At 32.6% G+C, this 72,089-nt stretch overlaps 1 protein-coding gene across 14 annotated transcripts; it reads right to left on the reverse strand.

Moving 5' to 3' along the window:
- Positions 1 to 20,485: 20,485 nt before the first annotated feature.
- Positions 20,486 to 48,906, reverse strand: LOC127841181 (uncharacterized). Of its 14 annotated transcripts, none has more exons than XM_052369833.1 (13): positions 48,773 to 48,843; positions 32,518 to 32,603; positions 31,880 to 32,015; positions 30,830 to 30,945; positions 30,309 to 30,366; positions 29,206 to 29,303; positions 28,657 to 28,714; positions 27,528 to 27,643; positions 26,845 to 26,979; positions 24,036 to 24,184; positions 23,451 to 23,674; positions 21,584 to 21,738; positions 20,486 to 21,150 (listed from the first exon to the last, which is right to left on the reverse strand). In XM_052369833.1, exons 1-13 carry the CDS (start codon positions 48,790 to 48,792, stop codon positions 21,062 to 21,064), a joined length of 1,440 nt encoding a protein of 479 aa, XP_052225793.1. In that variant the 5' UTR covers positions 48,793 to 48,843; the 3' UTR covers positions 20,486 to 21,061. The 14 variants fall into 14 exon arrangements, with proteins under 14 accessions (XP_052225793.1, XP_052225790.1, XP_052225792.1 ...); XM_052369830.1 differs by having other exon boundaries at positions 31,880 to 32,042; positions 48,773 to 48,807; XM_052369832.1 differs by lacking the exon at positions 48,773 to 48,843 and adding an exon at positions 43,984 to 44,044.
- Positions 48,907 to 72,089: the final 23,183 nt, after the last annotated feature.

Below are 72,089 nucleotides of genomic sequence, written 5' to 3' on the forward strand. Positions count from 1 at the left end.
ATATAAATACTATCGCCGAATTATCAGCACGAACAATTAACGAATTATGTCTACAATATGACTTAACGCAACTAATAAATGAGCCAACACACTATACTGAACACTCATCTTCCATAATTGATCTTATCTTTGTAAGTAATCCGAATACCGTATTACTTTCTGGAACAGGTGAACCCATTTTAGACCAAACTATTCGGTACCACTGCCCTGTTTTTGTTACATTAAAATTCATTAAACCTTTACGTAAAACGTTATATCGACATATCTGGCGATACGACATTGGTGATTATTCCAAACTTCGACAACTAATGACAGATACTAATTGGGGTCTTCTTAAATGCGAAAATGTTGATATTTATGCAGAAAATATTACGAAGACAATTTTACAAATTGCTGGCTCATGTATTCCTAACAAAAATGTATGTATACGTTCTCGTGATCTCCCCTGGCTAAATAATATTATAAAGAAAAAAATTCGACAACGAAAGCGTCTATACAGAAAGGCCAAGCTACTAAATAGCGATATGCATTGGTTAAATTTTCGTCGTGTCAGGAATGAAGTCGTTTTACTTCTACGTAACTCAAAAAATGAATACTTTAACAATATTGCACGTAAACTGAAGTCATCTGACCTTTGCGCAAAAGACTGGTGGAAAACACTTCGAACATTTATTCCTACTAACAGAAACAATTCAATTCCACCTCTTTTCGACGAACAATTAGGTATCTTTGTAGCAAATGACTCCTGTAAAGCCGATATGCTAAACAGGTATTTTGCAAACCAATGTTCAATTGACGAAAGCAACCACGAACTACCAATAATCAAAAATTCAAACGCTAACACTCTTCAGAATTTTCATATAACACAGGAAGAAGTAACTGACTCAATCAAATGTCTTAAGTTAGGCAAAGCATCTGGTCCTGATGGAATTGATAATCGTATCCTCAAAGAAGCAATGCATCAATTAAGCTACCCATTGTGTGATCTTTTTAACTCTTGTCTTAATACTCACAAAATGCCTTCTTGTTGGAAAATTGCTAATGTGTGTCCGATTTTTAAAAAGGGTGATCCAGCGAAAGCGTCCAATTATCGACCAATATCATTGTTAAATACTATTGAGAAGGTCTTTGAGAGGATATTGCATAAACACATTTTTAATTTTCTTCGAGATAATTCATTCTTTGCGCCCACTCAATCTGGCTTCTTGCCTGGTGATTCGACTGTTAATCAGCTTACATATATTTATAATACTTTTTGCAGAGCACTAGACAATGGCCTTGAGGTCAGAGTAATCTTTTTTGATATTAGTAAAGCTTTTGATAAAGTATGGCATAAAGGTGTATTATACAAACTACAACAAGCAGGCATTCGTGGAAATATATTATCTTTCTTGACTAATTATCTTTCTGATCGCAAACAAAAAGTAATCCTTCCGGGAGCGCACTCAATCCCTATTGAAATTCTCGCCGGTGTCCCTCAAGGTTCTATTCTAGGTCCACTTATGTTTCTTGTGTATATAAATATAATTATTGCTGATATACAAGCACATATACATCTGTTTGCTGACGACACTAGTCTGTTTATGGTCGTAAATTCGCCAAACGAATCTGCAGTCGTTTTGCAATCAGACATTGATAAAATATCCAGTTGGGCTGACAAATGGTTGGTATGTTTTAACCCCTCAAAATCCGAATCAATGCTTATATCTCGAAAACTGAATAAACCATCACATCCACCATTGACCATGCATAACGTGAATATACCCATCGTTGATGTCCATAAACACTTAGGTGTTTTTATCTCTAATGACTGCACTTGGCATGCTCATATTTCATACATAAAGGAAAAGGCATGGACACGCGTTCATATAATGCGTCGGTTAAAATCAATGCTTGATAGAAAAACTCTCGAGAAAATATATTTTTCTTTTATAAGACCAATCATCGAGTACTCAGACGCTGTATATGATAATTGTACGCAATATGAAAAAGATGACCTAGACAAAATCCAAACCGAAGCCGCGCGTATAACATCTGGATGCACACGCTTAGTCTCAATAGAAGAACTTTATAATGAGCTAGGCTGGGAAACTATCAGCCAACGAAGACGCAAACACAAATTAATATTAATGTATAAAATGAACTCTAGTAATGTACCAAACTATTTGCAATCCCTTTTACCCGCTACAGTTGGATCGTTTAGCAATTACTCATTAAGAAATTCGTCACATCTCCAAACTATTCAAGCGCGAACGTCACTATACTCAAATTCGTTTTTACCATCCACTGTTTGTGAATGGAATAATCTTCCGGATGAAATAAAAAACGCCGAATCGATAAATTCCTTCAAAAGTCAAATTAACATAGATCGACAGACTCCGAATCCATTATTTACATACGGTGAAAGACGCTTTCAAATGCTACACACGCGCTTACGAACAAAGTGTAGCGCCTTAAACGAACACCTTTTCCGACGCAATATTGTTGCATCCCCGTTATGTCTATGCGGACTTCATGAAACAACGTCGCATTACTTTCTTGAATGCACTCGGTATGTACATATTCGTGGCGAATTTCTGAACTCAATATCCGCATATTCCGTTCCTTGCATTGAAACTATTCTATATGGAGACAACACTTGTGACTACTTAACGAATACTAAAATAGCCGATGCAGTGCATACATTTATTATTAAAAGCAAGCGATTTGATTCGTAATATGCTACAGAACTCTCTCTCTCTCCCCCCCCTCTCTCTCTCTCTCTCTCTCTCTCTCTCTCTCTCTCTCTCTCTCTCTCTCTCTCTCTCTCTCTCTCTCTCTCTCTCTCTCTCTCTCTCTCTCTCTCTCTCTTTCTCTCTCTCATACACATCCCAAATGTCGACTTTCTGCCTGTTTCTCACAAAAGAAACTATACTCGTAATTTTTTCCATACCCTTAACATTGTTTATTATTTAAAATCCATGTATGTCCGTCTAGCAACATGAAACTGTATTTGTATAGGGAGAAGAACAAAATAAGACATCGTCTTTCGTTCTAATCCTATTCAAGCATGTTCTTATAATAAATGTTGTGTCATATTCTTTGTAAAACAATGTACATTCTTTGAAATAAATATGTTTAAACTAACTTATCAATTTAATGAACTTTAAATGTCTGACTAAAAGCAATTGAACACTAAAATAATTGAAGTATTATAACACAGCTTTAGTGTTCATGGGTCTTTTTAGCACACATTTAGTAGTATTTACCCTAAGGCTTCTGTCCCAGGGCCAAAGCCTACGATGGTATGCCTAGACGGGTAAATGGATCATTACACGCGATAGCCTTGTTGAATCTTATTTGTAAACAACCTTTTAAGCATAACCACTTCATACTTTGGCACAATTTATTAAAATATTTGCATTCATTATTCAAACACACTGCTTATATTTTAAATGAACGAAAACACTGACTTTACCGAACATAACGTCATCTCTGCACAATTAATTGAATACTGTCAAACGAATATATGAAGAAGTTAACAAGTTTAAACGCAAATTTGAATATTTTTGAACGACTATCATGTAATGTGCATGGCATGGATTACAACGATGTTGTTAAATAAATTCCACGAATTTGAGATCGAATCCAAAAATTAACATTCTGCTAAAAAAGCTCTTCAATCTTCGAAGAAATCGCGGAAAATCATTACAGGTGCGCTACCTTAAAGGCATTTACATCTAACGACGGCTAGTGAAAAAGATCGTGTGCCAGATTTTAATCTTCATTTGACACATCCGGATTCAAAAAGTCTATATTGGTACATCTTTCTGAATTCCCGTAAATTTTCAAATCGGTTTAATTCAAACCTTAACGTGATTGTGTCACTATTAATATTAAGGTATGTGATTAAATACAATATCATCAAAAAGATACTGCTTAATATGTCTTCATAGAGGATCCATTGAATAGTGAGATACTATTTTGCTGAAGAAATAAAAAACTTACCTGTAATTCTACGCTTCCACTTTCGCTTTGCGCTGTAAGTTATATCACTAGTCGATCTTTGTTATCGCAACTCTGAAGTCATACGACAAGATTGTTTGCAGTGAACCACTGAAATTGCCTTGTGAGGTTTATACGTCATAGGTTTAGCCAGATGTAATTGATGTTTTTGCAACAGTAAACGTGTGTGTTTTTCCCGTCATCTAGCAATATTCGTAAAAAAAACAAACCAATCTGACACTTACAAGTTGTTAAATGTTTCTTTATTTTTTGTTCAACGTTCATGTCATGGTCAATTGTGTGTGAAATAGTTATGGACTGTTGCAACGCAGAATTTTACTTAAACCAAAATGCCATTGTAGTTTTTTTATTCTTTATATTTTTGCGGATATACTGTAACATGCAATTAGTTTTATTACCTTAGACCGGATATACAGTTGAATTCGTCATATCTGGTGTTTGTGGGGTATAACTTGTGTTTACTAATGAGGAAACTGTTGAAAGGCCAACATTTTGACTCATTTACTACCGTTAAATCGTTTATTTTTCTCGTAACAAACCGTCGGCAGATTTTGGCATATTGATTGCATTTACCTATAATCTCTGATTTAATAGGTATTATTACTTGTATATGTCAGGAAATAAAAGCAACACATATATAATTCCAAGAAAAAAAATAAATTGTAGTGCCCAGATCAATCGTGCATTCGATGAATAATTATAACAATAATTATATTGGAATTCCATTCTTTTAAATAGATTTAAAAAGTTGAATGAAACCTTTTCTTAATGCCAACGCATTTTATAAAAGTATGACCAGTTGTTTCCACTAATACTCAATTCTTATAAAAATATAATCATATACATCAAACACATTTGTCAATAAGTGATGATTTCATGAGTCTCATTATTCCTATTTATTTTTAGGCAAAAAAAGTGTCGACCTGATTGTTCATCTTAAGATATTGTAATCGCACAAACGCAAGATTGCAAATCTGAAGACTTCGCACTCATATATTATTTCGATAACGGCAGTACATGAACCGACACTGAAACAAGTAGTTATGGTAGGTCTTTTTATCGTGTTTTAAATATAAACATGTTACAGGTTATTGCAATGGTTTTATGATGAACTCGGAAATATGCTTATCCAAGCAATGGAAATCCAAAATAGCAAAATGTTAGCAAGGAAGGCCTTGATAGTAATATAACATTATTGTATTGTCAATTCACAATACGCAGAGTGAAGTGTCGTTAAAATGACATATTATGCCGAAATGAAAGCCATATGACGTTTTTATAAGGCCATTACAAGTGAAATATTCAAACTGTAAAAATTACTACCGAAGAATGAATTTGACACGATGAGGAAGGGGAAGGGACTAAGCACTATTCGTCTACGTTTTAAACTTACACTTTAAATACTTAATGTAGTATCTGTATACCTTTGCCTTAACCCTTAATGTTTATTCATAAGTATTTCATTGGTATGACCGTTAAAAGCTTTTAGATGTGAATACGTAAAATATTGTGAATAAAACTGTAACAATAAAGACACGTTCACATGCAATACAAATTAATAAAAACAAGTTTTGAAAAACCTTACATTGATTGCGGGTCTGTCTTGCTTGTCCTGAGTAATCATTAAATGTCCTTGTGATCGCAAACAATTTGGTTATCGACGCTATAGCCTAATTTGAATGTAGGTTTTCTCATGGTCGCATTTAACTATGTTATGATCCATATTCCGTTTAGGTTGGAGGTCACCTCCTAGGTTAAATTAGAGAACATGTTTACAATTTTGTAGTTGATAGCGTTGACGAGCTTTCAATGTAACTGTATCAATTGTGGTACATTGGACTTTGTCACCACCACACGTGCACAGTGCATCATTGTTTCTGTTTGCAACACCAACACATTTTTAAATTAACGCGAACTAGATTTAAAGTATTTTATTATGCAACATAGACATAAGTTGATATTTTATTTACTTGATCGTAAATGACTAAATTAATGCCCTTGGCCAGTAGAGTTTATTACGTTAAATAATTGAGGGCAAGCAAGGCATAGTGCAAGTAACGTTTGTTCATTTTAACCATTTATTGTGGTAGCCTGCCTAGGTTTTAATAAAAGTTTGTTTTCAAAATTTCCTACCTTAAGTATAATATTCTTGTTATTTCCCGACAATGTCAGTGTTCATTCATTCAAATATCAAACTTAAACTATTGTTTTGTTGCTAAAAGTTTTGAGCGGTAGATTGTTATAAGAACAACATATGCATTTAAGAAAGCAATTTAATCGTTTTTGAATGACAGGAAGGACAGAATATTTGAAGTCGAAAAAAAATTAAACTAATATTCGTTCTGCTCATTTAAGAAACAAGTTGTGAGCTTAAACATAAAAATAACAAGAGCATTACACACAATAGACATACATGCTTGTATCCTTTGGTAAGAAATCTTATCAATCGTATTTTACTGTGGAATAGTCTTCCACAATCTCTTAGGGATATCGAATCTTCCCTCTCGTTTAAGCAAACCATCAAAACCCACTTAATGGCAAGATGATTTTATCAAGTCATTTTAGCTTAGCTGTAATTATCGTACCTGTTTTATTCCAATTTTAGTTAAAACATTGACCATGTTTTACTTTACTACATATTGATCTTAAATCATCGTAATTTTAAATAATATGTAATGTCTTGATAGTAGTTGGATTAAAGTGTGACTGACAAATCAGTAGCGTAATAAAGTTGTTCTGGGGAAAAGCAATAAATGGTTTAAGACTTCTTTTACACAAGTTTGATAAGGTATCCGGACAATCGCTCCCACAAACAATCGCTCCTACGCTAAATTAGTTCTGTCTTCCATAACTTTAAAAGTCGCTTTTTATGATTTTTGACTAGCGCGACATTAAAGTTATGGACCAACCCAAGTAGGAAAGTCAACCAGGAATTCACGAAAAGTTGACAGTTAACAAAGACCGGTCTAAAACAGCTTGTAAAAGCAGTGATTGGCCCAAATCAGCTACTTGATTGGAAAGATTGACATTTTTCACATTTAACTGATATGTTATTTCACAAAATACTATCTTAAACATTTAACATTTATCTTTTCTGCTCTAACATATCGAGAAAAACAGCGATGCGACACACATGATTGAAATGCGAATCTCCCGAGATTTCACGGTCATATGATGTTATATCTATTTTTGGTAACAAACCATGTGCTCAAGTGTTTACAAATTCAGAATGACATTTCCCCGTATTTTAATTATTCTTGCTTGTTTTGTAAACAAATTGTAGTGTAAATACAAAATCAGTGTACAAAATATTCTAAATTACCAAATTCACTTTGAAATCAGTGTTTAAATCCACCAGACGTAACTTGTTAATCACAAACAATAGATTTCAGAAAACGAAAGTAATGTTTACAATTCAAGCAAAAACGTCAAGGTCGATCCGAAAGTATCCAAATGAAAACTCGTCACACGACAAAGCAACAATGGCGTCAAAATTATGACTTTCAGGCTGATGAGAGTTATTTTCGTCTATTGTAAGATGCATTTAAAACATTTGAACCTTAAAATATGCCCCGATGCAGTAATTTATATGAATTCACCAATATATGAAGGAATGTATCCAAGAAAATGGACTGTCTTTGATTTATAGCGTGACATAAATATGTCACGACTCTGGTTGACTTTCGATACGGGGTTGGCTTCAGCGTACAGGTATGTCAATACTATATAAACTGTACGCTGAAGTTTCTTTAGCGAACGCTTAATTTGACAGGGCGGACATTCGCTCCTACGATGTTTTGACAGGGCGCGCAGTAGCTCCTATATTATTTTGCCAACTCGGACAATCGCTCTCAATTATTTTTATTCCACGGCAAAACGTACTATATAGCGATCAAAGACTCACACCTATAATCAACCGACAATTAATTTTGCCAACTTGTTGACAGTTAGCCAATTCAAAACATTACATTGCCTACATTACATTTATTGGAATAAGTGCCATTTTGCGAATGAGATAAACATAAAAACCGCAAATATGTTGTTCTTAATTTCATTTGTTTTTATGAAATGACATTTATATGACATTTATAAACATATATATACACAAAATGCAAAAACGAAAAACCATCCAAACGAAAGGTCTTTAGTGTCTGTCAGTGGATCACCGTCTTCTTTCGTACGCGTTTTACCACCGATTATATTTATATAACATCAAAGAATTAAATTGTAATATATTGATAAAATGTTATCGGTATATCTCACAATAACACAAAATAGACCAGAAGAATTATACATTGAAGACGAAATTCATAAAATGCAACATGCAGGCAAATTCGACTGTACAGACATTTTCAATTTTCTGCATAACCATCATATGGTTGACTTAGACGTTTGCTTCTTTGAGTACGAGTGACCTCTAAGCATAGCACAAACTGACCGCGTTTGTTTGTTAGAAGTTCCATGCTGGTAGTGAATTATTGGCGTAATATTGACATTACAATATATACATATTGTTTTCACAGATTGCTAAATTACAATTAAAGAATCGACCAACTGTAACATAGTTTCTTAATAAGGAAATTGATTCATTAAAATCACCTTGGTCGGCTCATGTTAAATTGGCTTTCTGTTAACAAGTTGGCAAACTTAATTGTCTGTTAATTATAGAAGTTATCTGGGTTGGCAAAATAATGTTGGAGCGACTGTCCACCCTGTCAAAATATTATAAAAGTGACTGTCCGCCCTGTCAAAACATCGTAGAAGCGACTGTCCGCCTTGTCACATTTAGCTTTGGAGCGATTTTCCGTAAGAGCGATTGTCCGAGATTCGTTTGATTAAATAGTAGCTTTGCTAACTGATTCAGCAAATAGTCTTATTTTTAAACACAAGCAAAATGTATTTTGTGTTACCTTTTTTTCGCCGCAGAATTCATGCATTAACGGATCAGTTGTAGCTATAACGGATCACATGATCAAAACCACTCAGGGAGGGGGGCATCTAACACGCTATTTGAACTGTCGAAACATGAACATTGTTGTTTACAAGGACCAAGTTATATTTCCAGTTATAAATAATATTCATGTTTTTGTTATTGTTATTGATTGTTTTCTATATGTGATCTTGTATTCTTGTGTGAAATATCTGTTGAAAATCCTAAATAGATCAGAAAGATATTGCCTTCTTATAAACCATGAAATTATTTGAATCATATATAATCATCGATATTAAACATGGATCATAAATACAACTTTAAGATTGAGGTCATTTATTGTAATAATCAACAATATTTTCATATATTTTAATATAATATATTAGCAATACGCATATTATCACGCTTGATCCGTTATTGCCCTAATTCTTTATTTAATTATAGGTGTTGCACAAGCTTTAAACACGAATCAATACTGAAATGGACTTTTGCAGGCAGGACTACTAAATGGCCTTAAAATTAATGCTTAAACTTCTTGCTGTCCAACATAGTTAAAGCATATGGCCGCGAACAATGTTTAACCTCGATTTGGAAACGAGACAGAAATCAACAAAATCGTATATACATGTCAGCAAAACATACCGAAATGTTTGACAAAGAGTATTTCCCATTACGACTCAATCCATACGTGTTAAATAACAGGTATTGAAGATGCTATGTGTAAAATATGATCTAAAAATATCAACTATTTATCGCGATGCGCAGTCTGTAATTTACTGATGTTTAGGAACCAAAAGTTAGGTAATGTCCGGTTTTATGATCATATGCTAAAAATGAAGAATGCTTTCTGCTTTCTGAGCATTGATTTTTTTTATCCAAAATGTTTTGAGCCTGCCCTGCTAGCTGAGTTGATGGCTCAGTTGATAGAGCGCCAGACTGTCAATTCTAAGGTTTGAATCTGGGGGTAGGATAAAGTTTCTTCATAGATATTGGTTCCCGAACATTGTTTTTGTAGGTCATTTTCCCCAACCTCTGAATCAAGTGGGGAAGAAGTGGGTCACTTGTGGTTGGCTAGTACTGGTAACAAGAAGTAGGAAAGCTGGTTCATGTCCTGACCACTTGCAAAATTACCTTAATTTGGGTTCAAGAAGGCATTAAACCTGATAAATCTAAATTCAACCAAATTTTTTTTTGCCCAAAGGTCAGAGTTTAAAATACATTCCAACACAACAGCTGTTGGCAGTCACCTCGATTATTGATTATAAAGCCCCGTCCAGTTTGATTGACAGCGACTAGCAGTCAAAGTATGGTCGTTTCAGTAACATGACCAACAACGATCATTTGTCTAAACTGTTTTCAATTTTCTAAAGATTGACTGTTTCCAAAACACAATTTAATAATCTTAAAAAACTGGACCAACGTTATTACTTCTTTTGTTTGAGATTTTGCAGAACTTACCCCTAAAGTGTCTAGTCTTTATGACACTAAGTGAGTAATTAGGCATTTCTAAATTTCATTCTCTACAGTTATTTGATTAATCATTATAAATTATGAAAACTTAAATATCATTTATGCCAGATATAGAGCCATGTATTAATCTTGCATGATTTTCATGTCTGACAGATGTTTCACGCAACAGTTTGTTTATGCAGAAATAAAACAAGTAACTGGTTTTTAACATATTCCTTCATAACATGATACATAAAAACACTTACATGGCATTCTTATGTTTATCTTTTAAAGTATATGCATAATTGTGAAAGTGGACAACCTGTTTTCGCTGAGAGCAAGTATATGTTCATAGTAACTTGCTCTCATTGCAAGTGGAAGTCAAGTTCTTAAGAAAATCCCTGGAGTTGGTACTGTGGCTCATGCATCATTTAAGATTCCTCTTTGTTATCAAATCTACCAAGGCAAGTGAAGGTTTTCTCCATATGTAACAGATGCGGTCAAAAAGCAGAAGAGGAAAAAAGAAACAATCAAGAGCTGGTGGCAGAGGAAACTATAAAAAAGAATGAAGATCTTGATGGATTCTGTGTGGATATAATTCCACCTAAAGGTATTACCTGTTGACAGATAGCATTGACCTTAAGTCATTTAATTAAGTTTGTTAATTTCAATTTCAGCTGGCACTACATGTATTTGCCTTTATATGTTTAAACAAATAAAATGGGCATCAAATCCATTAAGCAAACAAACAATTGACTCTGGGATACGGCCTAAGCCTTTCAAAAGGGGAAAAATACCATGTGACGAGCACTTTTTGGGGGAAATTGCAATAAATTGTCATAAACCGAAGGTTAATTACATGTAATAACCATTATTTGCTCGATTTAAAACTGTAGCTTTTTTATATGGCTTTCCCCTACCACAAGTGATTGGAGGTATACTGCAATCACTGTGTCTGTCTGTCTGTCCCACATGGGTTTATGTATAAAATAAAACATTTCAAGTTTCAAATGCGCCCACCGATGCACCACGTCGGACGTCGGACATACACTGGCCACAATACCTCAAACCTTTTTAAGCATTTTGTTCTCATGTGAGAAAAATTAAATGTACCAACTTCGAACCTGGACATTCCTTTACTGGGCAACTCATGTTGTCTAGCTTGATCCATTCGCCTACGTTCGACATTCTTCAATATAATATTTCCGGATTTCCGAAGCACTGCAAAAACGAAAACACACACACACATACTTAAAGTGTGATATATAAGCACATTTTATAGCAAGACGAAAAAGTAAACAAATAGGCGATGTTGGACTACTATGACTACCAACATTTGTTTACGCATACATCTGCATATTAATTAAGTGATAACTTAATATATACATATATGTGTTTGATTAAACAAAGCGCTTTTAGCGAAATACTCGCCAAAAACACAACCCAAAGAGTATATTGGAAATGAATGCAATATCGTTTTATTCGTGGTTACGTAACTGTAAACTTGAGACCTAAGCGTACGGTGTAAATGTTTAAAAAGAGCGCTGTCCCCAAAAGTGCGCTCGACTATTTCCCGTTTTGTTATGTTCAAACAAATATTTTCCTGTTATCTGAAATGTAGCATGAGAATCAAATTCTAATATCTGAAGTAGCCATATACACGTTCAGACAAGCTTTAAATGCACTCAGTAACAGTTATCAGCAAATAATATTTTAAATAAATATAGAACTAAAGGGTAGTCTCGCGGAACTTTAAACATACTTAACAGTACATACTTTTGCTTAACTGCACATATGAGTTATTGGTATCAGTCAGTGATCTTACAAAATAACCACGTCGACATAAAATTCATTACAACGTTTTTAAGAACATTATGGGTATTTTATTGCTTCACTATATAAGGACCCACACCACGCATATACAATCTTCATTCCATACCTGTATTCGTCAATGTTATGGATATCTTAATGCTGCAGGAAAACTATAATTTCACCATTCGAACAACACGCGCTTTCATATTTCTTCTAAACAATAGGTCAGAAGTTTTGCCGTAGGTTAGTGACCTTGGATAAGAGCCTCACATATGCGACGTGAGCATTGAATATATTGTGCTTATAAAGAAATATTTTGCATGGCCGATAATTATATATTTTAATGTAAAAAATAATACATTAAGTCCGCGAGGCTTTGCAAGTGTAGGAAAAAAAAGACCCTTGCGTGATAATGCGAGATACGTTACGTGTGATGTTTGAGTGTATATAATTGTTGAACGCGAAACTTAACCTTATTGTCACCCTTTTAGAAAACTTTTACCATATGTGTCTCGCAATAATATAGTCTTAATCCTGCTTAACGACTAGTTATATATATATGCCATAAACTATGGCGAATAGAATTGGTGTGCAGTAATATATATGAATCTTGCCATGGGAAAAAGCGGTGTAATGCATTTATGTGAGGTGTTGTTATAGATAAGCCTGTGTAGTCCGCATCGGCTAATCACGGGCGACACTTTAATTGAACATTAAATGTAGCCTCTTCTAAATAAAAAACGTTGATTTTGCCTACGCAATATGCAGTGCAACAGGGTTTTAAAAAAACTTTAAAAGTATGCATGACGTTATACAGTTTAATTAAAAAAGCCCAAAACTCTCATGTTTGACACACATTAGACATTCCAAATTATAAAGAACATTAAATCAACCGCTGAATTCGTGAACGAATTGACACGTGTTGTCTTTAGAAAACTGTCAGCATCAACAGCAAAAAACTTAAGTTAAATTTCAATTTAAATGATATTCCATGTCATATTTTATATAATCAATTGTCATAATTGATGTTGAATGCGAACTCGTTTTATAAGAAAACTAAGGTAGATGATGAATACACATGAAAATACATATCTAATTGGTATATAGCGTCTTAAAATCGATAAACTTTTTATCTGTAAGCACGTACTGAAAATGGAAACATATTACAATTATTACAACCTGGATTTTCACACAAAACTGAAACACAAATTTAGTTGCGTACACGTTGACACAGTGAAAAGTAACATTAACTCAAACTAAAAAACAGAGTAATATTTCTACAAATTGAAAACACCAACCTTTAGTGTAGCATTCGCCGTTTACTTTCGTTTTGATGGTTTGATACGAAATTTAATAATATCTAGAATGATAAATGATTCAAACATCCGTATCTCGTATCTTTATCTTGTGTTAGGAACGTTAACTCTTTTGAAGTAATTACTTTGTATGACCACATACCATTAGAGATTTGATTTTCATTGTTTATTTATTAAAAAAATGTATGTCGCTGCTTCCAGTATTAATGTGTTATGAAGGATTCTCTGTGTCAATTACGTATGATAGTTGGTATGAAACTGATAAATCTATGTTTTGGTCCGAATGCGTAATCGCTCTCTGCATGATGGTTAATCGCACTTTGAAAACAAATCGCCACAATCTAAGTTTGAACATACCCACGCAATTTAATTTTTTTATTGTTTCTTTTTAAATGACAATTCCCTTCATATGTTTTTATCAATTAATGTGTTCACACTGTATTAGGACATGCTTGTTACGAATAAAAACGTTGTTGCTTGAAGCAAGAGTATTATGTCACTATCTATATACTGCATACGTGCCCAGTGAAATATCAACGCGACGAAAGAAATACCATTCGACGTAAAATCGGTGAATTAAATGTAAAAAGTGCATATTCCATCCAATATTGTGGCGATTGTTGTTTTAGTTAATGGTTCACATCTCCACAATTCGCATACAGTTTGTTATCTCGCAGTATACTGGAGTTACGTGTTCTTTGCGTTTGGTGCGTCACTTATTAATCTTGCGACACAAAATACACGTCACAATCAACTTTGATGTGTTAAAGATGTATAATTCAACAAGACAGAAGCACTGGACAAAACTTTTAAAATCATCAAATTCACCTAAATTTCCTAACTAAAATGTCAGTCAAAAGTTAGCTATTTAATCTTCTTGATGTGGTTTCATTGATTTTGAGTTAAGATGATTGACTAAGACTTCCATAATATTCCAAATGATATAACATTTCAAGATTTTTTTTTTCGGAGAAGGTAACTTCTATAACCTCCTTTTTCCAGCGTCGGATTAATCATGTAAACCACTAAACTGGGAAGTCTTATCATTCGTCAAAACTTCTTGACCAGGCTCTTGCAAATATGTAATTCTTTGTGCAGATTAAAAACAAATTTCCTCAAAGTAACTGCGTGTTGTGTGTACAACCCAACATCAAAGCTCAAAGGTTCATGTGGCGGTATCAATACATGTATTGGCATATGGAAGCTTGTTTAATAATTACAAGAATATATAATTAAGCAATTGAAATTTTGTCGACAAGCATCTTGAATATTGTCATATTACTTAGTGAATCATTGTTTAACATATACGTCACACGCAACTTGTGTGTAGCATGTAAACGTTTTCATAAATGTGCAATACGTTAGTTGGACTTTTTTTTCGCAGACAAAATTGAACATAATAATGTTGTGCATACATTTTATAGCAATTTCAATAAAATAATACTGCTAAGAGAATTTATGCATAAGAATGAAATGCCGTGAATCGGTAAAGTCATGTCAAGAATTAAAACTAATATCATTGATATGCCCCTCTAAGTGTATTGTTTAAGTCTTGTCTTAAGTTGGATACTTAATTAACCTTCTCTTAATGATCTCGGTACACAGTATTGATTATTGTTATCATTTAAATGTAAATCTAAATTTGAACTGACATAAAGCAATACATTGGTCAAGTCATGCCACGAATTACAATTAAATAACGTATAAATACCACTTTAAATGTATTTTATACCTTTGTTTTTGTTAGGTGCTGTATTTAAAAAAAAATGTTATACATACATCTCGTATTTGTTTGTTTGTTTTATTTGTGCATACATGTCAAACAATTTACAATTCAATGCAATCAAGGCAATAAATAACGTATAGATTGCATTATTATCATATTCAGAAACATGCATTACATGAATAGTGCCATTTATCACAGATCCAAATAAGATTACGACACGATGTATACACAGGATAACCCGTAAAGCTTAGACATGTAAACATGAAAAAGCTTATTTCCAACGGGGTCCCTGGATTTAGTCAAACATATCTTATAAGTGACTATAAATATATTGTTTTTTCAGTTCTTAATATAGAATCGACATGATCCTACACATGATTTCTTCCACAAATTAAGTGAATCTTTCAAAAGTTGACATGATAATACACTGACACAAATAAATAACATAAAAATAATGAATAACATAAAATAAAACAAATCTAAAAGTAAAAATACATGGAATTCTCGTCTACCTTCATATCATTTAATAGATATGTCTTAACAAGTTTCTTAAAATTAAATTTCGATTCGATGGAATTTATATTATCGGGTAATGCATTCCAATCCGTAATACCATTGTAGTAAAATGAAGAACTAGTAAAGCCATCAACTTGAGGTACATACAAATTAAATCGGGATCTATTCCCATACTGATGGACATCAGTACATTTAACAAAATTGTCTTTCATATAGCTTGGACATTTATTGTAGAAAATCATATGGATGTGGTTAAGCCGAAGTTGCTTGCATCTTTGCTCAACGTTCAATAAACCAAGTTCTTCAAAATGCGATACAACAAGTGATGTCCTACAATGGGAATTGTTAATAAAACGAACCATTTTATTTTGGACTATTTGTAACTTGTGCTTAAGCTGTTTCGTGAGTCCACAATACCACGAAGAGGATACATAATCTAAATGACATTGTATTAAAGAATTACATAAGCTTTTTCTAAGACTTTTATATAAAACATCACGTTGTCTATATAAAAAATTAAGTCTAGAGTTAACCTTCTTGACAATATTATTTACAATATAAGTACTGTACCGGACAAATCAGCATCTAGAATTGAACCAAGATATTTTACATACGTCTGAGATTTTATAACATGATCATTACATTGTATATGAACATTTTCCAACTTGGTGAGTTTACATTTCGAACCAAAAAGAATACATTTTGTTTTGCCTAGATGGAGGGATAGCTTATTGTCAATTAACCACTTACTACAGGACTCGAGCTCTTTGCCTAAAACTTGACTGATGGTACTTGGATCTTTATGTGAATACAAAATAGCACTGTCATCAGCATAAAGTATTAATTTACAGTTGGATGATATACTTGTTTTCATATCATTAACGTAGGTCAAGAACAAAAGAGGACCCAGTATTCTCCCTTGGGGAACACCACACACAACCGATTTGAAATCCGATTTAGCGTCATTAACATGTACTGACTGCGTCCTATCAGCTAGGAACGAGCGAAACCACTCCACAGACCCCACTCCCATCGCACAAAGCTTCCGACACAGAATGTCATGATCTACAGTGTCGAATGCCTTATGTAGATCTAACATAATCATACCAGTAAACAAGCCATTAGAGGTTTGTCCACGTATATGATCAGACAGGTGAATAAGACAGGAGTCAGTGGAGTGATTCCCCCTGAATCCACGCTGATACTCATACAACAGACCGTTCTTCACTAAACAGGATTCCAACTGGTTGTATACAGCTCTCTCTAATATTTTTGAAACAATGGACAAAATACTAGCCGGTCTATAATTAGAAACCTCGGACCTATTGTCTTTCTTAAACAGTGGTTTTACCTTAGCACTTTTTAAATCAGTGGGAACTACATTGTTAACAATAGAGCTATTTATCAAAAATGTAATATGAGTTTTGATATAAGGAGCAGAATCTTTCAAAAATCTGGCCGGGATTTCGTCTAACCCATTACTTTTAGAACAATTCAATTTGCTTAACTCTTTGTAAACAAAATCTTCAGAAACTGTATGAAGTTTAAAAGAATTGTGAGCAGGGTTTCTGTCTTTGTAAAACGATTTAAAAATGTTAGATGCTGTATTAAATAGATTTGGAGCAGTAGGAAGCTTATCAACTAGTACTGAAGCAACAGTTGTGAAAAAATAGTTAAAATGATTGGATATTGTTTTAGCTTCAAAACATAGGTTGCCCTCTACATTTAAAACAAGATTGGGTGCGAATTTACTATTATTGCTATGACCTAACGATTTTAAATGAGACCACATACTTTAAACATTGTGTTTGTTTTTTTCTAATTGATCACAAATATATTCTGCATTTGCTTTCTTCACAGACATTTGGACTTTATTTCTATATGAACAAAACTTTTGAAAAAAATCCTTATTATAAGTGTTTTTAAATTTGTACATAAAATAGTCCCTAATTTTAATTAGTTCTAAAATATCGGAATCCATCCATGGCTCTGTTCTCTGCTTTAAACGAACTTCTTTGGTTGGAGCTACACTATTCAAAACTGTCAAAAAATTGTCTTTGAAAAATAACCAAGATTCTTGTACAGTGTCAGCAGTAAACATAGAAGTCCAATCACAAGTGTTCAGTTTGTTAATAAAATCTTCCACAGTATAGTTTTTCATACACCGAACAAGATCTGTGTTATGCTTACTTTTTTTTGCTAGTTTTTCTTGTACAATATACTGGGAAATGGTCACTAAGATTTATGGGTAAAGTACCATATTGTGAAACTTTATTACTTTGATTACACAAGATATGATCTAAAATTGATGAAGTTGTTTCAGTTATTCTAGTAGGATGAGCAATCAGTTGTTGTAGGTTAAAAATGTCTAATAAAAGTTCATATTTTTTAAACAGTGAACACATTTTGTTTTTAAAACAAATATTTAAATCACCTAAAAAAAAACATTCAAAATCAGATCGTAAATTCGATAAAATATTTTCTAAATGTTCCAAAAATCCTTTTGATTCGGAGGCCGGTAGCAAGAACAAATCAGAATAGGTTTAGTTTTTACAAGATGTATCTCAGCCCAAACCGCCTCAATAGTGTCACTGTGTAAATCAGTTCTTTCCGAAAATGCAATACTTTCATTTATAAATAAGCACACTCCTCCGCCATTACGATTTCTGTCTCTCCGGATGATATTAATACCTGGTATACAAATTTCATTGTTTGTGATGGTATCGTCCAACCAAGTCTCGGTGAAAAAATATATACATATGAAAAACAAGGTTATACATTGACAACATCAATATATCAATTATTGTTATGTATTTTCATATTATATACAATTTCTGCATAAAATTTGAAGTCAATTTTAAGAGATGGTGCGAAAATGTTCTATAAAAAATGAAAAAGAGAAGGACGATAGTAAATTTCTTGAGGTGTTTTAGTAGGTAATAAAATGGAAAAGATAAGACGTAAAGGAATATTACGATATAGGCAAGATCATGTAAGAGTGTGAATAATTTCTGTCATTTGTGTTAGTGTAGATATATTTTATTTCTTTCAAATGCTATAGTTTCTTCAAATTTCATTTTCATTGTGAAAGCTTTATTGAAAATCTCAATATTTAGAGATTCTTGTCTATTTTTGACACAGAATATATATGCCTTCATAAGAATGAGTATGTAGTTTATTACCATATTATTTGCCACACGTTTTTGTTTCTCAAAAACTATGAAAAGCACGTTAAGGTCAATGTTTATATCTTTGATTTCTAAATAGTATTCAAGATCTCTTCATATTGGTTGTGCAATATTACATTTATACATAATATGTATTAAACTTTCTTTATAACTAGCACAGAATGAGCATAGATTAGAAGGTTTTAATTAATGTTTATACAGGTATGCATTTATACAGGTTATGTATGTAAGAGAATTATGTATTAAAAGTTGCGTAAGTTATTGTCAGTTGTTGCTTTAAATCGTATATGATATGTATTCTTCCAATCAATATAATAGTTATATGAAGTCATGATACTTTCCTACGTTTGCTGCTGTTTAGTTTTTGGTGCTGTATAATCTAACTTTAACTGATTTTGCTACATTTTTTGTGTTTTCATTTTTAAGGTTATTCTTATTATGCATTTGCTATCAATAAAATATTGGTCAAGTCATGACAAGAAATTAATACCGTCGATATGCCCCTTGAAATGTATTGTATACGTCTTGTTTTTAGTCGGACGCTGTATTAACCTACTTTTACTGATATTCATACATATGATATGTGTTTTCATATACATTACAATCTACGTTTTCATTGGCATATAGCAATACATGTATTAGTATGTTTGTTACCATTACCATGTACATGGTTTCCACTTTTGTAATTGTATTTTAATAAATGCAGTTAAACTGCAGTTCTGAAAAAACGGCCATGGTGGCCTATTTTTTTTTTCTATATTTTAATATAGTTATAACTAATTAAACATTTTGGTACATTTTGACAAAATCGAGGTATGTGAAGACATATACATGTAAAAATGCCTGATAGGCATTTTATTAATTTTCATATGTGAAATTCTGATGTTTTTGTTTTAAAAAAACATATGAATCAGTCTATGTATTTATGTTAAAAAACATAAATTGAAATTAAGTAAAAATAGTAGTACATATATTGAAATAAAGTTTTTTAAAAAAGTTTTCTCATTAATTAACTCAATTTTTACAGTTATTAACTTATTAGTAAATTGTTCTTATGCTGAATTAAGCTTGTTGTTCAAAAGCAAATGAAATTAACAGCAATATTAACATGATTTTTATTTCATTTGTTTTCTATCCACAACAGATGGTTCTTGTTTGATACCGCAAATTATAAAAGTCTAGTCATGACAAAAGTTTCAATAAAAGTGCAGCATACGTCCTTGAAATGTACACGTTTAGTCATTAGCTAACAGTTTTTGCCGAATGCTAGTCCTGATTTGTATATTTGTACATGACAGATCGTAATGTTGTGTATTTTGAAACAGGTGCACATATGTTTTAGTTACGTCTACAAATAATTAACTGCGATACGAGAGCTGCATCCGCCTTACAGAGTAACGAGAAATGAAAGTTTGCAATATTTATAAGCTTCTTGTGGCTTAATCTACGTATATAAAAAATAACTGTTTGTTTCGTATGGTTAACATTATAATGAAAGCAGCATGTAGGTTCTCTCTGTGGTGTTAAAATCAGTGATCCTGAATGGCAATCGGAATTTTATTACATTGTTTAAATTGAGTACGATATAACATATATTACAGTCACTATTAACTGACTTAACAAGATGATTATATTCGGAACATACATATGTTGATATTAACATCATACGTTTAACAAACATATATAAGGATTCAAATCTAAGCAACGTTTATCAAAATTAGTTATTTCAATTCACGGTATTTCTTTTGAAATTATTGTATAGTATAATAGGTCTATTTTAAATAGATAATACTTTAAATGTAATATTAAATTTTACTTGAACTTGTTGGGCCGAGTACGCAGCGCCACACACAATAAACTGTGTCCGGTAATGTAACAGAATGATGGCTATTTCGACGATGAGATGCAGTTTTTGAGTTTAACATTACTTCAAAAACTAGATATATATTGAATGTAATAAGTATTGGTTAATAAATTCGTTTTCAAACCTAATTGATTTCATTATATGTATACAAATTAAGATCAATATATGTTCAAGTTATGAATAATTGTACGCTACGTACGAGCTAGTAATAGAAGAACAAAAAAGGGGTTCACATTTAATGTAAGTTGGTATGGGCTATTTTATGTCCGACTCCAAAAATCCAGGCACGTCCTGATCGAGGTAAGGTTGAAGACCTGGCTTACACCTGCATATTCTTTTGGCACCTGTATTAAAAGTATTGAAGCACAATTTGGTTTCAAAATGTTGAAAATTGTAGAGTTCGTAGGGTATGCTAATGATTAAATTTCTCCTAAACTCGATGTAATACATATACTAAATGTATACTTACGTGCAATTGAGCATAAAAACTTATAACAGAATATTAAGTACAAAGTCTTAGTTTTCTTAATATTTATTTCAGTCGATACGTTATCTCAGTAAAAATGCAAATTTACTTTCCAGTTAAAGTTGTATTTGTCTTTGTTATCACTATAACGTATGTTAATTACATAATACGCATTAACCAACTCAGTTACACCTGTAATTAAATAACAATTCATTCTTAATTTTTCGCATTCTGGAAAAAAATGGAACCAGTTGTTCTAATAAGTCTTTTCTATATATTTTCCCATATTGTATCATTAAATTTGATCTTACCAACATAAGGTCGTATTTTTGTTTTCCGCGTTTTGGGGTCTTTTGCCATTTTATCAGGATCGGTCTGATATTCACATTCGATTTCCATCGCTTTGGCATTTCCTTTCATAATAAACTGCAAAGTATCTCGCATTGTTTTATGTTCAACAGGCTTTCTGTAAAAACAAATAGGCAATTTATATATATATCGGGTTTGCTTGCAACTCAAACATTTAAGTCGTTCAACAATTTTACGAATAATGAAATTCCGCATACCAAACTTACATAGATTAACATCTGATATAGAAAAAACAAGCAAATTCGTTGAATTGATATTCCCCGCCAATATGCTTCTGGACACAAAAGTGTAATATTTGACACTCACAAAAGCATTTTTCAAGATACAACGGGCCATAAATCCGTTATTAACAGATGGTGTACAATGCCATTTGGCGTGCATCATCCCCTTATCCATACATATATATATATACAATCGATTGGTGTATAACAAATAGCTAAGAACTTCGAGTCTCATTTCAACGTAAACACCATTCATTCAGTAGTTAAACCATTAGACCTAAATAGACACATGTTTTTCTTATTGAAACATGCCAGCGGTTTTAAATTTCCGAAAAAAATAATATTTGTTGAAAGCGCGAATAACATGGTACACTGATTCAACCATTACCGGATTGCTTAGGTCTTTGTCGGATTACGTGCGTATCGTGTTATTTCTTGAAATATGAAACATTTGTAAACAGAAAGAAAACTCATTTCCACGTTTAATAAGACCAAGTGCATGAAAATCGCTGCACAATTGATGAAGTAATGGCTGTTCAAAAGCGATGCACCCTATATTTGGGTCATTTTGAGTTGAATACCTTGTTATACATGTATACATATATAGATTTGATAGTGACAAATATGTTTTCAGAGAAATCGATTTTTCGTTATAATTTGATTAATTTTAATTTAAAATGATGTTTTCACTAATTAATATCATAGCCACACGCTAACCACATGTGTATTGGACAACTTCAATTGAGTTTATATTTATTTTGAGACAATCCCCATGTTCCTGAATATGGGTCACCACATGTCCGTTATTCACTAAATCCCGAGTTGCAGCTATCATACTTAAGTTATATGGTACGCACAAATTTGGTTTCTGAGCATTCTTAAGTTTGTAAAGGACACATAATTCTAAAATATTACATCAATGAACATTATGTTTACCCAAAAAAAATCTGCAAAGTTCAAGAAAACATTCGTCTGCACTTTTCATGTCGTCACAAAAACGGCTCGTACATAACGTGCTTTCGAAAAAAGAAACAGTTATAAACATTGACATACGTCAACAAAAACATGAACCGACTTAACTTCAATTGATAGAAAACTATAAATCTTAACACAAATAAAAGTATTTTGCAAAAAACGTTTAACCTATCCGTTACTCACTAAAATCCGCTATTCACCAATCGACTGTACTCACACCAAATTTCAATGAAATCCGCCAAATCTTCCAAGATATAGCTCCAGATGGACGGACAGACAAACGAAAAGACGGAAGAACGAACGGACGGACGGACAACGCCAAAACAATATCCCTCTGCCGATGGCGGGGGATAATAAACTTTCAAAACAGTAAGCGAATATTTTTTGTATTTATTATTTAACAATGTTATCTCACTGCAAATCAGCCATTGATCCCTTAAGTAAAAATATAGCAACTAAGAACACTCTCATATTTCCATACGATTGACCAAACTATTGCAAACATTAACTACAAGCGTTTTTTTCATGAAGAATGCAATGATAGTGTTATACAAACACGAATTACACCTAGTAGTATTTGGTGCTCATAATTACAAGATCCGTCGTTGTTTACCTGGGTTGATCAAGTACGGCGTGATGCGTTTTATCTTTTACAAGAATCTCATACAGATTAGTTGTATACTCGTCCGTTTCATCGAGACCCATTTCCCCTCTTGCTGCAGCCCAGTAAATGGTTTTCATTCTCAATTCACCATTGATCTTCTTAGTAAATTCAGGAGGACATGATTTTCTGTGCTCTTCAAACAACAAAAGTTGAACGTCCATATTAGCCTTTACCTGTCGGGAAAATAGATGGCCTTAAACAGCTTAACGTTTGCAACATATATTCAGTCCGCTTTTATTTACAAACGATTACAATTTAAAATTACAGTTATAAATCGTAAAAATGCGCACTTGGAATTAACATTTTCCTTTAAATCACAACTAAATGTATTAGTATAGTATAACGTAAAGAAACTCTGAAATATATGCTTGGTAATGTGAGGTCCGAGTTTTCGTTGAAACATTAGATTAAAATTTATCATACATCATATATGTCGATATAATACATGCAGATAACTTTGTTTAACTTTCATTCGTTGTTTTTGTTTGATATATAAGTTACATAGTTTAAATGTTTCAAGTCTCAATAAATTACGTCTCTATCGCTTTTGTCGGATTGGTCCGGAAAGTCAATCTCAGAAACAACCAGCTTTTGTTTCGTGTGCCTTTTATTACATCTTCTTTCGAATTCTTCAAGTGTTCCAATAACGTTCTCATACACTCTGTACAGCAATTCCTTACTGGCTGCCGAAATATAAACATAAATAAAGTAGTTGAATACACAATAGAGATTATGCATGTTGATATTTGTTAGCGTATAAACAGTGCCAACATGATTAATTTATTAGCTGCTTTCGTATCTGCGTTTGCATGAATGTTAATATGTTCATATGTAGAACGACAAAAAGATAACGACTGAAAGCGATCACTGCTAAAATTGATACACTGAACTCTCAAATTTCAGTTCATTAAAAACATATACTTAAAACAGATTTGATAGAGCAAGTTTTCACTTTTCACACCATAACAGCTCTAATGGACTTATTTCAATTATGCACTGTTGCCCTGAGTTTGAAGTACATTAAAAAAGTACTACTTTAAAATACGTTTTGAATGCTTTGCTGAAATGTTTTTTACGTTTCAACTAACCAAGTATATAACCGCTGTGTTATTGAGACGCAAGTAGCTGACAAAAGTGTTCTTGTAAAGTGAAACAAGATCGCGTATATTGAACATTAAAGACGGAATTTAACTGGTATGTACCCTGCAAAACGTCATGCCGAAAGCAGTTCTCAAGTAACATAACAGAAGCGCTTTTGTACCATTATTTTAAAAATGTGTTAGCCAGCCTGGCAGCCAATGAATATAATTCGACATGTGTCCTCGTTATATACCTTATCAGACATATGTTCTCTGAATAACAGATTACCAACAATCTTATTTAGATTATGTTCTTTCAGGCAATAGCGGAGCAATATTAATGTATTATTTAAAAAAAATCATAGGATACAAACAGTTATTGTGCCAAAGTTCCCTGTTGATGACGCGTTACAACAAACATGCCATCATAATGGATTTTACCCGTCTGTTAGCTGTTGTTTGTTGGTATCGCTTATCTTCAAACATATGCCATAACGCTTTAACTCTCGTGAACATAAAAGTTGTGAATTCAACTAAGCGAGCGGTCATTTGTCTTTTTTAGCATTTTACTTTATTACAGATGCACCTCTGTCTTTTTGACAATGATTTATTTAACGTTTCAACATTTGTTTTAAAACCAAATGCGTGCGAAACTTTCATGTTACTTCATTAAGTATGAATCGATGATCGATTTTATCAAAAAAGTGATTTATTTTCATTATATTTAAAGTTAATTTGGGTCAATAATATAATAAAGTTGACAGTTACGTTAGACATATATTGAAACGATTTGAATGTATTTTCTGTTGTGCTGCATTCAAGTCCAAGCCTTATTGTCAGTTGTAAAAACGCATTGATATTTTTGCCGATTTTATAAATATGTAAAATTTGAAATCCTAGTGTTAGGCTTATATATGTAACCCGTCCCGCCCAAAATCCACTTTATATCCTTGTGTGTTGGCAACCCGCTGTAACTAAAGGGATTCAGCTTCAATTGTTTTATGTAAATGAGCAAGTCATGTGTGTAAGAAGCTGATTACAACAAGTACAGATTTTGATATAACGGCTTAAATGTGTGTATTATTGTAATAACTAAACTATGTGAACCATACACCTTGTGCTAAGATGTACCGATTGTTCAGAGCCAAAGTTAATCAAAGATTTCAAGCTAAAGAATACCAACTCTATCGGAGACATATTTGGCAAGTATGTCACAAAATGGCATGTTTGATGCATCAACAAAGCCAGCTAAAATTAATTAAAGTTATTAGCATAACACAACTTACACTGTATTCACAAAGAATCTTTACTTGAAGATAACGTCAATCATACCAGTAAACACATCTTTAGTTATGATAAACCATACGCGACATTGTCCTGTGATAATCACACAGAAGGGTTGATGAAACAAACCTGTTGTAGATCAACAGTGGTTTTGCATGTTAATACGATGCCATTTGGTATACGTAACATTTCAGGAAAATGAGTGTCGGTCGAATTGATATAATATTTTTAAAATATATGTCATTCTTTACTTATTTTTGAATAAATATTGCTATTAGCAAAGGTGTTAAGAAAACAGTGCACACAATAATTGAAAAGCCGGATAACATATTTATAGGGCTACAATATACAGAGTGAAATACCCCAGGAAATGACTTAAAGGAGGTATATCTTCACTATTTCCCAAATAGATATGTGTGTTAACACAATACATATTCGAGCAGAACAATGTTTTATCGATGAAATGTTAAATAAATAAATCATTATACTCAACAAAATCCTCCCAGGAAAATCAAACACACGCGTACAATAATAACGTTAATAAAAAGACTACTACACTAAAGTACCGTTATCGATAGTGAGCATTAGTATATCGGTTCTAAATGTACATTTCCTTTTTAACGATCATCATTGTACTTCCATTTCTACAAGAGATATTCCTGTGCCCACATAAAGTGCCAACGTGGACAGCGTTTTTTTTATTATAAAAAGCGTATTGAGCGTAAATGAAATTTTGCATACTAACTCTAGAAAAACGTATTTTTTTTCATAATGTAAAATACAGTTTTAACCGTCGATATTCTTCGAATACCAAGTGGACTATTTACATGCTATATTGAGATAAATTAGAACTACATTAAGGTTGTATCATATTTTGAATCAGTATTCATATAATTCAAGAGATCAAACTATGTAAATGATATACGGAAAGAAAACATTTGTTTACACAATGTTATGTTTAATTACAGCACCAGATTCACCTTCCATTTGCCGCGCAAGTCGGTCCTGTTTTTGTGTTTGCGCTGGATAAAACTTGTTTGAACTTGTTTGAATTCGGTTGTAAATTTCATCGCTATAATATGGGCCTGATGTTTGAGTTTTTAGTTGATCGTTTGCTGCAAGGAAACACCATTAGTATATATGTATTCACTGCTTGCAATAAATCATTGTTTTATTATTATAAAAAGCGTATTGAGCGTAAATGGAAATTTGCATACTAACTCTAGAAAAAGGTTTTTTTTTCATAATGTAAAATACAGTTTTAACCGTCGATATTCTTAGAATACCAAGAGGACTATTTACATGCTATATTGAGTGAAATTCGAACTACATTAATGTTGTATCATATTTTGAATCAGTATTTATATAATTCAAGAGAGCAAACTATGTAAATGCATTCGTACCATATTCAATTTGTCGCTAAAATAATCAAATTTAAAACTTGTATTAAAGTAAGCATCAACTAGTTTCATTATAAGAAATTAATTCTAAACTTGATGCTGAAAAGGAATATGAAAACATTGCTTATTGCTTTATTCGAGCACTTTTTTGAATGAATCATTGTTTTAAGTGGAAGATACCGATAGTTGTTTATCTTTTTGATCTTCAGATTGTGGAAAAATACAAGAATCTAAATATTGTGTAATATTAATTGCAAACAAACGCTTCAATATGTTAAGGCCTGTCTTATCGATGTTTGCAGGTGGCTTAACTCCTGGGTCCGTTGATCCGGTACCATCAGGATCAGCATCAGTTTGTGTTTCCTCATCTTGTGTAGATCTGTTTTGTACAGGATAAACATGAGGCTATAAAACACACGAATAAACGCATCATAAACTTGGTTCAGTACTACAAACAAGTGTCGCTTAAGTGTGTTGATTGTGCAGTTCATGATTTAAAGCGTACAATTTTTGAAGAAATCACAAATGCCAAACGACAATAAGGGCATGCAAATGTTGAAGACAGCACATTTCTATATCATACCTGAAAAACATTTTCTTACGTACGAGTACTTCAGAGTGTGATAGTGTTTCGCTTCTAATCGATTCAAAATCACTATTTTTAATACATTGGTAATACCGACATATGTGTCGTATTCAGTTAACACAAGTTCTCATAAGAGTGAGGAATATACATTAATACAGTGCTTATGCTTAACCATTCTTATTGAACACCAGAAAGCATTGCCGATTGTAGCATCAATTATTCGTCCAAACACATAAACGGAACGTATATTGTTTTCTGAATAGTTGATTAGTTTGCAAATTTAGTAAGTGTTAACATATCATCCGCTGTAACACAACTAGTTGTTCTTATGAATCGTTAGAATTTGTGGCTATGTTTTTTAACCCATGTGTTAATTTGTCTGAAATTGTGCCTAGATATTTACCTATAGCATGAATTGTTTTCTTTCATATGAAGTAAAAACTAAAGAAGATGTATATTATGTTATTCAATTTAGAATTATAACACGTTTGCAAACAAAACGTGGTTATGTTACTTGAAATAGTTATAAACATATATCTTTATTAATGTATTTGCACTTAATTGAATCTTGCTGTCTTGACAGTTAACGACCAATTACGCTTACAGACTAGAAAACATACAGTTCTTCACTAATGGTCAATTGTTTCCGCGTCTGAGTTAAGACCTGTCTGATCGAGTCATGTGCAATTATGTTTTTGTATATTTTTTATAAACAACTGCAAAATAACAGATTTGAAACGCTTTACATTTAAATGGCTTTCACGAAAGATGACACATCACTCGAATTTAAATCTTTAATTTCAAACCTTCTCGCCGTCTCTGCAGGTGTATTCAGGTTATCGCTGCTCGTTGGAGCTACAGCCGCTATGGAAGTTCACCAAAATATATAAAAAAAACATTTGGAATATTAATTGAAAACAGATACTTAAATGTGAGCTTTAAAGCTATAGTTAAATATACAAGTTCTGGCTGGCCAGTGTTTTCATGAAGATTTCTTAGGATACAAGTTACCAATAAATTAAATTGCATAATTATAGTATAATGTTACGGAGGAGAAAAATGCTCACTGTATTCGTACCATATTCAATTTGCCGCTAAAATAATCAAATTATTTTTTTTATTAAAGTAAGCATCAACTAGTTTCTTTATAAGAAATTAATTCTTAACTTGATGCTGAAAAGGAATGTGAAAACATTGCTTATTGCTTTATTCGAGCACTTTTTTGAATGAATCATTGTTTTAAGTGGAAGATACCGATAGTTGTTTATGTTTTTGATCTTAAGATTGTGGAAAAATACAAGAATCTGAATATTGTGTAATATGAATTGCATACAAACGCTTTAATATGCTAAGACCTGTCTTATCGATGTTTGAAGGTGGCTTAAATCCTGGGTCCGTTGATCCGTTACTATCAGGATCAGCATCAGTTTGTGTTTCCTCATCTTGTGTAGATCTGTTTTGTACAGGATAAACATGAGGCTATAAAACACACGGATAAACGCAATATAAACTTGGTACAGTACTACAAACAAGTGTTGCTTAATTGTGTTGATTGTGAAGTTCATGATTTAAAGGGTACACTTTTTGAAGAAATCACAAATGCCAAACGACAATAAAGACATACCAATGATATAGACAACATATTTCTATATCGTACACAAAAGTCATTTTCTTATGTACAAGAACGTCAGAGTTTGATAGTGTTTCGTTTTAATCAATTCAACAATCACTATTTTTAATAAATTGGTAATACCGACATATGTGTCGTATTCAGGGAATATTTATTCTCATAAGAGTGAGGAATGTACATTAATAAAGTGCTTATGCTCAACCATTCTAATTGACCACCAGAAAATATTGCGGATTGTAGCATCAATTATTCGTCCAAACACATAAACGGAACGTATATTGTTTTCTGAATAGTTGATTAGTTGCAAATTTAGTAAGTATTAACATATCATCGGCCGTAACACAAATAGTTGTTCTTATAAATCGTTAGAATTTTTGGCTTTGTTTTAGAACTCATGTGTTAATTTGTCCGAAATTTTGCCTAGATATTTACCTATAGCATGAATTGTTTTCTTTCATATGAAGTAAAAACTAAACAAGATGTATATTATGCTTTTTCAATTTAGAATTATAACACGTTTGCAAACAAAACGGGGTTATGTTACTTGAAATAGTTATAAACATATATCTTTATTAATGTATTTGCACTTCATTGAATCTTGCTGTCTTGACAGTTAACGACCAATTACGCTTACAGACTAGAAAACATACAGTTCTTCATTAATGGTCAATTGTTTCCGCATCTAAGTTAGCGCATGAGTCATGTGCAATTATGTTTTTGTATAATTTTTATAAACAACAGCAAAATAACAGAGTTGAAACGCTTTACATTTAAATGACTTTCACGAAAAATGACACATCACTCGAATTTAAATCTTTAATTTCAAACCTTCTCGCCGTCTCTGCAGGTGTATTCAGGTTATCGCTGCTCGTTGGAGCTACAGCCGCTATGGAAGTTTACCAAAATATTAAAAACAAATCATTTTGGAACAGATACTTAAATGTGAGCTTTAAAGCTATAGTTAAATATACAAGTTCTGGCTGGCCAGTGTTTTCATGAAGATTTCTTAGGATACAAGTTACCAATAAATTAAATTGCATAATTATAGTATAATGTTACGGAGGAGGAAAATGCTCACTGTATTCGTACCATATTCAATTTGCCGCTAAAATAACCAAATTTAAAACTTTTATTAAAGTAAGCATTAACTAGTTTCATTAAAAGAAATTAATTCTAAACTTGATGCTGAAAAGGAATGTGAAAACATTGCTTATTGCTTTATTCGAGCACTTTTTTGAATGAATCATTGTTTTAAGTGGAAGATACCGATAGTTGTTTATCTTTTTGATCTTCAGATTGTGGAAAAATACAATAATCTAAATATTGTGTAATATTAATTGCAAACAAACGCTTCAATATGTTAAGGCCTGTCTGATCGATGTTTGAAAGTGGCTTAAATCCTTGGTCCGTTGATCCGTTACTATCAGGATCAGCATCAGTTTGTGTTTCCTCATCTTGTGTAGATCTGTTTTGTACAGGATAAACATGAGGCTATAAAACACACGAATAAACGCAATATAAACTTGGTACAGTACTACAAACAAGTGTTGCTTAATTGTGTTGATTGTGAAGTTCATGATTTAAAGCGCTACACTTTTTGAAGAAATCACAAATGCCAAACGACAATAAAGACATACCAATGATATAGACAACATATTTCTATATCGTACACAAAATGCATTTTCTTATGTACAAGTACTTCAGAGTTTGATGGTGTTTCGCTTTTAATCGATTCAACAATCACTATTTTTAATAAATTGGTAATACCGACATATGTGTCGTATTCAGGGACTATTTATTCTCATAAGAGTGAGGAATGTACATTAATACAGCGCTTATGCGTAACCATTCTAATTGAACACCAGAACATATTGTAGCACCAATTATTCGTCAAAATACATAAACGGTACGAATATTGTTTTCTTAATAGTTGTTTTGCTTGCAATTTTAGTAAGTACATTCTGTATTGACATACAATCGACTGTAACACAAGTTGTTGTTCTCATTAAATATGATAATTGATGGCATTGTTTTTGAACTCATGCGTTAATTTGGCCCCGATTTGGCCTTGATATTTACCTATTACATACATGGTTTTCTTTGATTTAAAGTTAAAACTAATGATGATTCATTTTGTGATATTCTATTTGGAATTATAATACGTTTTTGAACAAAACGTGGTTATTTTGATTGAAATAGTTATCACCATATATATTTATTAAGATATTTACTTTTTATTCTATCGTGTACTATTAACAGATAGCAACCAATTACGCTTACAGACTAAAAAACATACAGTTTTTTACTAATGGTCAATTATTTCCGCATCTGAGTGTGCGTATGAGTCAAGTGTAATTATGTTTTTGTATTTTTTTATAAACAGAGTTGATACTCCTTACATTTTAATGGCTTTCACGGAAGATAACACATCACTCGAATACAAATCTTGTATGTTACGCCTTCTCGCCCTCTGATCAGTTGTGTCTTCATTTGCTAATTGTTGCAGTTTATCGCCTGTCCGTGGAGCTTCAACCGCTTTTGAAGTACGCCAATATATTATATCTGTTTCATTTGGAATATGTATTCGAATACTAAAATGCCAGCTTAAAAGCTATAAATTAATATACAAGTCCTGTGTGGCCTGTGTTTTCATCAAAATTGTTTTGAAGATATACATTACCATATTAATGTAACTATAGTATGTAAAATCATGATGCAGAATCGGATGACCTTAACTTTATTTTAAGCATATCATATTGTTCGCTTAAAAAGTTAATTGTTATTAATTGAATGCAACTAAGTGTTAACTTTTTAAAAGTTTAAGAACTTAAATAAAAAATATTCTGAAAACGAATGGAAAGTGGATAAAAGCTTTTCTCGAGTTCTTTATTACGAATTAATCTTGAAATTTTGCAAGTGGAAGATATCGATCGCCGTTTAGGTTATCTGCTGATCTACAGCTGGTAAAAACAAAATATAAAAGTTCCTAAATAGAGTGTGATGTTTATTGTAAACAACAAGTTAAATTGGTAAAGACCTGCCATATCGGACTTTGAAGTTGGCTCAGATACTGGGCAAGTTGAACCATTAGGGTTTTCATCAGTTTCCACATCCAGTCGTGGTCTGATTTATACAGGATACAAATAAAACTATAAACTTTAAAACTATAAAACTTTCGAATAAATGCAATATAAACTAAGGACAATACAAATTTTGATTAAAATTTTCAATATGAAAATTCTTGATTCGAAATATTGTCTAAGTGCAGAAATTACGAACGAAATATAAACTAAGCAAATGCACATGTTGTAGACAACCACTGTGTCTTACCCGATTTGTTAAAGTATTTCGTTGAAAAAAGTTTACACAATCACTTTAATTAATTAATTTGTCATAAACAAAAGTGTTTTATGTTTAGTTTATTGCACAACTCATTGAAGTCAGGAATACACATCCAGCGCTTAAACTGACCTTTTTTTAATTAAAAGGCTAAATAATCACAAAATGAAGTATCAGCTATTTGTTCTACCATATAATGCAAACAAATGTACTTGTTAGTATTCTGATTTTATAAAATATATACAAATTTTTGCTAATCCTCGCGCATTTACAATAAAATAATCAACCAAAACTGTGTCAATTGATGCAAACGTCCATTTAATGCAAGAAGAGGACAATATATTGTTCTGCAGCGTTAAACTGCCTTAAGGTTATTACACTTGTCAAATACAGATTTTTTTCATGTCAAACGAATGGCGAAGAGATGGTCAAAACGATAATTCATACTAATATTCATCGATATTTTAATCGATATTTGTTTTATTTTTTTACCAGAAAAATATAGCTGTGGGAAACAATCACCAATTATAAAAATTCTCAAGAAAAAAAGGAAAACGTATCAAAACGTAATACAATGTATTATGTACATTTATTTAATGCTAGCAAAATGTGAGTCAATGTAAACTAACACTCTCAAGTTTGATTTGATTTCACTATTTTACCATTACAGTGGCGCATTATAGATAACGAAGAACGTTTTTGTAGGGTATGAATGTTTAACATATACATGTTAGTCTCAATGGTAGAATCTCTATTCGCATGCACGCGTTTTTTTGTAGTATGCAAGTATGTTCATGAAAACAAATTATTTTTGTTTGATTAGCTTTGTATCGTTCCTTTACTGCGTATGTAAAATTGTTTTGATTATAGCCTTTCTAGCCAATATCAATAATATATTATTTCTAATAGATACATTTGTGTATGGAATGGAATACCGATAATTGGTCAAGTCATGTTAAGAATAACAATTTATACCCTTGATAAGCCCCATTAAGTGTAATGTATGCATTTTGCTTTTAGTAAGGTACTGTATGAGCCATCGTTACCTGATCTCGATACACATATTTAATACCGCTACCTTGATAGCAGGCCTTATATAACGCTGTCTATTTTTTAAATATAAATTCAACAGGAAGTTGTCACGTCAGTCGGTGTATGGAGGCAGGCCAAATAACTCGGAATCAACTATAAAGTCATTCTTTTAAGTACACTAGTATCTAATTTAATAAGACAAACAATTTGAAACCAATATATAATACATTTTAGACACACGAAAAAACAACAACAACAACAGCAAAAACATGTTGTTTTACAAATGTTAAGCACAAATACCAAGTGTTAACAAATCAAATGTAAACAAAATCATTCCCGCTAAAAATCGTAGAAGAGTCGTAGCGATTTGTTTTACGTATTTCTTTTAAAATGGTGACTTGGAGGTAGTGTAACGTAACGAATATTTGGATCATAACTGTATTGACACAATTACCCAAATTTCATAATATATTCAAAAGGCAGTCACGCTTTGACCAGCATTTCATTGCCTCGGGTATAAAACGTCAAAAATCGGTCAATTTCGTATGTATTCGTTATGTTTCCGTCGCAACATCATATTAAAGTTGCAATCGTTCGACATGCACACGGCCCGTCAGAATTTGCATACGTTACATTGTTTATAAAATAATAATATATTAAATGGAATACAGAACACCGTAATGCTTTTATATCCGAAATATCAATGGACAATGCAACTCCCGATTCCCAGTTAAAGAATGGTATAGACGATATTATTAACACGGATGATTTGGTGTTAATGTTTACCTATTATTTAACGACAAAAGCAACCCTTTTTTCATGCGATCTGTAAAATCCAAGACACAAACATTTGAGACACATGATAACAACAAACAAAAATGGTACAATGAGGACTGTAAACAGAAACGTAAAGAATATAAAGAGGCTGTCTACTATTTTAATTTAAACAAGGGCGATAACGCCCGACCAATAGTACTTGCGAAAAGAAAATCTTACAAATATTTATGTGCAAAATGGATACTATGAAATCTAAATCACCTAAAGAATTTAGGAAATTGTTAAGTAAACCGCGTACGAATCAGAAAGGTGAAACAATACATTTAAACGAGTTTGTCGACCATTTTAGATCTCTTGCAAATAGCGGGGCTCTTCGTAATAATGAAAACAGTTTTTATTTTGTTAAAATTTTGACAATTGTAACGAAAGGGTTAGTTCTTATCCTGAACTAGACAGACATATTTCGTTGGAAGAACTTATATCGGCCACCAAACGTTTGGGTAACAATAAGGCATGTTCGTCGGATAACATCATATATGAGAATTTCAAAGAGAGTATTTATGTTATAGGACCTGCATTGGAACTGCTATTTAATTACATACTAATATCCGGAAAATTTCCCAGTAGATGGTCGACAGGCCTGATTATCCCCTGTATAAAAAGGGAGACCCTTCAGTCCCATATAACTATCGGGGTATTACTCTTGTGAGTTGCTTTGCAAAGCTATTCACAAGTATTTTGGACGAGCGTTTACAAAAGTTGGCACTTGAAAATGATATTTTAACAAATGCACAGTTCGAGATCGAACCGGGATACAGTACAGTAGACGCAATTTTCGTTTTACAATCATTGATTGATAGTCGCTTAGATGATTGGTAAAAACTGTTCTGCTGTTTTGTCGATTACGTAAAGGCTTATGATTTAACGGGTCGCATACATCTTTGGTTTACACTTATTCAGTCAGGTATCGACGGTAAATTATTGGCCGTAATAAGGTCATTATATGACCAAATTAAATTAGGTGTTAAAAATTTGAATAGCAACTCAGAAATCTATAAATCCGGCATAGGCTTATTGCAAGGGGAAACGTGTTCACCGATTATGTTTTCTCTGTTCCTAAATGATATTGAAATGAACTTACAACGTGATATAAATGCTGGCATACCCATTGACTAACTATCAATTTATCTTTTGTTATTTGCCGATTATACAGTACTATTCTCTGAATCAGCGGAGGGATTACAATCGTCGTTTAATTATTTAAACGAATATTGCAATATATGGAATATAACTGTAAATATTGGAAAGACAAAAACTGTTATCTTTCATAAAGACCGTTGTCCAACCGGGTACAGTTGGTTTTATAATAAGAAATCCAATTTAAGTCGTAAACAATTTCAATTACCTTGGTATAGTTATGTCGAGTAGCGGCGCCCATATACAGGCTACAAACACGCTGTCGGCAAAAGCGTTCCGGGCGATGAACTCATTGTTTAGTATTACGAAATCGCTAAATTTACCAATCAAAATAATGTTTAATTTGTTTGATGCATATGTTGCTTCGATCCTTTATTATGGTTGCGAGACTTGGGGATTTACTAAGGCGGAAAATATTGAGCGTGTACAGCGTAAATTCTGTAAATGGCTGCTTAATGTAAAACCCTCTACACATTCAAATGCATTGTATTCCGAAGTTGGAAGATATCCGTTGTATATTTGCCGTTATTTGCGAAAAGTAAAATATTTTTTAAAGACTTTTTGACTTTAAATCTTTCAATTGTATTTTAAACAATATTATTCGTAAACAATGCGAAGAAGCAAGAAGCATTACACGTTCCAAATCTTGGGCATGCAAAGATCGAAACCTTTAACAAGAATCTGGTTTTAACGATGTTTGGTTGTATCCAGAATCCGTTCATTTAAACACCTGTATTCCATTTTTTCGAAACCGTTGCAAAGATGTTTTTATTTCAAATTGGAGAGCGGACGTTAATGAAAGTTCCTCATTGTACCTTTACAAAGAATTAAAACCTATTTTTGAACTATCAGTTTTCTTAGATATCTTGGAGAACTCCAAATTCAGAGATATCATTGCAAAAATGCGGTTATCATCCCATTGCCTTTTTATTGAAACTGGTAGACATCAAAATATTCCCAGAATGAGCGAATACGTAAAAACTGTTCAATAAACGAAATTGAAGATGAATACCATTTTGTACTAATTTGTCCTTTAAATGACATTTTGAGAAATACTTATTTGCCTAACCTTTACAAAAGAAAACCAAGTATGTTTAATTTTGTGCAATTATTAAATTAAACTTAAAAAACGATGTTAATTCGTCTAGCTTATTTTTGCATCAAAGCTTTTAAACTTAGGACTGACAATATAAAATTATGTAATATTATTTTTCAATGTGAAAGTATCTTTGCAAAAGTAGATATATTCAATTATTTATATGTGAATTGTTGAAGTATTACCTTTTACCATGTACATTTGTTTTTTCTGTTCATATTGTTGTGACGATGAGCTGTAAATGCTTAAGTCGAAATAAACAATTGTTCTGTTCTGACATCTGTATTTTGACTTTAGTACCAGAACAGTATCACACACAGAGCCGAACATAGAAGAAACACAATTTGTTTAGTAGCGGGGCGGCTGCGGCCGTTACGCCGTATGTATCTTGCTGTTCAGAATATTTTATGGACATTTAAATCGTTTGTGTCAGAATGTAATCAACAAAAATAAATAACTATGAAAACAGAAATAGACTTGTGTACGTTTTTTATGTTTCTAAGACTTGTAACAGTAGAATAAGCATTAAACAGGCCACTGCCTGATCGTTTAGAAATATATCACGCTCGGCACGAATAAAACAACGAATGGGCAAGCCTCGCCTGATATAGTACACAACTATCAGACAGTAACCTTCTATTCAAAATAATAAATTAAAATAATTGTAAATGTAGGTTTTGGTATAACTAATATTTGTCTCGGTGCTTTTCCAATATGTTTGTTCAACCCGTTGAACTTACTAAAATACTTCGGATTATTTTATTTGGATAATAGATCATTAGATCAAACCTTAGTAGAAATATATTGCAATTACTATTTTAAATATCTAACCTGTATATACAATGATGTTCATTTAGATGTCGTAAACTTGTTTTTTTATGTGTATCAAAGAAAATGCCACTTCATTGTTCGGCTTCAATGAGGAATTTGGAGCCAGTTTTATATTCCTTATTCAAACCGAATCGTTAGCATTATATTTTTTCAGCTTATATCGTTAAATAACATATACATTATGAATGTAACACAACACTTCTATTTACAGAATCAAGCCAAATTAACGCACACAACATAAATCACAAAATTTAATACCATAAAGTGAACGTCTAAAAAATAGACCTCCGAACGTATTACCAGGTGCTGATTCGGGGCCATGTAATGTATTTTTATTGACGAAAATGTCACTTCCTTATTTAGCCTGAATCGAGAATAAGGAACCTGTTCCGCAAAAACGTAACTAGGTTTACAATAAATAAAATGAAGAAAACATGTATTGCAATACATATGTTAAATAAGAAACCTAAATATACCATAATTTATATTTATGTGCGTTGCAAATTCATTTAATGAGGCTGTGCTCTTAAGCAGGATAATGCTAGTTTCTTATTTTGCTTGAATAAGGAACAATTAACTATTTTCTTTTCTCTTTTTAAGTATTTTTCATTCGCAAAAAAAACCTTTATTATCTCACACATACATATACATTTATTAATAGGTTTTATGTTGTGCTGATGACAAGCTAGTATTCGCAGAAAATTCTCGCTCGATTTAAACAAGAAGTCCTATTCAAGCACAAAGAAGAATCATGAACATGTATCGTGATACTTCAGGTTAATGTAGTATAGGCACTTTGTTTTTATTTAGTTTAGATTTGTATGTATTATTCATCTTCAGATGCTAATGTAAAATAGGCTAAGCTTGAATAAAAATTAAGGGAATGTTCGGGTGTGTGATAACATTAATATATCTTTACGTGATATATACGAATATACATAATCAATTGTAAGCAAAAGAAGAAATGAAACCAATTTACTGTGCATTTTCCATCATCTTGTCGTTATCATCTGTACCATTCGCGTATACTTTTCCAGAGATGTCGATTGCAATATATTCATATATATTCGTATATATCTGATAAAGATGTTCTATATTCATATGCACCGTTTCACAGGGTCACTGTAGTATATGGTGTTGGTGTATAACTATATATACTAAGCCCATCATGTGGACTCAAATATCCTGGCTTACTATCTTATTAAACAGTTCAAAGTTAATATCTACAATATTCATGAGAGGGTATAAGCAATTGAACATACTTGATAACTTTAGTGTGCTGTATATGAGTTAATTGTATACTAACATTGACTTTTGGATAAGTAATATTTATAGTAATATTAAATATCGTATTTTATTATGCTGTTTACAAGTCTTTTTAATAAAAACATTATAATGAATTGTATCGAAATAGTATAACATCCTGTTGGTATTATAAAGAAGAAAACTACAAATATGTCATTCAAAAGAGATTGATATAAAGTCAAAGTTGCGTTTCAAGAGATGTTTTTAACACAAATTTGACCTGAAAATGCAAATCGGACATAAGGCGAAAGCTCACCTCACGCATGCTAAAAACATTGTTTCTAAATAATGACCATGTTTGACAGTACAATGTGAAAATCAAATGTTTTCCATATGTGTATTATATATTTTTCAAACAGCTGCAACTTGTACAATAACTGTTTTTCGGTAGTATCATGACGGTGCTTTTTAAAATTCATATTGTTGTTGTCAATTTACAATCCCAATCTACGAGAAGGTCATCCAGGATGAAATATCATTATATGTCGTGTTGCAATTTGTAAACAATTTGTAAACATCTGCACAACTACGAACAGCACAATCAATATGATCACCTATCGATTGGCTTCATTCCAGAAAAAATGCAGAAATATCACCTTAAAACCAACAATGTATAGTCGTCAACAAACGAATGGGAATCTGTCTGCAAAAAGTCAGTGCACGAAACAAGACACTTGCGAATGAAGCTTGAACAACATAACGTTATCTAAAGAAGTTCAAAAGAACCAGGAAAAGGCTACTTTATGGAAAATCGCGAATATTCGCCCAGATAGCCTTTAGCACGTGAATTTCCTGTCTCGTTTGTGCTGCTTAAACAACACCGGAACAATCCAACTTATGTTAAAATTGCACACTCCTGCAAATGCTCAGCAAATTGGTAAAATCACTTTTTGAGTGTCCCGTTACCGACTCGATGATAGGTCTACAAACGTAACAAGAAACAGTAGGGCCATTAAGCGCACCACTGCACGAACTTTGATGAAAAACGCAGGACCTGCAAGACCTGTGATGTACCTCATGGGAATGATTGATTATTAAGTACTAGAGGTAGTAGAATTAGAAGTGGTAGTAGTAGTAGTAGTAGAAGTAGTAGTAGTAGTAGTAGTAGTAGTAGTAGTAGTAGTAGTAGTAGTCGTAGTAGTAGTAGTCGTAGTAGTAGTCGTGTAGTAGTAGTAGATAGTAGTAGTAGTAGTAGTAGTAGTAGTAGTAGTAGTAGTAGTAGTAGTAGTAGTCAGTAGTAGTAGTAGTAGTAGTAGTAGTAGTAGTAGTCGTAGAGTCAGTAGTAGTAGTAGTTAGTAGTAGTAGTAGTAGTAGAAGTAGTAGTAGTGTAGTAGTAGTAGTAGTAGTAGTAGTAGTAGTAGTAGTAGTAGTAGTAGTAGTAGTAGTAGTAGTAGTAGTAGTAGTAGTAGTAGTAGTAGTAGTAGTAGTAGTAGTAGTAGTAGTAGTAGTAGTAGTAGCAGTAGTAGTAGTAGAAGTAGTAGTAGTAGTAGTAGTAGTAGTAGTAGTAGTAGTAGTAGTAGTAGTTGTAGTAGTAGTAGTAGTAGTAATAGTAGAGTAGTCGTAGTAGTAGTAGTAGTAATAGTAGTCGTAGTAGTCGTAGTAGTAGTAGTAGTAGTCGTAGTAGTAGTAGTAGTAGTAGTAGAAGTAGTCGTAGTGGTGTTAGTCGTAGTAGTAGTAGTAGTAGTAGTAGTAGTAGTCGTAGTAGTAGTAGTAGTAGTAGTAGTCGTAGTAGTAGTAGTAGTAGTAGTACTAATAGTAGTAGAAGATGTAGTTCAACATGTACAATAGTTATATAAAGTAGTTATTAACACCCTTACTGTAGCACTTGCGTGCCAATCATTCAATGCTACAAAAAGGCACGATACATAACTCAGTTGTGCTTCTAGGATATTTAAGTGCCGTTGAGGTCGCCGTTGTGCAATGGATATGGTGTCACGGGTTCGATCAGCACTGTGGGAGAGTTCTTTAGATCTTCTCCAACGACATCAAGTTTTGGTTATAGGCCCAGAGAACGGACTCTAGTTTGTTTAAATAAGCATAAGGATTGCGACGCAAGTTTGCTTAAATAGATGGGTTTAAACTAAGCTAAAAGCTTTTAAGTGTTGTATAATAGGCAACAAACATCATCCCCAAATAGTGAGTGTGTTTTAATTCGATGTAATTGTAGCAAATATTGAAACTCTGATGTTCTCATTGTTTCTTTTTGTTTTGGCTAACGTATCAGACCACCGTATAAACAAGTAACGTAAGAAAAAACTGCCTTTTTTTGTTAAACTTGTCGGAACAGTTGCTGTTATAAGTTTTGCTCACATTTGCACTTTTATCTATAAAAGCTTAACTTAATTCATTGTTTCAAGAGACATAACAAGTTTGATTAATAATATTACATCTTGGGGAGATTCAAACAGAAACGGAGACCGGGTTTGATGGTTTTTTCAATTTCTTTTATTATTTCATTTCATATTCGTAAAATTGCATCGTTATATATGTCATGTTTAGCCCGACATAAGATATTTTATTCAAGTCGTTTTATGATTGAATCTCCGTTTTGTTTAATCAACGTTGAATAAAAGCACAAGCTGCCGACATGTATTAATAGTTATTTCCCTTTTCCGGTTAAAGTGACTTAATGCCTTGATGTTGAAGCGGAGTTCAATTTTCTTTTTGAATGATTATGTAATACATTAATTAAATACCGCTCAATTTGTTCTTGTATAGCAAAGCTTTTAAATCTACAGAGGCTGTTGTTTTTTCAATTTCCTTAAAACATAGCAATTTAGTGTACGTTTGATGGCAGTTCATTGTCAGCATACGGACATGTCTCAACCACATCAAACAAAACATCAGATAATCAAAAGGTGGAATAATACTCGTTTATGATTATATGATTTATAATTATTGCCTGGTCATGTTCTCAAATTGTAATTCATGAATATCATTACATTTATCGTGTTTATGATATCGTTATCACTTCCATTTATATTGTGGTGTACAGAACATAGACATATATTTGATTCCGTGAAACGACATACGTGTCATTAAAAATGAGTAAATAATCAATAAGTAAAGTTAAATACACCAGCATGTTTGTAAGATTTCTATATATTTAATGTTCTATTGATGAATTTTAACTTCGCGGAATCATGCACAAATGAAGCATATTTTAAATTGTCTAAAGTTTTAAAAATTGCGCGTTTAAGGACATGCATTTCATTGCAAACTTTCTTGAAATATCCGAAACAACTTTTGCAACAATTTGTTTTGTCCATAATTTATTGCAGAATAAGCCATACGTGTTTCTCCCTATAATAAAGGCGTTACGGATCTTTTTAAATTCAAAAATATATGCCAAAAGTGCTTTTAAAATAGAGTGCATTTATAATGAACAATACTCGGCACACATTTACACTTACTTAAACTCGAAAAAAGCAGGATGATTGATTTGGCATACCGACAATACACGTTTTTGTTGATTGAAGTGTGTTCAGTTTTCATTTATCTGCTCATTTTAGTTAATATAATTGATATATATATATATATATATATATATATATATAAATATATATATATATATATATATATATATATATATATATATATATATATATATATATATATATATATATATATATATATATATATATGTTGTTTATGCTCTATTTCTGACGAGCACAACAGAATAATAACCTAAGATTATCTCAATTGTATTTATTTCTTAAGAAAAAAAATCATTTACCGTTGCTTATAACAATTCATACAATGCGGACCATTCATACAAAGGGTGGAAAAAGCAAATGAAATATGCTGATTGAAAAGATTGCAATTTAAGTGTATATGTATTCTTACAAGTTACAAATATGTCCTCGTTCTGAAGTTAAAGGATAGGTACAGATAGTATTTTTGACATATATTTTATTTGAAAGGCATGGGTAATAACAAATGTGTGTTCGCATTAAATAAAACATTTTACATAGTATTGGTCCTTTCGTTTTGATACTCGAGCATTTTTAATAATTGATGCTTGTAAATATTCTACAGTTATTTAGCGAGCATTGTAGCGACATTGTTGATTACAAGATAACCACTGTCGTTCGATTCGCAACGAACGCAATGATTTTATACTTAAATACTATACAAATCGTTTATCTACGTTAAGTTACGTTATATCGCGCTCGGATGCCAACATATCACGATTTTACGATTGCAGAATCCTATGTCTGTTAAGAATGATCTCATGCTAACATACGAATATATACGGTTCGTTGGGAGTTGTTTCGCGGTTGTTTTATGATCACACATGATAAACATGATCTCGCTTAACGAATAAGTACGCTCTCGTACGAGTTAATTCGTTACTCTATTTTTATCAAGAATTAAAGTGTTCCGTCACAGTACGATTCGATGTTGATTGCGATATAAGATGCTGTCATCGTATTCACGATTAATCCGACAACTGGACCCAGCTGATATGAAAACTACCCGATTAACGTCCACATTATTGCGATCGCAACATTTCTCAAGAGATAAATAGGTTTCTCTTGGACGTACAAATCAATAAGATGTCTCGAGCGTCGTACCGATATATCCAATCATTTAGAAGTATTAGCACAACAAAGAACACGTTTGTATTTATTGTTTATAATACCTTTGTATTTATTGTTTATAATAAATATAGGTAATTGATAATTTCGTACATTGAATTGTAATAGAACCTGTATATGCTTCTTGATTTTCTTTCATTGCGGCATTAGAATATATAAATAAATTATTCATACTTTATATATATTGTGCAATATTGATGAATACTATTTAAATATATTGTAATAATATGTAATAAGTAGTATATCGAATACGTTAAAACTCCTTTGGTTTGTAGACTTGTATTCCATTAAATTATTAATACATGAATAAATAGTAATCGCTTACCTTTTTATCATACCATGCATCGTGAACAATTGTTTCTACCTGTGCGTGTACATAAACTTATGACCTATTTTATCTAACATACTGAATTGAGGATACGTTATCTACCTTCGAATAGTAAAGTGTCTTCAATGTTATAGATATGTATATGGTTATGGGTAAACTATGACCAAATACATTCAAAACGACGTATGCTAATATGTAAAATTGACATATATTGAGAATAAAGGGTAGAAACACTTTGTTTAAAAAAATCAACAAAACAAATTTCAGATATAGATGTAGAGGCGGCCGAGTTGATGTTGTTATATTTTTCCATTTTTGTTATGTGTCGCAAAAATAGATTATGAGTCAAAATGTGATGGTATTTATTTCAGATTTGCAAAAAATGGTCGAAATCGGCCAAGAAATGCCCCAAATCAGTACAAAGATAGGGCTTTTCAATTTCTGTCCATGGACAGTAACGATGTAAATTTAAACAAGCGCGGGTCACATGTTAAAGCCACGTGATTCGCTCGAGGCATGGCCTCGCCGGAAGAATGAACATAAATGCAGTCTCGGAGCACAGGTGTTGGGCGCGTGGCCAAGTCACTTAAACACTATTTATACGTCATAAAACAACTTTTTTAAAACAATTTTTTGGCTATTTTTTTCGTATCCAAATTGTTTGAACCCAAATTTTTGTTGTACCCAAAATTTTCATACCCACATTTTTTCGTAACCAATATGAATGCAATATTGGCACGAAAACAAATTGGGTACGAAATAAAATTGTTTACGAATTTTGGGTACGAATTTTTTATTAGGAAAGATGAGGTACCTGTAAGTATAACGGGGTACCCAAAAGTATCATTTGAAAATCGGTGTACGGTGAAGTATACTTCAAAGTACCCGAGACAAATGTTGCAGTGGGAAAACAATGGCTCACAAACTTGGTCCCATATGGGCAATATCTATCTAAATTAGACCTATTTATGTTTGGTCATAATTAGTACACCACCACTACCACCACCACCACCATTATCACCACCACAACCACCACCACCACCACCCACCACCACCACTACCAGATCCACCACCACCACCACCACCACACCACCACCACCACCACCACCACCACCACCACCACACACCACCACCACCACCACACCACACACCACCACCACCACCACCACCACCACCACCACCACCACCAACCACCACCACCACCACCAACCACCACCACCACACCACCACCACCACCACCACCACTTCCACCACCACCACCACCACCACCACCACCACCATCACCACCACCACTACCAACACCACCAACACCACCAACACCACCAACACCACCAACCACCACCGACACCACCACCACCACCACCATACCACCACCACCACCACCACTACCACCTACCACCACCCCCCACCACCAACAACAACAACAAAATCAACACCAACACCACCACCACAACCAACACCACAACAAACACCACCAACACACCACCAACACCACCACCACCACAACCCCCACCACCTCCCACCACCACCATCACCACCCCCACCCCACCCCATCCCCGACACCCCCACCAACACCCCCACCACCATCCCGACCACCACCACCACCACCACCACCACTACAACCACCACCACCACAACACCACCACAACCACCACCGCCAACACCACAACCACCACCACCACAAGCACCACTACTACCACCACCACCACTACAACCACCACCACAACCACGACCACCGCCATCACCACCACCCCCACCCCCACCACCACCATCACCACCACAACCACCACTATTACTACTACTACTACTACTACTTCTACTACTACTACAAGTACTACTACTTCTACTTCTACTACAACAACAACAACAACAACAACAACAACAACTACTACTACTACTACTACTACTACTATTACTTCTACTTATACTTATACAACTACTACTACTACTACTGCTACTACTACTACTTCTACTACTACTACCTCTTCTCCTCCTCCTACTACTTCTACTACTAATACTACTTATACAACTTATATCATTACTACTACTGCTACGTACTACTACTACTACTACTACTACTACTACTACTACTACTACTTCTACTACAACTTCACTTCTACTACTACTACATTACTATTCGCAATGGTTATTCGGATAATATTATCTAGTATCCAAATATATATGGGTATTTTAACAATTTGATAAGTAAATTTCAAAAGGCTACTTTCAACATCTTTGATTACATCACAAGAAATTACGACATTTAGCACTATTGAATTTTTTTTTAAGGATTGATTGTATTTGACAGAGACGGTGCGTCTATAACTGACTTCACCCACAACTAGATTGTACTAAGTCCCTGCCTTCTAAATATATCTGGTATTGTCGTTCACACATGCTCCAACATTGTTTTTTCAAACCGAGCTCGCTGACACTGCCCTTAAAGCGATAAATGTTTTCTGCTGCATGACTTTTCTCTATACTAGCACGGATGCTGCCACGGCTGGGAATCTTATATGATTGCTATCATCTCCTAGAAACCACTGCCCAACACTACGCTGAGTGGAAGTGGAAGACAAGCGCAGACAATCCAGTCTTCAAGTATACATATAACTTTCTCGGATGTTGATAACGACATATCAGACGACTATCCTTAGTCGAGATAGCTTGTTTTATAGACGACTCAGTCGCTTCAAGTGAGACCGTAAGTTGCTGGTACCTTTAGAGACTTACATATTATATTGACATCAGTATTATTGTTAAACTATGTAATTTTACTGCCAATATAATATGAAGATCTCTTAAGCAACAACTTGTGCTACTCTATTATCAGCATCACCTTTAACGGTTAATTTTCAACGTCAACAAGAACAGCATGTCTGGTATCATAGGTTTAAATTATAGCGCGTAATTATTCGACTATTCTCTGTGTCCTGTATAATCATTTGAATTCCTCGTGATAGCAAACATGTTGGTTATCGTATCTACAGTGTTATTCTAATGTAGGTCCTCTCGTGATCGCAGTAAATCATGTTATCAACCATATCTCGTTTTTGTGGAGGTCATATCCAAGGTTTAGTCTGAGTACAACTTGAACTATTTCCATTTGATGAGCGTAACAAGTTTTAAGTTTCACTGTATAATCATGCGATTTTGAATGGTGGAACTCGTGTTTGGTGAACCCTTCTAGGGCATAGGGCATTATTGATTGTGTATCTGGCACAATCAAATGTTGAGATTGAATCATAAATAGTTGTCATCTTATGCAATGGACAATTTGCCGTTTAGACATAATTTTGTATTAACGATACCGAAATGTAAATTATTCAAATATATGTCCTTAAGCAGTTGCCTTTTTCACTTGACAAAAAATGTGCATGTTAGATTATCAACACATAGAACCTATAACGTGTATTCCTTTAATAATAAAAAATATTTACTGTCCAAAGCCGTTTTTTTTATAAAAGCAGAATCTTATTTTAGTGAGTGTTACGTTCATTGATTTGTGTTTTAAATAAAGGCTACTCTAAGCATTGAATAGTTGTTTGAAACATACACGTGCCCATCTCAAAAATGGTCACTACTTGTAATGTGTTATGCATGTTTAAAGAGTAACTCATTTGCGTTATAAAATTGGAAATTTATTACTTTAAATCATCATTTTAAATATAACCTTTATATACGTAAATTCGTTATAATATAAAATTGTATATAGGATGATATGATTTAAGATGTTAAAACAGAAAGTAACACGCATATATTTTTAATTATGCCCCTTTCGAATTTGAGTCGTTTAGGTTGTTATTCAATCATTATATAAGATAATTAAACGCAATATAAGTTGTGTATGTCAGTCGTTTTTAGACTTATAAATGGGAAGTTGTTCGAGGTTTATATCGCAAATATGTTCATGTTCCTATATTTAACTTCTTACCAAGTAATTTGAGTTAGTTAAATAAACATTAAGTCTTTATCGAAAGCAGTAGGCTGGACTATTCGGACTTATGTAGTGTGATTTTATTTTGCTTACTTAATGCTACAAATGTATTACAGCCAATAAGTGAATGATTTCTGGAGTCTCATTATTCCTATGTATTTTTAGACAAAATAAAGTGTCGACCTGATTATTGATCCTTGGATATTGTAATCGCACAAAACGCAAGATTGCAAATCTAAAGACTTTGCACTCAAATATTATTTCCATTATGACAGTAAATGAACCGACACTGAAACAGGTAGTACTGGTACGTCTTCTTATCGTGTTTTAAATATATACATGTTACCGTTTATTGCAATGGTTAAGTGATGAACTTGGGATTGTGCTTATCCAATCAGTGGAAATGCAAATTAGCAAAATGTTAGCAAAGAAGACCTTGATAGTAATATAACATTATTATATTGTCAATTCACAATACGCACAGTGAAGTGTCGTTAAAATGACAAATGTATGCTTAAATGAAAGCCATATGACGTTTAACATAAGGATATTACATATGTCATATTCAAATTGTTTAAATTACTACCGAATAGTGAATTCAACACGATGGGGAAGGGGAAGGGACTACACACTATTATTCTACGCTTTCAACTTACGCTTTAAATACTTAATGTAGTAACTGTATACCTTTGCCTTAATCCATAATGTTCGTTAATAAGTTTTTTATTGTTACATGTCAGTCAAAAACTATTAGATGTGAAGACATACAGTATTGCGGATATAACTGTTACAAAACGACACGTTCACATGCAATACAAATTAATAAAAACAAGTTTTGAAAAAACTTACATTGATTGCGGGTCGGTCATGCTTGTCCTGAGTAATCATTAAATGTCCCTGTGATCGCACACAATTTTGTTATCGCCGCTTTAGCTTGATTTATATGTAGGTTTTCTCGCCATTGCATTTAACTATGTTATCATCCATATTTCGTTTAGGTTGGAGGTTACCTCCTTGATTGAATTAGAGGACATTTTGACAATTTTGTAGTTGATATCGTTGACGAGGTTTCAATGTAATTGTATCAATTGTGGTATATGGGACTTTGTCACCACAACATGTGCATAGTCCTCCTTTGTTTCTGTTTACAGCACCAACAAATTTTAAGAATAACGCGAAATAGATTTAAAGTATCTTATTACGCAACATAGACATACGTTGGTATCTTAGTTACTGGATCGTAAATGCCTATGACCAGGAGAGTTGATCACGTTAACTAATTTATAAGTTAGGTAAGTAAGACAAAGTGAAAGTAACGTTTGTTCATTTTGACCATTAAATGTGGTTGCCTGCCTAGGTTTAATAAAAGTTGGTTTCAAAATTTCCTACCTAAAAAGTTTAATATTCTTGTTTTTTTTCCTAACAATGTCAGTATTCATTCATTCAAATATCACAGTTAAACTATTATTTTGTTGCTAAAATTGTTGAGCGGTAGATTGTTATAAGAACACCATATGCATTTAAGAAAGCAATTTAATTGTTTCTGGATGACAGGAAGGACACAATAATTGAGGTCAAAAATGAAATTGATCTTAGATTCGTTCTGCTCATTGAAGAATACAAGTTGTGTGTTTTAACATAAAAATGAAAAGAGCATACCACACAAAAGACAGGTATGCTTGTATCCTTTGGTAAGAAATCTTTTACTTACAATCGCATTGTTCTGTGGAATAGTCTCCCACAATCACTTAGGGATATCGAATCTTCCCACTCGTTTAAGCAAACCATCAAAACCCACTTAATGGTCAGTTGATTTTATCATAGTTATTTTAACTTAGCTTTAATTATCGTACCTGTTTTACTTCAATTTACTAAGATATCGACCGCTTTATTTTACTGCATATTGATATTAAATCATTGAATTTTTAAATAATATGTATAGTAGTTGGATAACAGTGTGACTGACAAATCTGTGATGCAACACTAATTTTGATACTCTTACACATGTGATATATATATAACGTGATTGCATTAAGCATTCCTCGCTGAACTCGTATGTTTGTGCTTACACGGTCATTACCATTGTTACAAGTAACATGACTTTCTGTATCAGGCTGCAAATATCAGGGACCACAATGTAAATAAGTGAAATCATGTGTGTTATGCCTGATAATGGTTAGCATTTCATAGTATTTATTTGTTTGAACTTATATTTGTTATATTATGCCATGTACTACTTTACTAGTCATTCATCAGTATTTGTTAGTATGTATCTATTTATTTGTATCTTACCAAGATGTGTGTATCCGTGCCAACATAAACTACTTGCCGATATCAACAATTGCCTGCTAGAAGATCAAAGATATTACAGGTACAAATGCCGCCTGCAAAAAAAAGTGTTAAAGTCAATATTAATAATTGTTTGTATACAACTAAATGTATATATAAATGATTTGTATATTGGATAGTAAAACATTTGTTAATATTGGCGAGAAAGGTATCCAAATAAGAAGTTAAACTCTTAAAATGAGCAAGCATCAAAATCGTACATCCCATACATATACATTAGTAACCCACAACCGCACACCACAAATAAATGCACACATTATCGTTCGCAGACAAACATAAAGCAATCAATATAGTTCTACACATTCTTATCAGGTGTTCGCTATTCTGTCATTATGAACCCTTCATATGTGTGACTATTGTCATGCGCGTCTGCCCTGGTATCGGTCTGAATTAGACAGGGGTATGGCCCAAGCTGTTTGTCATAGAGGTCGCTGCAATATTCACTCAACCTGTTCAGTGCAGGGACACTCACGGTAAGGCCGCTGCATATGGTCATCAAGTTGACAATGGTGTTACATTGCTCCTCAATCAACACCTTTATGTCCTCTTTCATTGTTTTCTTTGTATCTCTGTTCGTTATCTAGTACTTTGCGCTAAAGTTCTGGCTTGTGTACTTATCAAGCCCCATCTCTCTTCTTTTGTCACAGAGGTCCATGATCTTGGTCGTCACCCAAAGCTGGTTATTCATCCTCTCTTTCCCAAACACTTTATAGGCCGATGACAACAGTGCTTGCTTGATGTTGTTGGTGATATTCTCGATGTCACTGTCAAGGATGTTCAGGTCTGTAAACTTGACACATATCTCTGCTTGAAATGCTCCTGTTGTCTTTCAGGTCTTTGGATATGTTCTTTATCTTCAGGTTGATAGTAGTGAGCACAAAGTCACTGTCACTGTCTGCAAGGAAACGTTCGTGTGTTCGTCTTGTTAATGCAGGACTTGAACCGTTGCCGCGCCAGTACTCACTCGTTCTGATTGTGTTCTTGTCCGTTTGGAACATGCAATGTCGCTTTTCTGTACGCTTTCTGTTTTGTTAACTGCAAGAAATATTTAAATACTTCACTCTTTTGCAACTTTAAATAATACTATTTTGTGAAACATTTATAGAGACTTATACATTGATTGATCTACGAATGATACCGCTTTTCTAGAGTTTTAATATTTGGGCTAGTAAAATCTTAAGTTGTAGTCCTCTTAAAAATTTGATTCCCGTGGAGAAAAACTTGACTTCCGCGGATCCGACATTATTCAAATATTTCTTCTCTGAGTCGCTTGGTTTCAAGCTCTGATATTTGATTTGTGTTATTAGTTAGTGGTCCTTTAAATTTCTTGTTTACATATAGACCTTGTAGTTAAACTTTAATAACCGATGGTTGCCTGGGTTCAACTTATGCAATGGTATTTTCAGCGGCTAGCGTCAGCTTCACGTATTACTGTATACCCTAGTAATGGCGGATCATAAAAATCGTCTACTAGGAAATCGACATTTTAAGTGTACATTTAAAACAGTGTTCTGTGCTATCTGTCATGAACACTCTACTTCAGCTGACATATAACTAACTTTCGAAGTTTATACAGCATACTTATAATTTATTTTTCATGCATAAACTATTTATGCATGTACTAACACATATATAATTTTTATCCTGCCTCTGTTGCAATAATTGACCTATTGAAGCAGGGTCCCATAAACTAGTTGATCTCTTGGAACGGTAAGTACTTATTCCTACGCGCCGATTAACATGTTCTAATATTTGATCTTTTACAAAATATACATTCGAAGTTCTTGAAAAATGTTTTGTCAAAACAAAATGAAAATAAAAGTAATACATGTGTATTAAATTCAAGCAAACATAAGGCAATGAAGAAATCAATTTTGCCTTTAAATTCATTGACTCATAACCTTATATAGGTATCTAGTCACATCGGCAACTGCTTACTTCGGCACCTTAATATACAGGGTTTCTTTATATAAATAGAAAGTTTACACTCCACTAATACAAACTTATTTTCAGTTGTGTGCAATTGATTTTAATTTTCAATGAAATATCAACAAATCGAACAAACTAACTCTATATTTAAATGAAAATAAACATCCTTATTTGTAGGCGTAACTGTAAAACTTCACAATTTTACAGTTGTTTTGCACTAATTCATCGTGAACTATGACATTTAACTGTTCATCCGTCTCAGAGACACTCGTTTTAGTAAACGACCTTGAACAAAAATTAAGTTATTTGACGTTGCATTTTTCCATTTCTAGCAATACTATTATCATATTCTCGATTAATTTCTTATTTCTTCTAATATTATAAGAGAAAAGTATTAAAAGGAACAGTTTAATGTGGAACTATTTTGTTTGTGACACAATCAGGAGTTAGGAATGTTGTGTACATGTAGGAGGCCCGACTTGAATAATTATTGTGTTATGTTAATTAAGCATTTGTGTTAGATAAAATGAGTTAAAGACATACTTTAAAATGAAGCAGGTTATATCGCATACATGGTTGGTGCCGAGATGGAGAAAGTTTATCCGGTTCGGCCCGAAAGAGCAATTAGGGATCGCTAAAGCTCGCCCTACTTTCTTTTTCAAAGCATCACCGGAGAAACTTTCTCTATATCGTCACCAACCATGTATTCTCTATATATTATGTAAGAAGTTGATAAACTGGTTATCGTCAGTGTAGATACCGTGCATTTTATAGTTAGATCTTGTAACTGGTGGATATAAGTACATCTAGATACCTAGTGTATAAGGGCAATTGGCCATGGTAATGATATTTATGTACTGCCATCCTCCACGCCACGCATATAATGCCCCCGGCTCGAATGATCGGGGGTATATTGTTTTTGGCCTGTCTTTCTACTAATTCATTCATTGTGTGTGTCCGAAAACTTTAACCTTGGTCATAACTTTTGTAATATTTATATTTGGCATGCATGAGCATCTCATAGAGCTGCACATTTTAAAAGGTGAAAAGTCAAGGTCATCTTTCAAGATCAAAGTTCAAATATATGGCTTCAAAGCGGCGCAATAGGGGGCATTGTGTATCACAAATATAGCTCTTGTTTTTATAAAAGCATCGTATAAGCATAAGTGGATAGTCAACAAAACAACACTTGTAACCATTTAAGTACATACATTTTATTACCTGTCTCGATCTTTTGTGTAGCCTTCATATCAATACGATTGTGTTGAACGACTTTGCATGATTTCAACGTTATATGCACTTATTATAACTCCATAGCAAGCACGTTTGTGGAATTTGAAGTATTTTAATACGACTTTATCACCTTATTGTGGTAAAGGTGAATGAACAATCTTAGTTTTGATCGTACAAATTATCATGATGTATATATTTCATAAAGAAACAAGGAACATACTCATGTAAGTCGTCTTCACATTAAATATCTCAATCAAATAAATATACATTAATCTGTTTAATTTTTAGTATTGTTGTAGTACGCTCAGAAAAAGCTTTTAATGCAGTGTTCAAGTTGGATCGGTTATTTCGAAACATTTAGTCTTATCTCTTGCATTGAACTACCTTTCTCAAAACATATTGTAATAAAGAGGATGGTTCTGTTTAATAGGTTTATCTTGTTGATGGCTCACCAGGATTAGCCTTGATCCAGGAAGCATGAGGCACCTTATCACATGGTCATTGAATTGTACGCAATTCTTCCGAATGAAAATAGTTCACTTACCATTCCAAATAAAATAAATGAACGGTCTTACATGTATTTTTTTTTATTGAACATTGATTTGCGACATTTAACCGTAGATCACCAATTGATCCATTACCACTAGACACTAATAAAATCCATTAGTAGGATTCCATTGGTAAGACATGTTCAATAGGTAGCTTTATTAAGGCTGATTTTGGTACAAAATTCAAGTCAAACTTACTGATTACGTTTTAAATAAATACCAATGACAAATGTAATACTAAGTACTTTCGACGACAAAGTGGACATGATAGCTTAATAACATTTTTGCATTGGCATGTTAAGGAATAATTTTGATAATCCAAACACGTGTCCATACCCGATGCATCATTACGTATGCGAATCATCGCGCGAATATTTCCATGAATATGTGATCGTGATCGTTTGGCATAAGTTTTCAACATGCCGGTAAGTGGAAACGTGACAAAAACAGAACCACTATTTCTACACAAGGAGCTGCGGGAAGGATTTGATTCGTTGTCAGTTTAATTACTGTCAAAATCCGATGGCTCGAAATCGCTTGGCTCGAATTGCCGGTTGGCTCGAACTCTCCTCGAAGCACCGATTTGTTAATAGCTATATACTCATATACATTTCTGTCGGATGACTCGATTTCGCGAGGGTCACATAATCGGATGGCCCGAACTGTTTTAACAGTCCCGGTTACGATTTTCACGCGTTCGTTTGTTCGTTTGGCTCGAACTCATCTCGGGTCGCATGAATCCGTTTATCGATTAGCAGCGCTTGTTTAATGGCTCGCCGTAAGTGAAAACATGTCATCGACTTAATCGCTAACTAATTTGAATCAAAGATGACATGTTGTTTGCAATATGCCGATGCTGTATTAGTATGACTGGGAGCGCTGCATCACACAATGTACTATGTCAACTTGATGGAATAGACAACTTTGTATTAATACATCATGTAATGCTTAAACAAAACAATTTAATAAATACATGCCGGGCTGTTAAATATATCAGCGGTGTGCGTATAATGCATATGTATGTTTTGTTCTAAGTGCTGATCCTTACATATACCCGTAAATTTGATACGTAAAGACGGACTGACATACTATTGATTTATTGTATTATATGCGTTTGATTATATGCGTAACTGTTTTAAAATATCGATTATTAAAAACATTAAGTATATATTTTGTTATTATTAATTTAAAAGCAGAAATAAGTACGGAGTTCATGCAGTACTCTTCAGACGTAAATATATTGCAGATTCATGTTAGTAAACATAAGTATATTAGAAATCGTTTGGCTCGAATTTCAGATTACTCTAACTTTTGTTTTCGGTCCGGGAGAGTTCAAACCATCGGGTTTCGACTGTATATATTATATACATTTTGTATTTTTATTATAATAATTGAATCGTTAGTTTTTAAACGCCGTTTTCGTCGCACCGTTTTAAGTTTTATTTGAGCATTACTGTGATCGGATTATAACTATGCAAACACAATAGTCATACTATTGGTTTTATTACTCATAAAATACAACCCATGCTGAAAGCAATACAAATTTATGTTTAACAAGTAAGAAAACAACGCAAACATGTTAAAGAATTGTAGAATCGACATCACATTCTAAGGTTACTTTCGTCAAGAATTAAGGGCGAATAGAGATATGCAATGACATGATTGGAAAGCAAAACATTGTTTTTATATATTGTGTGCAATCAACAATTGTTCACAATACTTGGCCGTTTATTTGATATGCATTTTTATAAAGATATTCGATTTCTTGAATACATGCACAAACAACAAACTATGTTTTCATATCAAGAATTTGTTATCAATCATTATGGTTTTTTTTGGCTATTGAGAGCGGACATTTTATTACAAGAAAACAAAAGTAATACTGTTAAAAAAAATGATATCAAGAATGTGAAATTTTATATAAAAATGTCTAAAAATAATAAAACGGTGACCAAAACAATCTTGAAAACAAATACATGTACATGCAAACAAGGTCGATTTAAACAGGGTGTATTCAACAAAATATTAACCTGGTTATTATTTACATGTGTACAGTTTTTAATTATAACTTAGCATAAATAATCAAATTCCGTATTGGTTCCCTACAGCAATTACCAATGACGCGTTCCGACGTGCTATTTTATTTAGCACTGAAAATACAAAACCGACGCAAAGAAAAATGAAAGTTTTCGTTATCCGATACCATGTATTGGGCACTGTCTCCACATTTCCGTCCCGATTGACATACGTCAGCTAAATGCCGTTCCAAGGCGGTGACCACAGCTTTATTCTTATTTGTGTGTATGTTGTTTTGTATTGTGCTGTATTGTACTGTTTTGGCAATCGGTCACTTGCCTTAAATAAAGAACCTACTAAGTGTTTATAATAATAATTCAATACTACTCCAGCAGCTGGAGTTTCACTTCTTTATATTGAAACATCTTAATCCGCTTTCCAAAATTTTACGACAAGAAACAGTGATAATCACTGGGTTATTCAATTTAAAAGTTACTTAAAACATTCTTGTTCGCTGCATATGTAGTATTACAGAGTATAAACTAAATGTGAAAAGTGAACAATAAGACAATCTTCTTCTCTGAAACCACAAGGCTTAACGTCTCAATATAGGTATTTCACGCCGCTTTGCAGTCCTTGGAACAATTGTGTAAGACGAGATTTAAAATTGAACGCGTTTCTTGCGCCACATAATTAAATTAGACTTGCATGTCTGAAACCATCGAGCTTTTTGATATCTTTTACAAGGTATAAGGATGTTCTCCAGATGATGTCGCTTGGTGAAAATAGTCAAATCCCTGGAGATATATGGTGACATATGGTTACTATAAACGATATGTGTACACATTTTGCTGCTCTGAACCCATTACTATGATATTACTCATGTGAGTTATTTTAGGGGCATCTAGATTATCTAGATTAACGTGCAATCTAAAATGGTTTAAGTAAAATGTACATTATTCATACTGATATGTTGGGGATACGATATGCACATTGTTCACTTAAAGGATTGATACAAAATGTTGTTATTAATATCGGCTGCTTTGCAGTGGCAAAAAGCTTAACCATGTCTTTATAACATGTTTTAAAACGTACGCAAACAAAAAGGAGATTGAAAAGCTTTTTAGTAATCGCCAGATGAAACATGCACCAACACATTAGTACGCGAACAAACACATATCATGATCGACCTCCGAGGTCTTAGGACATTAGCATTTGCGAATCGTTAACACAACTTATCATTTGAGTATATATATTTCACTGCCAGCCTTGCTCTTGGGCGTAGTCCTCAAAGAAATACGACTGTGTTGCAGCGAATACAGCGAACGACTTCGCAGGATTTCAACGTTACACAATTCATCCATGAACTTATTCTTGCTACATGACAAGCCCGTTTGCAGAATTTGAAGTATTTTATTGCCGCTCTATGATCTGAGTGTCGAAAAAGTGAAGTTATAATCTAAGTTTCAATCGTACAAATTACCTTCGACATTTTTAACATACTTATTGAAGTCGTTTACACATTGAGTAAAACAATCCAATACATATACATGTACCTAAATTTGTTTGTTTTGGTACTTGTAATACGCTCAGAAAGAGAATGTAATGCAGTGTTCCAGTTGTCTCGGTTGATTTTGTTTAATATAAAGGTATTGATTTTTTTCGAAAAAATATAAAACATTAAAATGGTCCTGTTTTAAACACCTATCTTTTTGTCGTTTTACCCCGATAAGCCCAGATCCAGAGAGTAAAAAACATATAATCACATGGTAACTGATTTGAACGCAATCCTTGCGAAAAACAATATTTCACCTACCATTTGAACTTAAGTAATTGAACATCTTGAACTGTCTTTAAATGTATCTATGTTATTGAACCTTGATTTGCCATATGTCACATTAGATCTCTAATTTATCGATGACCATAAAGACCTAGTAAAACGCATAAATTGGCCTTCATAAGTAAGACTTGTTCAATATGTAGTTTGATCAAGGCTGACTTTGGTCTAATGTTCTAGGTCAAACTAACCGATGATGTTCTAAATCATTAAAAAGGACACATTTTGTAATATAATTAATTTTGACGACAAGTTGAACACGATAGACAAATAATATTTACCGTTTTGCATTGGAACGTAAATAATAATTTTGATTGGATGATTTAAACACGTTACTGGGTTTTCATACCCGAGGAACCATTGCGTTTGCACACTAATGCCTGACGATCCTTTTCTTAAGGTAAAATAACTCGTTTGGCGTAAGTTTACACAAATGTTAATGTAACATAAAATGAAACGCCGTATTCGAATACACTATGTGCAAGAGAGACACTGCTTTTAAGTTTATATGGACGTTATTGTAGTTATCTAAATATGCAAACGAAAACAGATGTCATACTAGTTGCTTTGCTTCTAATAATAGAAAGACAAATTTACAGGCAAAACACATTTATTGTTTCCACCTTAGTAAATTAAAATTAATATACATACATAAAATTATGCATTGTGATTGCATTTATGTATACAGATTTAGACAAGGAGCATAATATTTTTGACAATTGTAGAATATCCTGAATGGCATTAAATGGTCGCCTTTTAAGTTTACTTTTGTCTAAAATAAAAGGCGAAAATGGGAGCGGAATAAAGGATAAGAAACATGCATATTTTTGTTGTATTTTGGGTCGTTATTATTATGTCTAATACACCGCCGTTTTATAAATATAAATTATTTTATATAATTTTAAGTTAACAATATTTGACCGACATATGGAATATAAAACAGGTAAAGCTTTTGCCTTGTAGTATAAGTGTATTGACAAAGCAATTCTCAAAGTTAGCCGTTATTAGTTGTCATTTTTTTGAAAAGCAAACAGAAATACTGGCATTATTATGGTATGGAATTATTGATTTCAGAACCGAATTAATTGATACAGATTTTTCTGGATTTGAGGAAATCATGCCTTAAACTGAAAAAATTGTTGAGTCTGAAACATGACTTCAAAAATCATTATCAAATGTAAGAGAAAAAATGAAATTTCAAGAATCAAGATTTCAATTTCTTTATATCAGTAATGTCTTTTTTATAATAATAGTTTGATTCCTTGATTCAGACCGATTTCTACATAGTTAAACATAATGTTTGATATCTTGAATCCGATTGTCTGATATCAATAATCATATTTCTTGATATAAAGGACTGATCTGATTTTTAATATCAGTACTTATATATTTGATATTCATATATATTTTTTGAAAACAAAAATCAGTCTAGTTATCACGAAATTGAACTTTTGATATAAAAATGTCTAAACAAATAGTTAAACTGCGCCCTTTAACAATTTTGGACGTAAATTAATGAAATCATGATTGGTTTAAACACGGTGTAATCAACAAAGGCTTACGTATTTTATTATGCAATTTTATTAAACTATTAACTTAGTTATTATTTGAATGTTCTACGTTTTCAGTTATTAGCATAATTATTGCATTCACAAACCGTATTGTCTTCCTAACGATGAAGTTAACGTAACAATCCAACTTGATGATTGTTTCCTACAGAACTTTAAAGCATCAGAAAATGCAAACACAAAACTTTCGAAATCCGATTTGATGTACTCGTCTTTGTGGAAGCTGTCTCCACATTTCCACCCCGATTGACATACGTCAGCTAAATGCAGAAAAAAAAATATATGTCATAACAACATATGATCTTTGTTTCAACCGTCATAACTAGCGTTATATACTTGTTATAGCAGATTACAAATAAAAAGAAAAGAAATCAAGTAATATCGTCTGTCATTAAGTCTCTTTATATGAATGTACACATTAACTAAGTATATTCTCAATTATCCAATATTTCATATGGTGACACGCATTTAAAAGCGTTCCATTAGGTACATTATATTAGTACCTTTTAGGATAACTGACAAAAGTCCTTCAGTTGTTCAGTATATTAACGCAAAAAATGAAGCGACACGTTATTGCAATGTCTTTATATTTTTTTCATTCACAAGTTCTTACCTATGTGTTTACCATCAATCTTCTCACTATGGGCACATTTGATTTTACCATGTTCGTTTATGTAGACACTTTTCCATCATGGCCGCACACCTACGATAAACATGCCCTAAAATGAGCATTTAATGTGCAATGTTCTGATTAAATTGTATGCATAACATTTTAACTTGTTTAATAAATACTATTCTTTTAAAAATAAGGAACACATTAATACATAGCACAATACAATGGAAAGCTGAACTAAAGAAAATAAGCACTGCAATACATTCAAGTAAATATGTTCGAATGTTTGAATAATTCAGTACATTAATTATCATTTGATAAATGCCATTATGTTGGAAAGACATATATTTACAGTACATTCTTAAATGGTATTAGTAAACATGGACATTTTTCATATTGAATTGTATGGTGATACGATATACGCATTGTTCATGTGGGTGATTGTTAAAAGTATTATAATTGATATTGGCTGCTTTCTAGTGGCAAAAAACTTAAAATTGTCGATAAAACCTGTTTTGAAATTTCCGCAAGAGACATGTAGCTTGAGAAACGCCGAATGAAACATGCACCAGTACATACATACGCGAACACACACATACTTTGATCTGCAAGCACGTGCTGGGCAACTAATCTTAGTCATGCTAACCCATACGCCTTGAGAATTGGACCTACACGTACACAATATAACGAGAAATTTATCTTAAATAGTTCGTCTTCAAATGGCTAAGAGCATTTGTATTTTACTCTTTAGGTAATTCACGTAAATAAGTACATGTATATTAAGCGAACTTTAAAACGATATATTTTTAATATAAATCAATCTTGATGGAACATCCTGTAAATAGCACATCCATTGTCCTTGGTAAGACATGTTGCACACTTTTCTTCATTAACTAACCTGCACAACGCGATGGACTAATTATGAAGATGTGTAGATTCTTTAGCGTACATATTTACCAAACATTTGTAACATTCAACTACTTTTGTGAAATTATGAATATATATTGCACAAAGTTTCAACTTAACATACAACATTAATGCATCAACAGGTTTTTAGAAAATGAGCCATATTTTTTTAATCGTTCTTAAATTAATTACTTTTACCAGAATATAGAAAATTTCTGCCCTCACTTGACATAATTGCTTTATTTGATAACAGTAATAAATGACGCAAAATAAAGCGTTAACATTATGGACACTAATTACATGTTGTTATTTATGTATGTCTATTAACGAAGAGGTAAACATATATTTTTACAAGGTTATTGACAACTTATACTACTACTACTACTACTACTACTACTGCCACCACTACTACCACTACTACTACTACTACTACTACTACTACTACTTTTACTACCACTACTACTACTACTACTACTACTACTACTACTACTACTACTACTACTACTACTACTACTACTACTACTACTACTACTACTACTACTACTACTACTACTTCTACTACTACTTCCACTACTACTACTACTACTACTACTACTACTACTACTTCTACTACTACTACTACTACTACTACTACTACTACTACTACTACTACTACTACTACTACTACTACTACTACTACTACTACTACTACTACTACTACTACTACTACTACTACTACTACTACTTCTACTAATACTACTACTTCTACTACTACTACAACAACTACTACTACTTCTACTACTCCTACAACTAATACTACTACTTCTACTACTACTACTACTACTACTTCTAGTACTACTGCTGCTGCTGCTTCTACTACTACTTCTACTACTTCTTCAACCACTACTTGCAAATCGAAACCAAAAACAAATGCAAATGCAAATCACACAATATACTAGAAAAAATACTGTATATAATGTAAAATGAATGCTTTGCTAGAAATGAACATAAACATATTTTGATTGTATTATACATACATGAATTTTAATTGTAAATTCTAACTCAGTTGGATCGCCTATCATTTCCCTTCAAAGCCCAATTTGTTATCGCAACTCCAAAGTCCTTGAACATATTTAATTTAAGCGTACAGTGTACCACTGAAATGTAGCACTGCGATTGATTTCACTATTCAAATTACCTCTCGAGTCTTCACGTTATATGATATGACACAATGATGTTTCACCAACAATTTTTTTTCTGGGCGTTTATCTCTATACTCGCAATGCTTGTTTACGGACAAAAGTATTATCTATCCCACATAAATAATATCGCAATTACTTAAAGCGAAAATATATGACTGTTATGTGAACATTTTGTTGTCAAGATATTTAACCAAACCATGCAATCAAACGAACAAAGTAAAATAATATCAATTTCCTTTTGTTTAATGGTACAATAAATCAAATACTGTGAATTAACCAGTATGTCTGTGGTACATATATTTATTTTCGAATGTAGAAAAATTCAATAGTATAAAACTTTAATTTCTCCCATTTTCACCGCGACATTGACGGTATAACACGTTGTGAAATAGACTTGCCTGTCTTCAACACTGTGGAATATACCTGTCCCGTGCACGGACTACTTTTCAACTGACGTCATGCGATATGCGCTAAAATTAGGTCGATATTGTTTGGTTCATTGATCGAATTATAAGGTCACCCATTGGAAGAAAATGTGCATATTTTACAGAAAAAAATATATATTACATATTCACCAAAATAAATGTTGAAATTAAATATAAAATTACACGATTTGTGTTTTGTTATTTTTTATTTATATTTACTTTACCACTGAATGATTTTTCATAAGAAACAAAGTCGAGAAAACTTAAGCTTCAAAATGATACGATCTTCAATCGTTAATCTAGTTATATGACATAATTTTTCGCCATCCGTATAATGAATCAGCTGAATGATGGCGTCATAAAATGACATACTTATTGCGTCACTTTCCCCAATTTTTTTTGACGATTTATTATAAACGCGACTTATTTCACATGTTTTCTACATGTACTGTATATCAACATATCTGACTTGTCAATTGATCACATTCTCCTTATTTCGTGTAATATGCATTGTTTATAATCCATGCATACACTTTTGACATTTAACTTACAAATTAAAAATGTACAGCAATATAAAGAAGTGAAACTCCAGCTGCTAGAGCAGTATTGAATTTTCATTAAAAACAATTAGTTGGTCCTTTATTTAAGGCAAGTGACCGATTGCCATAACAGTACAAAACAGCACAATACAGCACAATACAAACCAACATAAACACAAAATATGAATAAAGCTGGGGTCACCGCCTTGGAACGGTCAATGCAAAGCATTGGGGGTTTAAACCTGGTTATAGAGCGCTCTACCTCACACTTGGCCCAGCAATATTCAAAATACATTTAAGTGTAAATAAAATTTAACGTCATAGCAATGTAACTCAAATTAAACAATTATAAAAGGGAATTAAAACGCATTCAATTTAATAACTATTTAATTACTCAATTGCATTGAAGATACAAGAGTAACAGAATTACAACTTTTTGACGAACGATCAAATAAAACTATTAACAATTGTCAACTACATTCCTTCTTAATAGAAAAGATTTGAGAATATAGAATCATAGAGTTAATATCTCAGATAATCATCGCGCAAATACAGGAAGAAGCAGAAATAATGGGTGTAAAAATTCCATATTACATAGCTTGGTTGTTTATGTGACTGCTAAACAAATTAAAAATAATTAAACCAAACAAGAAACGCCTATCAGAGAGAAAATATAAATAAAATGGAACATTATAAACCCAATGACCTATGCATGAAGATTACAACTGGGAAAGTCGGTCGTATGACGTCACACAAATCCATAATGCCATGAACAAATTCCAAGGGCAGTACTAAATAAAAATATTAATGGGGCTGTGCTACTAATAAATCAAGTTTAGGTGATTTAATATTAAGAAGCAAATGAATAAAAATGGTAATTCCATTAAAGCGACATTATTGGAATCAAACAGTATATAGGTGTTTTGACAACTGAAGACAGAAATGATTTGATGTACGATTTGAGTCCAAATGTAGTTTACATGCAGATTTGTTCATACGACACAATGACACAATTTTATTCAACAGTGAAAAATGCCTATAATGTAGTGTTCATGCAGATTTGTTCATACGACACAATGACACAATTTTATTCAACAGTGAAAAATGCCTATAATATCACAAATGATTCCATATTTTAAGGGAAGAAAGATATAGTGAATCGAAAACCATCAAACACGTGTTTTTAAGTACATAAGCATCGTATCCTTTTGATAAAAACAAGTTAATTAAATTGAAAAGTTTAATATGAACATTTGGTTTAACATATTTTAATTTGCGGACACGCTTCAAAACATCTCCGTAAAATGATGGATGGGAGATAACATTATTTAAATGCCATTTTAAAGAAACATTATATTTTGAAATTAAATTACCATCTTAGAGTAAAATCTAGCAAATTTATTTCTTAGGTTATGATACAAAAAGCCTTGTTTTAGCAATGTTTTAGTTAATATTAGATTACGATCATTTAAATCTTTAAAACACGAACATGCTCTGGCATAACGTACCAACTGCGAAATGTAAATACCATAGGAAGGTCCTTTAGGGATGTTGCCATCTTGAAACGGAAAATTCACAATGTCAAAGTTAAAATCGTCCCGTTTGTCGTATAAACTAGTTTTGATCAAATTATTATTAATAGTTAAATGTAAGTCTAAATACGCAGCGTCTGTATTGGATATACACGATCTATTTAAGACTAGTTCTTTTGGGTAGATTTTGTGAATATATTGTTCAAATAATGGATTATCTAAATTAAGTATGTCATCAATGTACCTACTAGTAAGGTTTAAACAATTAATCAAATCTACTTGCTTAGTTTAAGATAATTCTAACATAAATTCGCTTTCATAACAATATAAAAAAGGTCAGCTATAAGTGGCGAACAATTAGTACTCATAGGAACGCCAATAATTTGTTAAAATATTTTACCATTAAATTCAACAAACAAGTTATCCAAAAGAAAAGTAAGTGCTGCACAAAAGTCAAGACCAGTCCAAATGATGTAATTATCTAATATCTGATTAGTAAAAAAAAGCTGTTTTAGTGTTTAAAGCTAGATACAAACATTTCTCTCTAGCAAAAGTTTTTTCAATCAAAGAAACAAGTTTGGATTTTATTAAAGCGTGAGGAAGCGTTGTATATAGTGTCGAAAAATCATAAGTACTTACTTGTGACACCTTATATTTTTTATTTTAATTTTATCAATAACTTCTAAGGTGTTTTTTATTGACCAAAATAGGTTAATATTACTATTGTCATAAACTTTATTACAAAATTTAGCAATATGATATCTAATAGCACTCAATGCAGATGTAAGATACACTGATAATTGTTTGGTGGTACAAGACACTGAATTAGCGATAAAACGACTTTTATATGGCGTCTTATGTAATTTAGGTATCCAGTAAAGTGATTTCAATTTCTTGTCAGTAATATTGACTATTACATTTAACTTTATGCATTGGGCAATATGGTCGGTAATAATTTCATTAGGTTGCTTATTGTACTCACAATATGATGTAGTTAGTGAAAGTTCTTGTGAAATAGTTTGAACATAAAACACTCGTCATATTATGATAACATTATTAGCAGCCTTATCAGCAGGAACTAAGACGAATTTAGATTTTAAGTCTTCAAGCAATTTACAGAGATTTTGTTTCTTAAATTTAGGTGAATGTGGTAGGGCCAAAGGATGTGTATCATAAAAACATATTTTATTCATGGCCATACTAAATATTTTTGTTTTCCAATCATTTGTGCAGTAATTTCAGCATTTTCCTTTCTGCACCATTTAGTGCGATAATCATGTAAGGATGTTACGATATTCTTAATGCAGTCATCAAAATCAACAGGAATAGGCATTCTGTACTTAGGGCCTCTGCGTAGCAAATTTTTAAGGTTTTTATTTTGAATGAAATTAAGGTCCCCCGTAATAACATGTCCAACTGGACCATATATATATTTAGAACTAGTACAGTCACATTATGTAGGACAATTTCTTATTACATTTATATCTGTGGAAATAGAATTATAATAAAAAACGATACTTCTTACAGGTTTACTATATTTGTAGCAAATAAGTGGTGATTCAGTATTGCGGAAATAAGGGGGAATCAAACGACGTACATTTTTATCATTCAATATTTTAGCAAGGTCAATTAAATCAAGACCTTTGTTACAAAACTCAATTTTGATACGATTTCTAGTTTTGTTAAGTACATTTTCAATAAAAGGTTTAAGGTAGTAGTCAGTGAAAGATTCAATAATACAAGCACATTCATATAGAGGGTCAGATTGAAGTAAAATAAGTTAACATTCCAAATTCTGACATGCACCTTGCTTTTAATTGGCACTGACTAGAAGTACTATTATTAAAAATAAGTTGCTCCACAGGTTGAATTGAAATATTTGTTACGCTATGACCTGTTTTATTAAAGTGCTGGTAAATGAAGTTATAAAATTTATTGTTATTTTTTATTAAAAAAAAATGTTCCCTAAAACGTGTTTTAAGTGATCTACCCGTCTGCCCAACGTATTGCGCACCACAACAGGGTACATTTCAAGTAATAACATAAACCACATGCATAGAATTTCATGAGACATCGGATTTAATATTAACTGAAAATTTGCGGTTATTAACCGATGAAACAATACAAGAGGACATATTTAAAAACTTGCAACATAAACACTTCCTGGAATTGCACTTATTTATTGTAGGATACCGATTACACGGAGCTAAATTACGCTACGAACTAGAACCCAGCCGCATTGTACCTCCAATGAAAGATGTTCGAAGTAAACTTAATTTAACTGTAGGTTTAGAAAAACGTAATTGTCTTCAATTTAACGGCAAATGAATACTACTTGCTTAGTTTTAGATAATTCTAACATAAATTCGCTTTCATAACAATATAAAAAAAAGGTCAGCTATACGTGGCGCACAATTAGTACCCATAGGAACGCCAATAATTTGTTTAAATATTTTACCATTAAATACTATTTGTGAGAAAACAGTACTACTGAACATTAAACATTCTCTTAAATATATTTATTTTGGGCAATTTAAAAACCTGAAAAGTGAATATTTTGGTGAGTTCTGTTGGTGTCTTTATATTTTGTGATATTGCGATGACTGCTGTTATTAGGTATAAAATACGACACTCACTGTATGAGCACGGATGGCCGAATGGTCTAAGCGATAGACTTTTACTCCAGGGGTCAGTGGTTCGAGCCAATTTGAGGGTTACTTTTTTACTTTCTTTAAGTTTATTCTTGTTTTTTTTTACTGGAGCTTTTTCGATCCAATGTTTACATTTATCAATATAAACCATTTGATGACAGACTTCAATAAATGCTAAAATCTATGAAAAGGTCCCTTTAAATTCAAATAAAGGCTGCTCATCACTATATTGACCAATATACAACATACGAAAGTTGACGCTTGCAATGCGATAACATGAACATACACTTAATCAATGCCCATGTGGTAGCTGATAAATTGGTTATCATGAATGTCAAGTAAGTCGTGTTTAGGATTTCTGACCGGCCTACATCTGTATACAATATATATTTTATAAATTATTGTTTTATCGCACCTTAACTTATATAACGCGTGTGTTTTTATTGACCAATACTAAATAATACCTTTTTACATTGTACGGTTCGTCCTACTGATATGTAACTCGCATTAAAATCATGGCGATAAAATAGTCACAAATAAAACAAAATTAACTAGCACACACACGAGGTAATTATTAGACGATAAACAACAAACTGTAGTCGGAGACGGATATCAATAATATTTGGGTCTTGATAATTTATATCAAAAGTTTCAGAATATAGCTTATGATTAAGCAAGGTAGCATGAAAGAAATTTTAATGTATTGAGCTTATTGTTTTCGTTAATTCAGTGCGCCCCTGTTGTGTATTCGACAAGCGGGAAGCTATAGGGTGACACATTTTATATGGAATCGTGGTTTGTCAGTATGCCGAAAGATTCGCCTTTATGTAAACACAGCTCTTATACCAACCAAAGCCTTATTTTACCATAGATCATAGAACAGATTATGTGAGTTTAACTTTAGTATGAATATTATGTTATTAGCGTTATATAGAATACTAATAAAAGTGTTATTTTTTTTAACAACGCCACAGGTGATCAATGAATACAAAAAAACTTGGGAGGCCATAGTTTTATTCTGTAAAATATCAAAATCAATCGAATTCATGTATGACAATGTGGGAAGTTCATTAAGAATACAGTGGTCTAGGATTGTTGGATCAAATAAGTAGCTGTACAGGTGTGTGTTTGACATCTGGACTAAGTACGAGATTCGACACGGCTTTGAACCCGTAACGCTTTGAACAAACTATTATGATGATATAACTGCAGCTTAAAGCAGGTGTTTGTATAATTTAGCGGTACATGGATATTGGGTTATTCTTGAATGGAGAGACAATTAGTGACTCGCCTTAAATGCAAGACTAGCCGATGTAATCACGAATACATATTCTGATGTTTCTGGAGTTCATATATATTTTTTTATAAAAATCAATATGTAAGTAACCTCGACAAACTCTTTTGAAACTTTCGATAAAGATTTTTCTCTCTCTCCACAATTAAGACAAACAGAATAATCCAAATACACTTATACGAGTTTAATAGCAAATTGTAATTTGCTTTGCTATGTGATAATGTATTTATCATATACATTTTTCTACATATATGGTGTACAAATTGATGAAGACTCAAGGCAATAAGGGCTTAGCGTGTATTTCAACAAATAGTCTAATGCTTAGCAATATTTAAGTATTAAGTTAAATTACTTCATGTTAAATATTGCTAAATAGTGTACTTGATGAATGTTTGTGTTAATAAAAAACGCTCCATGCTATTGATCATAAATAAGATGTAATACTTATAACATCAATTGCACAAAGAAATTTCTCCAGTTGTAGATGGACTGGAACAAAAGCAATCTTATCAACGGTTCAAACAGGGTACACCTATTTTACGCATATATATTGAGTTCGAACTATTAAATTAGAGTTGATTCGGTATATGATTTTGAAAGGATAAATCAAGCACTTTTGTTTGTATCCCGATATAAGTTATTCTTTTTATAAAAACCTTGCTTACTCTGGAGTAAATGTATCGATTTTAAAACGATTTACATATATATATTTAAAATACAATTGCTAGTACAGTGATGAATAAACGATATTTGTAATTTTAAAATCGCTTGTTGGTATCCGTCTGTGTCAAAACGTGTCATTCACAATTTTAGAAGTTGCATTATGTATTTTGTTATTGTAATTATTGGAATAGGACATATCTTTGTGAAAATCCTCAGTGGTCGTTCCTCGAACAGTTGTTTTGTGTCTGACTGGTTTCCGGTTAGGGCCTTGCCATAATAAACGGACCGCAGGCATAAATAGGGTTTTCTCAAGCTGGTGCTGCTGATGATTCTTCCTGTGCATATTCTAATATTTCTTTTATGTTATGTCTCCCACCACTATAGTTGGGGACATATTGTTTTGCCCTGCCTATTGGTCTGTCTGTTGGTTTGGTCAAACTTTAACATTTGCCATAACTTTTGCAATATAAAACAACTTTATATTCGGCATGCATGTGTATCTCATGGAGCTGCACATTTTGAGTGGCAAAAGGTCAAGGTCAAGATAATCCTTCAAGGTCAAAGGTAAAAAAAGGTCAAAGCGGCGCAGAAGGGGACATAGTGTTTCTGACGAACACATTTCTTGTTTTAAATTAAAATTACACGACGTGTGAGGTATAGGTATATTCAGGGTCTTTTGGGTTATTCCTACATGTTTTTATGGTATGCTATGTGTTGAATAAGTGGGGTTATACCAATGACGTATAGCCCGATCATATCACTCTAATGAAAATGTATGGTTTGGTCATTTTTCTCTGATTTGGTGCCAAATTGTTCGGTTTTGTGTCAATTATAAGTTTTTATAAAACGCGAATTACATCATTGTTAATGTAACACTGGATATGTTTGCATAAAAAAAAGTTAATTTAAAAAAAGTATTTAAGCGACAGCATAATAGAAACGAAGGTGTCATTTATCCACAACAGAAATAAGCGTCATTTTAAGCATGTGTCATCATATTTATGAAGAAAAGGTAAAGGAAATTGTATGACACTGATGCACATTTCAAGCCTATAAATAAAATAGTACGAGAGCAAATGATAACATGATCTTACATAAATCAGAACATATATTCACTTGTGGGCCCGCCATACGAGAAGACAATGAGAATATGATAACTCATGAAATTGAAATGACTATAACACTGAAATAATCAAGTATATATTTAATTTTGTAAAATATATTCACAAGAACCGTAAATTTGTATACTTTGTAAATACACATTGATTAAAAACATATTGTTGGCATTTGTGAATCATGCTGATTTTGCTTTTCTGATTGAAAACAATCAATTTGATTACACGAATATAATCATGTTTCCCATTTAACATTCGATGTTTTTCTTACACATCGCAGTGAGCGTTCTTAGGCAGTGACCCCAGCTTTATCAATTTTAGACTGTTTTTATATATGGTGCTTTATTGTAAAATACTTGCGTATGGTAATGTATTTGCTTCTATTTATAATTGTTACGAAACTGAATTATTTGTAAAGTAATAATATAGCTGTTTGACTGTTATTTCGAGGGTTTCTTAGAAAGCATTATTGTGTTTATCGTTAATGCTGTCACATTTCAGTCGTATTAGGAAACATGCAATGAATGATGCTGGCATGTTCTAACAGCAATTGACACATGTTTCACGACCATATATTTTCGTCCTCCAAAGGTATTTCGATATGTCAGTGGGCAGTTGAGTAATAAAACATAAAGAACGATTCAAACAAAACACAAATACTGATATTTTTTTAGTATATATTTCTTTTAAACGTTAAGTGTCTTCTTAAATGTGGATTTTATTATTACAAATGGCTATTGTTTTAGTTTGAATTATTGGTTTTAATATTTTGGAAATCATTAATTATTAGTTAGTTGTTTTTATTTCATTTTCCATATGAATGCTTTCGTAAGTATTGTTCTATATATTTTTATTATTTTTATCTCGTTTGTTCGATGTATCATGAACCACTAACCTTATGCAATAAATATTTAAAAGTGACGTTAAAATATTCGCTTTTAAGAGTATTTGCGATGTAAGTTTAAGAAGACTTGTGATTGGGCTTAATTATATTTATCAATTTGTTATCAACCAGAGAGATTTACTGGGATTAGTTCTACTGCACCCAGTCCGCACAAATCAAACTTTTCTCTCGTCATGAGTGAACGCTACAAACGAAATGAGCAGTTATAAAAACAGCAAAATGATATTTCGAGCAGCAAATATATAAATACAAAACATGACCATTTAATAAAAATAACGTTTTGGAAGGGCACAAAGTATGCAGATTAATCATTTACATTTAGAAACATAACATTAACCGTTTGAAAAACATGTTTTATTTACAAGAAATTCCGATACACATAATTACATGTTGTCATATTTCAGTCCTCTTAGGCTGTAAGCGGTCGATCTAATTGTTGTGATGTTGATGAAATATATTAACGAGCATTTTTACACCTAGTTTGCTTGATAATTTTCGGTAGATACATCGCTTTCTCGATAAGGAGTGTATTTTCTATACATGGACTCGATGTTTTTGTTAATTAATCACGTAAACTCTATTTCTAAATCGTTCAATATCATTCCGACACTTAATACACTATTATAGTAAAATTATGTATGTATTATTCGATTAACGTGCTTCGTTTTAGCAATCATGATTTCATTTTCTATTTAGAGGCACTTTTGGTTTGTGATTTCTACTTTGGTACGTGTGAACTTCAGATAATTATGTATACAGTTGGTGGTCTGTAGAACAAGGATTTATCTACAGTATGTTGAGTTTCATTGCTTGTTACATCATGTAAGATTCTCAACATCATCTTTTTCTGTTAAAAGATCTGC

The sequence above is a fragment of the Dreissena polymorpha genome, chromosome 8 (assembly GCF_020536995.1).
Source record: "Dreissena polymorpha isolate Duluth1 chromosome 8, UMN_Dpol_1.0, whole genome shotgun sequence".
NCBI lineage: Eukaryota > Metazoa > Mollusca > Bivalvia > Myida > Dreissenidae > Dreissena > Dreissena polymorpha.

What these genes read in the sequence shown, in the direction of transcription:
- LOC127841181 (XM_052369830.1), bottom strand. Translation starts at nt 48,792, where the DNA reads ATGACCGACCCGCAATCAAT. An exon ending in CCTGCAGAGACGGCGAGAAG is followed by an intron (nt 27,644 to 28,656) that starts GTTTGAAATTAA and finishes TGTACAAAACAG; the next exon opens with ATCTACACAAGATGAGGAAA. An exon ending in AGGCCTTAACATATTGAAGC is followed by an intron (nt 26,980 to 27,527) that starts GTTTGTTTGCAA and finishes GTTTCCTTGCAG; the next exon opens with CAAACGATCAACTAAAAACT.